The 72,089-nt window shown below is 46.1% G+C and overlaps 1 protein-coding gene across 1 annotated transcript; it reads right to left on the reverse strand.

The window, feature by feature from the left end:
* Positions 1-12,545: 12,545 nt before the first annotated feature.
* LOC119926787 (guanylate-binding protein 4-like) lies at positions 12,546-32,367 on the reverse strand. Its single transcript, XM_038745171.1, has 11 exons — positions 32,215-32,367; positions 27,366-27,573; positions 25,591-25,718; positions 24,346-24,455; positions 21,690-21,886; positions 20,808-21,053; positions 17,631-17,911; positions 16,178-16,390; positions 14,664-14,766; positions 13,418-13,611; positions 12,546-12,829 (listed from the first exon to the last, which is right to left on the reverse strand). Exons 2-11 carry the CDS (start codon positions 27,553-27,555, stop codon positions 12,614-12,616), a joined length of 1,878 nt encoding a protein of 625 aa, XP_038601099.1. The 5' UTR covers positions 27,556-27,573; positions 32,215-32,367; the 3' UTR covers positions 12,546-12,613.
* Positions 32,368-72,089: the final 39,722 nt, after the last annotated feature.

The raw sequence follows: 72,089 nt of genomic DNA on the forward strand, positions 1-72,089 counted from the left end.
GTACAAATCTGTAATTTATTTAATTGTATTGATATCTGTCTCTCCCCTCTAGACTGTAAGCTCACTGTGGGCAAGAAATGTGTCAGTTTATTGTTGTATTGTGCTCTCCCGGGTGCTTAGTACAGTGCTCGGCACACAGTAAGTGCTCAATAAATATGATTGAATTTCATCTATTCATTCTGCTGTATTTATCAAGCACTTACTGTGTGCCAGGCACCGTGCTAAGCGCTTGGGAGATTACAACAATAAACTGACACATTTCCTGCCCAGCACGGCCTCCCTCTCCAGCCCCCATGAACTCTGAGACAGGCAGACTCTTCTTTCCTATTGCTCACTCCCTGCAATTCAAAGGGCAGAGTCCCCTTTAAAAGCCAAAACATGCTCAGGTGGCCTTGCAAAACTTATTTCTGTAAGATCATGTGTGTAAAGTGATGCACTTTTTGGGATTGGCTGAGGCCCCAGTAAACCAGAGGCCCGGTAATAAAGCCTACATGATCTCAGCATTAATCCTTCCCCGCCCGTTATTTCTGTGACCACTGCCGGGTTCGTTTTCCGTTAACATCTGAGTCAAATTGAAACTGAAAGCAGATGATGGTGAGGAAAAACAGATCAGTGCTGGGATGTTTATATCCCAGACCCTATTCCCCTCACCTGGCATATCTTCCTAGTCATCTGACTGGGCACTGGTTGGCAACTCAGGATTTAATCTGGACGCAGCCCAAAGCGGTGGTTGTGCTGGGTGGCAAGATAATAACTGCGCTGGGTGGCAAGATAATAACATAGTAAAATAATAATCTTCCCCCTTCTAGATTGTAAACGCGGTGTGGACAGGGATTGTCTCTCTTTATTACTGAATTGTACTTTCCAAAGTCTTAGTACAATGCTCTGCACACAGTAAGCACTCAATAAATACAAAATGAATGAATGAATAAGACTGCACTCAATCATCTAATAATAATTATGGTATTTGTTGAGTACTTACTACGTGCCAGGCACTGTACTAAGTGCTGGGGTAGATACAAGATAAATCAGGTTGGACGCAGTTCATGTCCCAATTTGAGTTTACAATCTTCATCCCCATTTTACAGATGAGGGAACTGAGGCCCAGAGAAGTGAAGTGATTTCCCCAAGGCCACACAGCAGACTAGTAGTGGAGCTGGGAGTAGAACCCATGACCTTCTGATTGCCAGGCTCATGCTCTATCCTCTTAAGCGCTTAGTACAGTGCTCTGCACATAGTAAGCACTCAATAAATACGATTGATTGATTGATTATCCACTAAGAGAAGTAACATGGCTCAGTGGAAAGAGCCCACAAGTATCTTACAGCCTATCGCTTCTATATTTTTTCCCGATGCTTACTACAGTGCTATGCATACAGTGTGTGCTCAATACATACTATTGCTACTTCAATTTTCCGTTAGTATCTTTTTAAGATGTATGACAGGAAAATTTTTCCCTGAATCTGGCCCATTTAGGGATACCTGAAATTTACTGAGCACCGACTGAGTGCAAAATCGAAGCAAGAAGCAAGTTTCCTGCCCTCAAAAAATTGAAGCACTCTAGTGGGAGACACACAAAAATTGTCAAGATTGAGGGCAGAAGACAGAACAAGGAGATAACAGATACTAGAACAGAGGCCAGAGTGGCAGAAGATGAATGAATAATTGACTATCTGAATAAATCTACATACATGTCATTTACACATACACAGAATGGGGACTTCTTAGTCTTTTTTTCAACCCTCATGTTCAGTCTGTCCCTACATCCTGCCAGGTCTTTCTCCACATTTTCTAAATCAGCTTCTTCCAATCCACTGGAACAATCACCATCCTGGTTCAAACTCTCACCTTCTCCTTATTAGTTTACTATAGCAGCCTCTTCATTGGTCTCTTTGTCTTTAACCTCTTCAGTCTCTACAATACCCTGCAGCCCAGACCATCCTCCTACAACTTAGTATAATAACAATTATTATTATCATTAATAATAACAATAATGGTAATAATGCTGATAATTGTATTTGTATTTGTGCCAAGCACTCCACCTAGGGCTGGGGTAGAGATAAGATAAACTTTATCCTGCTGTCATTTCTCCCCTTCCTAACAACCTCCAATGCTATTTTCCTCCTCTTAAAACAAAAACTACTAACCTTTGGCTTTAAGTTTCTCCAAAAGCCCTCCCATACTCTCCTTGTGTGGCCTAGTTTAAAGAAAATGGAGATGTTGGTCCAATTTCTAATCCCATCTCTGTCCCTGGCCTGCTGTGTGACCTGAAACAAATGGATTAATGATATGGGCCTCAGTTTTCTCATCTGTAAAATGGGAGTAAGATACTATATGGACAGCGTATCCTATCTGATTATCTTGTATGTATCCCAGTGCTCATTACAGAGTAGGCACTTAGTTCCATAATTATTTTTCAAGGTTCTCTGCCAGTGGTCTTTTTCCAGCCCTCACTACGTACTCCTCCAAAGTAAACCTTCTCACTGTTCCTTGCTCTCTCCTCTCCCTGCTCTGGCTCTTCTCTCATGCCATCTTGGAGAAGCAGCGTGTTTCAGTGGAAAGAGCTTGGGCTTTGGAGTCAGAGGTCAGGGGTTCAAATCCGAGCTCCAGCAGTTGTCAGCTGTGTGACTTTGGGCAAGTCACTTAACTTCTCTGTGCCTCAGTTACCTCATCAGTAAAATGAGGATTAAGTCTGTGAGCCCCCCGGGCGACAACCTGATCACCTTGTAACATCCCAGCGCTTAGAACAGTGCTTTGCACATATTAAGCACTTAATAAATGCCATCATTATTATTATCATTACCTTCCTCTGCCTGGAAAACACTGTCCCTTCAAATCTACCAGGCCACTTTTCTCCTTATTTGCTAAACCCTTCTTAAATCCCATCTCCTCCAAAAGGCTTTCCCTGATTAATTTTCTTCTTTCCAAGTCATATCTTGAGATTGCAGTCACTCATAGCACTCCTGTACATTCTAGTCTACATAGTACTATTTTTATAGTATTTATTAAGCGAGTACTATGTGCCAGGCACTGTACTAAGTGCTGGGGTAGATATAAGCTAATCAGGATGGACACATTCCCTGTCCCACAAAGGACTTAGTACAGTGCTCTGCACACAGTAAGCACTCAATAAATACTATTGAATGAATGCATGAAGAACGGGGCTCACACTCTAAATCCCCATTTTTCAGATGAGATAACCGAGGCACAGAGAAATTTTTTATAGCATTTATTAAGCGCTTACTATGTGCAAAGCACTGTTCTAAGTGCCGGGGAGGTTACCAAGTGGGCAGGTTGTCCCATGGGGGGGCTCACAGTCTTAATCCCCATTTTACAGGTGAGGTAACTGAGGCACAGAGAAGTTAAGGGAGTTGCCCAAAGTCACACAGCCGGCAATTGGAAGGGGCAGGATTTGAACCCATGACCTCTGACTCCAAAGCCCGGGCTCTTCCCACTGAGCCACGCTGCTTTGCATGGAATGAATGAATATCAAGTGAGCAGAGGCAGTGAAGGGCCTGAAAGTCAAAAGGACCGGGGTTCTTATCCCCGCTTCGCCATTTGTACATCAGTGCTGCGGAGGTGATGGTGGGATAATTTGCAGTGCAATTCCAAAGGCAAAGGTTGCGAATCCTTCTGGGCCTCACAGCTGCCTTCAACACGGTCGACCACCCCCTTCTCCTGGAAACATTATCCAACCTCAGCTTCACTGACACGATCCTCTCCTGGTTCTCCTATTTCTCTGGCCGCTCATTCTAAGTCTCCTTCATGGGCTTCGTGGACTTCTGGAAGACAGAAGTCTTTGTGGCCTTCTGGGAGGACCTGCCGGACACATGGTTGTATATTCATTCAATCGTATTTATTGAGTGCCTACTGTGTGCAGAGCACTGTATTAAGTGCTTGAGAATTACAAGATGGCAACATATAGAGACGGTCCCTACAAAACAACGGGCTCATGGTCTAGAAGGGGGAGACAGACAACAAAACAAAACATGTGGACAGGTGTCAAGTCGTCAGAACAAATAGAATTAAAGCTAGATGCACATCATTAGCAAAATATATAGAATAGTAAATATGTAGAAGTAAAATAAATAGATTAATAAATCTGTACAAACATATGTACAGGTTCTGTGGGGAGGGGAAGGAGGTAGGGCAGGGGGGATGGGGAGGAGGAGAGGAAAAAGGGGGCTCAGTCTGGGAAGGCCTTTTGGAGGAGGTGAGCTCTCAGTAAGGCTTTGAAGGGAGGAAGAGAGCAAGCTTGGCGGATGTGTGGAGGGAGGGCATTCCAGGCCAGGGGGAGGAGGTGGGCTGGGGGTCGATGGCAAGACAGCCGAGAACGAGGGACAGTGAGGAGGTTAGTGGCAGAAGAGCGGAGGGTGCGGGCTGGGTTGTTGAAGTAGAGAAGGAAGGTGAAGTAGGAGAGGGCGAGGTGATGGACGGCCTTGAAGCCGAGAGTCAGGAGGTTTTGCTTGATGTGTAGGTTGACTGGTAGCCACTGGAGATTTTTGAGGAAGGGAGTAAAATGCCCAGAGCGTTTCTGCACAAAGATGACCCGGGCAGCAGTGTGAAGTATAGACTGAAGTGGGGAGAGACAGGAGGATGGGAGATCAGAGAGGAGGCTGATGCAGTATTCCAGACGGGATAGGATGAGAGATTGAACCAGCAGGGTAGCGGTTTGGATGGAGAGGAAAGGGCGGATCTTGACGATGTTGTGGCGGTGAGACTGGCAGGTTTGGGTGTTGGCTTGGATGTGAGGGGTGAAGGAGAGAGCGGAGACGAGGATGACACCAAGGTTGCGGGCTTGTGAGATGGGAAGGATGGTAGTGTCATCCACAGTGATGGGAAAGTCAGGGAGAGGGTAGGGTTTGGAAGTGAACATAAGCAGTTCAGTCTTGGACATGTTGAGTTTTAGATGGCGGGCAGACATCCAGATGGAGAGGTCCCGAAGGCAGGAGGAGACCCGAGCCTGGAGGGAGGGAGAGAGAGCAGGGGCAGAGACGTAGATTTGGGTGTCATCAGCGTAGAGATGATAGTTGAAGCCGTGGGAGCGAATGAATTCACCAAGGGAGTGAGTGTAGATCGAGAACAGAAGGGGACCGAGAACTGACCCTTGAGGAACCCCTACAGTAAGGGGATTGGAAGGGGAGGAGGAGCCCGCAAAAGAGACTGAGAATGAACGGCCGGAGAGATAAGAGGAGAACCAGGAGAGGACGGAGTCTGTGAAGCCAAGGTCGGATAGCGTGTTGAGGAGAAGGGGGTGGTCCACAGTGTCAAAGGCAGCTGAGAGGTCGAAGAGGATTAGGATAGAGTAGGAGCCGTTGGATTTGGTCTGCTCATAACAGAAAGGTCTAAGCTGAAGCATCAAAGTCAATTTACCTGTGCTGGGCAATAGCAGCATGGCAAAGAGTCAAAGGTGGATCATCAAAATGTTGGTAAAAGATAATGGCAGAGGCTCAAGATTTTTCTTCATGGAAAAAGGCAATGGTAAGTTAATTCCATATCTTTACCAAGAAAATTCTATGGATACACATACCAGAACAACTTTATGACAGAAGATGGATGTTCTGGAGAGGGTCTGTCCATGGTATCGCTATGAGACACTATGCTCTATCCACTAGGCCCCTGGGATAGTTAAAAAGATACAAGATAATCAGATCCCACATGGGGTTCATAGTTGAAGGAAGAGGGAAAACAGGTGTTTTTTTTGTTTGGTTTTTTTATTTAAATGATATTTGTTAAGTCCTTACTACATGCCAGGCGCTGTGCTAAGCATTGAGTAGGTACAAGGTAATCAGTTTATTCACAGTTCATGTCCCACATTCGTTCATGAAGCAGTGTGGCTCAGTGGAAAGAGCACAGGCTTGGGAGTCACAGGTCATGGGTTCAAATCCCAGCTCCACCAATTGTCAGCTGTGTGACTTTGGGCAAGACAGTTAACTTCTCTATGCCTCAGTTACCTTATCTGTAAAATGGGGATTAAGGCTGTGAGCCCCCTGTGGGACAAACTGATTGCCTGTAACCTCCCCAGCGCTTAGAACAGTGCTTTGCACATAGTAAGTGCTTAATAAATGCCATCATGATTATTATTCATTCACTCAATCGTATTTATTGAGTGCTTACTGTGTGCAGAGCACTGTACTAAGTGCTTGGGAAGTACAAGTCGGCAACATTTAGAGACGGTCCCTACCCAACAACGGGCTCACAGTCTAGAAGACGGGCTCACATGGGGATCACAGTCTTAATCTCCATTTTACAGATGAGGCAACTGAGACACAGAGAAGTGCAATGATTTGCCCAAGGTCACACAGCAGATATGTGTCAGAGGCGGGATTAGAACGTAGGTCTTCTGAGTTCCAGGCCCACTAGGTAACAGTGCTTCTCTGATGGATATTGGATCACCATTTTACAGATGAGGAAAGACTGGGACTTTATTGAACTGGGCTCCCACCCTTCTAGGAGGAGAACTCAGGTCTCTTTTTCCCGGCCTGACCTCCACAGCAAGGGCAGTGGGGAAAGGCCATCCAAGGGTCTCCTCCAGAACTGATCCTTGGGGTGGGGTAAGAGAGAAGCTGCCCAGGGCCCTCCTCCAGGGCTGACCCCCATGGCCGGGGTAGTTTGGAGAGGCCATCCATGGTCTTCATTCATTCATTCATTCAATCGTATTTATTGAGTGCTTACTGTGTGCAGAGCACTGTACTAAGCGCTTGGGAAGTACAAGTCGGAAACATACAGAGACGGTCCCTACCCAACAACGGGCTCACAGTCTAGAAGGGGGAGACAGTCAACAAAACATGTAGACGGGTGTCAAAATCGTCAGAACAAATAGAATTAAAGCTATATGCACATCATCAACAAAATAAATAGAAGAGCAAATATGTACAAGTAAAATGAATAGAGTAATAAATCTGTGCAAATATATATATATATACAAGTACAGTGGGGAGGGGAAGGAGGTAGGGTGGGGGGGATGGGGAGGAGGAGAAGAAAAAGGGGGCTCAGTTTGGGAAGGCCTCCTGAAGGAGGTGAGCTCTCAGTAGGGCTTTGAGGGGAGGAAGAGAGCTAGCTTGGCAGATGTGTGGAGGGAGGGCATGTCTGGAGCTGATCCCTAAGGTGGTAGAGAGGCCTTCCTCTAGAGCTGACCTCCATGGCAAGGTGATGTTGGGAGAGAGGCTGCCCAGGGCCCTCTCCCGAGTTGCTCTCCACAGCAGGGGCAGCCGTTAGAGGCCGGCCACCCAGCCTCTCCCCCAAAACCACCCTACCATGGAAGTCAGCTCTGGAGGAGTGTCTGTCTAGGGTCCTCCTCCAGTGCTGATCTCCACAGCAGGGTCAACAGGGGCAGCAGGGGAAGCAAGGAGAGGCCACCCAGGTTCCTCCTCTGGAGCTGACCCCCCCATGGTGGGGGTGAGTGGGGAGAGGCCATTCGGGGTCTCGTCTGGAGGTGATCCGATACTCAGAAAGAGGCTGCCCAGGGTCTTCCTCCGGAGCAGATTTCTGCAACAGGGGCAGCAAGGGAAGCAGCTTGGCTCAGTGGAAAGAGCCCGGGCTTGGGAGTCAGAGGTCATGGGTTCAAATCCTGGCTCCACCAATTGTCAGCTGCGTGACTATGGGCAAGTCATTTCACTTCTCTGGGCCTCAGTTATCTCATCTGTAAAATGGGGATTAAGACTGTGAGCCCCACATAGGACAACCTGATCACCTTGTAACCTCCCCAGCGCTTAGAACGGTGCTTTGCACATAGTAAGTGCTTAATAAATGCTATTATTATCATTATGATTATCAGGAGAGACCACCCAGGGTCCTTCTCCAGCATTGATCCCCATGGTAGAGGCCTGGGGCGATGCCACCCAGAGCCCACCTCCAGAGCTGACCTCCCTGGCAGGAGCAGTGGGGAATGGCTGCCCACAGTCTTCACCGGGGGTGAACCCTGCAGTGGGGGCTAAAGGGAGAGGTGACCCAGAGTCCTCCTCCAGAGCCGATCCTCTTTGCAGGAGCAGTGGGGAGAGGCCACCCAGAATCATCCTCCAGAACTGATCTCCACAGCAGGAGCAGCAGGAAGAGGCCTCCCAGAGACCTTCTCCGGACTTGATCCCCTCAGCACAGGCAGCAGGGCGAGGATGCCCAGAGTCGTCCTCCAAAGCTGACTTCAGTGGTTGGGGTAGAGGAGAGAAGTCACCCAGGGTTCTCCTCCGAAGCTAACCACCACAGCGGGGGCTGAGGAGAGGCCGCCGGAGTCATCCTCCAAAGCTGACCTCCGCGGTTGGGGCAACGGAGAGCAGCCGCCCAGGGTCATTCTCTGAAGGTGACCCTCATACCCAGGCCCTTCCTCCAGGGCTGATGTCCATGGTGGATGGCATGGAAAGAGGTCCCACAGTTCAGATGTAGCGGCTGAGGTCTCTAAAGTACAGTTTCCTTCCCTGGGGGATGTGTGTGAATTGTGGGGATGGAGAGTGGACAGCGGAGTGGACTCTAAGCCAGCGTCGGATTGCGTTGTATGTCTGGCAGATCTCAATCACAGGACATGCGGCTCTTTATTAGGTCATAATGCAACCCTTTCAACAAGGGATTGGTAGATTTCTTGAGCTCCAGATCTATTCATAATCCAATCCAACCCATGGCCAAGTGAGAGGCAGTGTGGCCTAATGGATAGAACACAGGCCTGGGAGTTCGAAGGTCCTGGGGCTCTAATCCTGGCTCCACTACATGTCTGCTGTGTGACTTTGGGCAAGTCACTTAACTTTTCTGAACCTCAGTTGAGCCATCTGTAAATGAGGATTAAGACCGTGAGCCCCATGTGGGACAGGGACTGTGTCCAACCTGATTAGCTTGTGTCTACCCCAGCACTTGGTACAATGCCTGGCATGTAGTAAGCACTTAACAAATACCATTTTAAAAAAGGGACCTTTCACGCAAAACGCACCCCTGTTGGGTACCCCATATGTGGTAAGGGGAGTGAGGGTGAGTATTTCAGTGCTTAAGTGCCAAGAGAGTGGGTGGCCATGAGGGCTGGGGGATAAGGTGGGGAGATGAAAGATTTGGGTCCAGCTCTGGGGCTTCACATGCCCAGGGCCAGGTAACCCAGGGGTTTGGGCTTCCAGCCACAGAGACTGAGGGCCTGGGTCAAAAGGAGAGGCAGAGGGAGATAGAGAGAGTCACTCAGTCAATCATATTTATTGAGCATTGTACTAAGTGCTTGGGAGAGTACAACACAACAATAAACAGTCACATTCCCTTCCCACAACAAACTTACAGTCGAGAGAGAGAGAGCAAGAAAGAGAAAGGGAGGTCAGAGCGGACCTTGTGAATACTGTGTGGATGAGGACTGAGAGGGCCACAATGGCAAGAGAGCAGCTGAGATGGTAGTAACAATACTAAAAATGGCATTTGTTAAGCGCATACTATGTGCCAAGCACTGTTCTAAGCGCTGGGAGAGATATAAGGTAATCAGGTTGTCCCATGTGGGGCTCACAGTCTTAATCCCCATTTTTATCGATGAGGTAACTGAGGCACAGAGAAGCAAAGTGGCTTGCCCAAAGTCATACGGCAGATAAGCGGTGGAGCCGGAATTAGAACCCACGTCTTCTAACTCCCAAGCCGGCACTCTTGCCACTAAGCCAAGCTAGTAGTTGGGGCAGGGAGGGACAGGTGGTAGAGCTGGAAAACCTCTTCTTCGCTCCATACCTATTTGCTGGTTTGCCCCACAAAATGTCCCATTGTGGCAAAAGCCACGTAGCCATAGGTGTGAGGTTTGGATCCCACCGTTTGGTTTGTGTGGTTGGAAGATTCCACCCCTTGTGCCCCCACAATGCCCAGGTCCACCCGGCCACTTGGCCACTGCCATCCATCCCTGGGCTGGGGGAAGGCGAGCCAGGACTCCTGGGTTCCCCTTGTGGGTGGCTGCGGGGAGATGAGAGCTTTAGTCAGGGTACGTTTGTTGGAGAAGAAAGAATTTCTTTGAGGTTTTTAAAGTACTGGGACACGGCTGTTATGTTCACTATATCCCATCCTCCAGACTCTGCTCCTCTGGTGCTAACCTTCTCACTCGGACTCGTTCTCACCTGTCCCGCCGTCGACCCCTGGCCCACGTCCTACCTCTGGCCTGGAATGCCCTCCCTCCTCAAATCAGCTAATAACACTCTCCCCCCTTCAAAACCCTACTGAAGACTCCCTTCCTCCAGGAGGCCATCCCCAACTAAGCCCCCTTTTCCTCTGCTCTCCCTCCCCATCGCCCCAACTTGCTTCCTTTGATCTACTCTTATTCCCCCCGTCCACAGCACTTGTATATACATGCACATATTTATAATTCTATTTATTTATATTAATGATATGCATAGACCTACAACTCTATATTGATGCTACTGATGCCTGTTTACTTGTTTTGATACTCATCTTCCCCCTTCTAGGCTGTGAGCCTGTTGTAAGCAGGAATTGCCTCTATTTGTTGCTGAATTGTACTTTCCAAGTGCCTAGTCCAGTGCTCTGCACATAGTAAGCGTTCAATAAATATGAATGAATGAATGAAAAGTGGCTCCCTGTTGCCTCCGGGAGGCTGAGGCTAGCAGCATTCACAGAATCAAGCATCTTCTTGAGGCTTAAATAAATGCATACATAAATGAATAACACGCCTCAAAACATTTCAGTGCATTCCTTTATTGCGAGGGTCTGTGCTGATGGGGGTTGAGGGTGAACATATTAGGGGAAGGAGCGAGTGGCAGATTATCCTGTAACAGAGGTAGAGGAAGCAAGGAAGGGGGAGACAGCATATGCAGTGGCCCTCATCATCATCATCATCATCATTAATGGCATTTACTGAGTTTAATACTGTGGGCAGAGCACTGAACTAAGCGCTTGGGAGAGAACAGTTGGTAGACACGTTCCCTACCCACGGTAAGCTTTCCTTCTCGATGAGATCTCTGGTATGGGCTTCATCAATCAATCAACCTGACAGAAGTGTTTATTGAGAACTTACTATTTGCTGTAAAATGAGGATTAAGACTGTGAGCCTTACCTGGGATAGGGACTGCATCCAACCCAATTACCTTGTCTCTACCCCAGTACTTTGAACAGTGCTTGATACATAGTAAGCGCTTGATTTACATAATAATAATAATAATAATAATAATGATAACAATGATAATGAGATTGGGGTGGTTCCGTCTACGGACAGGGGATTCATGGAGGTGGCCTCCAGCTCTGATTCTGCAATCATCCTTCCATTCCTGATGAGGTGAGAAGAGGAATAGTTGATGGGAAGGGCACTTTATGCCCTAGGACTGTCGGTAAGCTCGTCTGTAGTCTGTGAGCTCGTTGTGGGCAGGGAACGTATCTCTTTATTGTTATATGGTACTCTCCCAAGCTCTTAGTCCAGTGCTCTGCACACAATAAGTGCTCAATAAATATGACTGAATACATGAATGAATAACGAGACTGGAACTGTCCTTTACTAATGTTTGAGCATCATGGTCTTAATCAGTCAACAGGTCAGTGAGGATGAGGTAGGTTACATCGAAATAGCTCCTTGTGGTTAGAGAACATGGCTACCAACTTGGTGCTACTGTGCTCTCCCAGGTGTTTAGTACAGTTCTCTGCACACTGTCAGCATTCAATAAGTACCACTGATTGATTGATTGATTGAACCAGGGGATAAGGCCAAAAAAACAAGTCCACGACAGATTGGGAGTAGAGCACACTCACTCCATCTCTCTGTCTTCGACTCTGCCCAGAAACTGGGCCTGGGCGGCTGCTGTCTTTTCTGTAGCATTTGGCTAAAACCATATCCCCCATCAAAGCCATCTCAAGAAGAGCCTTCTAGACTCAGGCCACGGTCACAAATGCTCTTTATTTATGGCGTAGTGGATAGAGCACGGACTTGGGAGTCATAAGGTCATGTGTTCTAATACTGAATGTGCCACTCATCAGCTGTGAGACCTTGGGCAAGTCACCTTACTTCTCTGTGCCTCAGTTACCTCATTTGTAAAATGGGGATCTAGACTGTGAGCCCCACATGAGACAGGGACTGTGTCCAACCCGATTTGCGTGTATCCACCCCAGCACTTAGTACAGTACGTGGAGCTTAACAAATAGCACTATTATTCTTATTACTGTTTATTTGAACACTTCCACCAGTTTCTCTCCTCCACTGTCCCAGGGGTCAGTTTCCACAAGCTTCCATATTAAAGCAGCAGGAGCCCCCTTGGGTTTCAACCCTGGCCGATAATGCTGAAGAAATTGATCACAATGTGAACTCCCCCGTCCATTTTAAGAGAAGCCCGAAGCGGAACCCTACACAAAACAAACACGCTGCTGTGCTCCAATGGGAAAGTCACTGCAACTCTCTGCTGCGTGACCTTGGACAAGTCACTTACCTTCTCTGTGCCTCAGGTGCCTTCTCTGAAAAATGGGGATAAAGACTGTGAGCTCCATGCAGGACATGGACTGTGTCCAACCTGAATAGCTTATATCTATCTCAGCGCTTAGTAGAGTGCCTGGCACATAGTAAGCATATAATTGATACCACACAAAAAAAAAAAAAACCAAGCAAGCAAAAAAAAAAAAACCCTCATAACTTCCCCCCAAGCTGAACTGCTTGGCCTAAGGCCTGGAATGCCAAGGCCTTCGACTATTTGAACCGACGGCTGATGAGACTTAAACCGAGACCAGCCAGTTTACCCACACCAGGCAGCACAATTGTCATGACGGTACCAAGCACGTCCAGGGCACTTGAGATAAAAGAAGGTTGCTTATTATCCTCCTGCTGCTTTTTCAGATTGTCAATCTCAGTTTGCAGTTTCTTAGCTTTATCCCGAAATCCTTCATTCAGCATAGCCTCATGGGCCTTGGGAAATAAACAGATAACAATATTTCATTAATTCCACGGCTGCTAAGGATCAAAGGGTTTTTGTTTTTGTTGTGAATCAGCTTTTGCAATGAAGTATCTGCCCATTTTTCCTGCTCTAGGGCTGAATCCTATCTAGATGAGGATCGGTTAAGAGACAAGGGACAGGTTGTCCCTAGAGAAATATTCCTGCACATTGCAAGATGAAACATTCTTCAACTATGTGCGATTCACACAGAGAAGCAGCATGGCTCAGTGGAAAGAGCATGGGCTTTTTCCCAGCTACGCCAATTGTCAGCTGTGTGACCTTGGGCAAGTCACTTCACTTCTCTGGGCCTCAGTTACCTCATCTATAAAATGGGGATGAAGACTGTGAGCCCCCCGTGGGACAACCTGATCACCTTGTAGCCTCCCCAGTGCTTAGAACAGTGTTTTGCACATAGTAAGCGCTTAATAAATGTCATTATTATTATTATTGTTGGAGGGACCTAGACACCCTGCTCTGTAGGGGCATAGTTTTGCTATTTACTCTCAGCTTTCAGGCACCTCTTTCCCTGTAAATCACTCCCTTTTTCAAACCAGCTTTACCTTGAGTTTATGTTGGAGAATTTGTTCCTGACTCTCCAGCATCTGCCGTCTATCTTCCTCCAGCTTCTTCTTTAACTGAATAATGTTTTCCTCGTAGGTCCGTTCCTGATATTTAATTCTTTGCTCTAATTCCTCCTGTTGCTGCTTCAGCAGTTTCTGTTTCTCTTCGGCAGCTTCCCTCAGGGCACACGCAGCTGCTCAGTGAAGTTTTGGGGGTAAGGAGAGCAAGAGATTATGCCGAGGGAAGGAGATTAATCGGCCTCTTCTGGTGTCGAGAGTGTGGCTAGTCTCAATCGCCTAACATATTTATAGAATGTCAGAAGCAGTGTGGCCCAGTGGATAAAGCACAGGCTTGGGAGTCAAAAGGACCTGGGTTCTAATCCTAGCTCTGCCAGCTCTAATCCTAGTCTGCTGTGTGACCTTAGGCAAGTCACTTCACTTCTCTGTCCCTCATTTATCTCATCTGTAAAATGGGAATTGAACCTGTCAGGCCTTTGTGTGTCAGGGACTGTGTCCAACTGCAGAGCTTAGTACAGTTCCTGGCACAGAGTATGCATTTAGCAAATACCATGGGAAAAAAAAAAAAGTAGCATGACCAAGTGGAAAAAGCCCAGGCCTGGAAATCAGAGGCCCTGAGTTCTAATCCTGGCTCTACTACTTGCCTGCTGGATGAACCTGGGCAAGTCATTTAACTTCTCTGGGTCTCAGTTTCCTCAACTGTAAAATTGGGATTCAATACTTGTTCTTCCTCCTACTTCGACTGTGAAACCCCGGTGGGACAGGGTGAGTGTCTGATCTGATCTGATTAACAACTTGTACTTCCCAAGCACTTAGTACAGTGCTCTGCACACAGTAAGCGCTCAATAAATACGATTGAATGAATTGAATTAACTTGTACCTACCCTTGTGCTTAAAAAAGTTCTTGACACATAGTATGCACTTAACAAATACCATAATTATTATCAATAAGCATTTAGCACTGTCCTAGAGAGTAAACTAGCTATGAGGGATGGGATGAGAAATGGACCCAAATTCTTGGCAACCTTGGCAAGGATAAGTAGGAATGAGTTTGGGCTGTTTCTTAGCTATGAATCCACTTTCTCTTCAAAGTCCAAACAAGGATTCTGAAGGGAGTGTGGAACAAAACCTACTGTAACAATAAGATCATCTGTAGCATTCCTGACATCTTTTTCAAAGCCATGGAATTCCCCCTGTGATATCATTCCCATATCCACGCTTCTCGTACCTGCTGTGGCCTTCTCTTGTTCAGAGAGCGCTTCATCCGCCTGCAAGATGGCCTCTCCCATTGTGCTCTCTGACTTTAGAAAGTTCTGAAGGACTTCATCTGCCTGGGCAACCAAAAAAAGAGACACCCTGTTGTCCCCATACACAGAGTAGTTGCTGAAACGATCGTGTGTTACTTTATTCCAAATCCTTCTCTCAGTCAGAGTATTTATTAAGCAGTCATGAAGTGTCAAGCACTGTACCAAGTGCTTGGGTAGACAGTTACAAAGCAGCATGGCCTAGTTGAAAGAGCCTGGAACTGAGAGATAGAGGATGTGGGTTCCACTCCTGGCTCTGCTACTTACCCACTGTGTGACCTTGAGCAAGTCACTTAGCTTCTCTGTGCCTGTTTCCTCATCTGTAAAATGGGGTTTAATGCCTGTTCTCCCTCCTTAGCCTGTGAGCCCCATGTGGGACAGGGACTGCATCTGAACGAATTAATTTGTATCTACCCCAGTCTCTAGAACAGTGCTCGACACATAGCGAGTGCTTAACAAATATAACAACAACAACAACAACAATAATAATAATAATAAAGATGATTATATCAGACACAGTCACTACCCTACTTGGTGCTCACAATCTAAGAGGGAGGGTGAACAGATGAGGAAATGGAGGCCTGCGGAAGTCAAGTGACTTGCTTGAGGTCTTTCAGCAGGCGAGGAGCACAACTGGGACTAGAATCCAGGTCTCCCGACTTCTTGACTAGAAGCCAGGTCTCCCGACTTCTAGTCTATGCTTTTCTATTAGTCAGAGTTCTTTCCCACAATGAGAGGGAAGGAGCTGATCCTTTCCTGCAACGTGTGTAAGGAGCTAGGAGAGTGAAGAGCTGAAATGGTTAGCTGGTTGGCCCTCCAGGTTTGTTGCCCAATCAATAAATGGTATTTATTATTGCTTACTTTGTGCAGAGCATTATACTAAGCACTGGGGAGAGTACAATGCAGTCTAGAGGAGAAAGAGATTAACATGACTACATCAATTATGGGTACATACAGAGCGCTGTGGGGCTGTTAGGAAAATATCAAGTGCTCAGATCAGAGACAGAAGGGAGAGGGAGCTGGGAAAGAGAGGGGTTAATTGGGGAAAGGCTCATGGAGGAGATGTGACCTTAATAAGCTTTGGAGGTGAGGAGAATGGTGATCTGGCATTTATGGAGGGAGAGGAAGGATGTGGGAAAGGGGTTGGCAATGAGATAGTTGAGACTGAGACAGAGCGAGCAAGCTGATGCTAGAGGAGTGATGTGCACAGGCCGGGCTGTAGTAGGAGATTGGTGCGGTAAGGTAAGAGGGGTAAGTTGATTGAGTGTTTTAAAGCCGAGGGTAAGGAGTTTCTGTTTGCCACGGAGGTTGATGGGCAACTACTGGAAGTTCTTGAGGAGTGGGGAGATATGGATCAAACGTTTTTTCAGACACACCCAAAGAGCCATGGAGACTTCTAGAGAGTCCTAATGCTTCAAGCGTGATCATACTCACTCACCTTTATCCCTTTCCCAGGCACTTTTTGATACTTATCCACAACTGCTTTCTTCTCCTCCAGGTAGCATTTGTACCCTCCAGGCACAGAGAACTTCCCCTGAGATATGTGCTTTTTTAGTGGTTCTGAGAGATGTTTGATCTCATCGTTACAGCGTTCAAAAGACACCAGCTCATTCTTCTGCATGGTATCCTCTTTTATCCTCTGTAAGTTTTCCTGCAGTGGACACGAAAGGTTACTAATCAGAGAGAAAGGAAAATCGGGAGGAGAGAGAGGAGAGAGAGGAGAGAGAGAGAGAGAGAGAGAGAGAGAGAGAGAGAGAGAGAGAGAGAGAGAGAGAGAGAGAGAGAGAGAGAGAGAAAATGTTTGGCCTTCAGTTCGGGCTTGGAGAAAGTAGCTCTACCCTTTGGAGTTGAATTCAGCCTGGGGCACGTTAAGATGAGTAGGATAGGAGTGTGGCAGGAAAGAGATCTCCTAGGAGTAGTGCGAGGAGAGGCTAGAGAGTGTTTAGGACCATTTCAGGAAGTCACAACTGGTCCCAGTGTGGTCTGAAGGGTGACTAGGAGTAGGAATAATAATAATTATGATATTTATTAAGCATTTAACCTTGCATCAAGCACTGTTCTAAGCACTGGGATTGATACAAGTTAATCAGGTCAGATATAGGTCCCGTCCCACATGGAACTCACAGTTTAAGGCGGAGAGTGGACAGGTAATGATCACCATTCTACACTGAAGGGAACAGGCCCAGTGAAATGAAACGATGTGTCCAAGGTCACACAGCAGACAAGTGTCAGAGCTGGGATTAAATCCCAGGTCCTTCGACTCCCAGGCCCAAGCTCTTTCCACTAGATCACCCTGCTAGAGAGAAAGCTCATCCTCTAGAATGTAAATTTGTTATAAATAAAAATAATGATGGCATTTGTTAAGCGCTTACCATGTGCAAAGCACTGTTCTAAGCGCTGGGAAGGATACAAGGTGATGAGGTGAAGTTGTCCCACGTGGGGCTCACAGTCTTAATCCCCATTTTCCAGATGAGGGAACTGAGGTACAGAGAAGGGAAGTGACTTGCCCAAAGTCGCACAGCTGACAAGTGGTGGAGACGGGATTTGAACCCATGACCATGACCCTTATAAAAAGGGAACGTGTCTGCCAACTCCATTATATCATATTCTCCCAAGCGCATGGTACACAATAAATGCTCAATAATTATGATAGATTGATCAATTCATTGCTTCACACAAAGGAAATGTGAGCGATAGAAGGAAAATAGGTAGGGTTAACTTTTTCTGGATGGGATGACTAATTTAGGCCTCTACACCCATTTCTCATTAAAGATCCTGACCCCCCCGCCCGCAGTCGGCCAAATTTGGAGCTGATTATGAGTTCCAAACCACCTAGAGGTCAGCACCGTCAGAACGGAGAAGAAACGGAATGAGTGTCAGAGAAAAAGTACCATAAGAGATTTCTGGAAGTCCCGCTTGTCATCCTTGAAAGAATGCCGCATGAAAATCTGGAGAGCCTCTTTCTCACAGGCCGCGTGCAAATCCAGCAGCTCCTGCTGGGTTTCCGTGGGCAGGTGCACCAGTCGGTTCATCAGCTGCTCGTAGTGGAGGGTAGCTTTCCGGACGGCAGCCGTGTTCTCCAACTTGGCCAGGACCAGCACCGCGTTCTCCAGACAGGGCATATCTCCTCGGGCGATCGCATCGACATAGGTCTTGGCCAGCTCTCCCAGCCCTACCGGGAGAGAGCAGATATTTCTATCATATCCTCTCATTTTCCTTCTGAGTAATTTATTTTTCATTCATTCAATAATAATGATGGTATTTGGTAAGCGCTTACTATGTGCAAAGCACTGTTCTAAGCGCTGGGGGGATACAAGGTGATCAGGCTGTCCCACATAATAATAATAATGATGGCATTTGTTAAGCACTTACTATGACTCTTCTAAGCGCTGGGGGGGATACAAGTTGATCAAGTTGTCCCACATGGGGCTCGCAGTCTTAATCCCCATTTTACGGATGAGGGAACTGAGGCTCAGAGAAGTTAAGTGACTTGCCCAAGGTCACACAGCAAATGTGGCGGAGTAGGGATTCGAACTCATGACCTCTGACTCCAAAGCCCGTTCTCTTTCCACTGAGCCACGCTGATGTGGCTCACAGTTTTAATCCCCCTTTTACAGATGAGGTAACTGAGGCACAGGGAGGTTAAGCGACTTGCGCAAAGTCACACAGCTGACAAGCGGCAGGGAAGGGATTAGAACCCATGACCTCTGACTCCCAAGCCCGGGCTCTTTCCACTGAGCCACGCTGCTTCTTGAGAGCTTACTGTGTGCAGAGCACTGTATTAAGTGCTTGGTAGAGTACAATACAACAATAAACAGACACATTCCCCACCCACAACGATCTTAAGGTCTAGAGGAGGGGAGACCGATGTTAATACACATAAATAAATTCTATAAATTTAATTCGTTCTTTCATTCAATGTCTATCTGCTCCTCTAGACCCTAAAAACATCAAGAGCATGGAAGATATCTGTCAACTCCACTGAATTGTTCTCTCCCTAGTTCCTCATACAGTGCTTGGCATACAGTAAGCACTCAATCGATCGATTGATCCTATGTATTGAGTACTGACAGTGTGCAAAGCACTGTACTAAACGCTTGGGAGAGTAGAATGTAACATTATAACAGGCACGTTCCCTGCTGGATATGTACATACATGCTGTGGGGCTAGGGGGTGAGATGAATAAGGGGAGCGAGTTTGGGAGATGCAGAAGGGAGTGGAAGAAAAAGGAAAATATGGCTTAGTCAGGGAAGACCTCTTAAAGGAAATGTGCCTTCAATAAAGTTTGGAAGGCAGGGGGGAGAGTAACCGTCTATCATTACTCTATTCAGCTGTGTGACTATGGGAAAATCACTTTACTTCTCTGTGCCTCAGTTACCTCACCTGTAAAATGAGGATTAAGGCTTTGAGCCCCACAAGGGACAACCTGATTACCTTGTATCTACCCCAGACCTTAGAACAGTGCTGGGCACATAGTAAGTGCTTAACAAATACCATTATTATTATTATTATTATTATTATTACCACTGATAGATTGATGATGGAGGAAGGAGAAGCAGGTTTTACAGATAGACTGGATGTGGGCAGTGAATAACAAAAAGGGTCAGAGATGGCAGGCATTCTCAACATGAGAATGGGGCTGCTGTCAATAGTGATCAATTAAACAATAATTGATCAATCAGTAAGTGCTCAATAAATACGATTGAACGAACCAATGGTATTTATTGAGCACTTGCTGCGTGCAGAGCACTGAACTAAGTGCTTGGGAGAGAACAATTTGACAGAGTTGGTAGACGCGTTCCCTGCCTACAAGAAGCTTACGGTCTAGAACGGGAGACAGTCATTAATATAAATAAATAGTTTATAATAATAACGATGGTATTTAAGTGCTTACTATGTGCCAAGCACTGTTCAAAGTGCTGATGGATGTGTGTGTAAGTGTTTTGGGGCTGAGAGTGGGGTGAATACCAAATGCTCAAATGCCCAAAGGGTGCAGATTCATTCATTCATTCATTCAATTGTATTTATTGAGCACTTACTGTATGCAGATCACTGTACTAAGAGCTTGGAAAGCACAATTCAGCAATTAAGAGAGACAATCCCTGCCCACACCGGGCTTACAGTCTAGAAATCCGGTTAATCATCAGGTCTCCTGGACCTGCTGCGATCCCCAGGGTCGGTGTCTATCCTGGGGAAGCAGAGAAGCCATGTAGCCCAGGCCTGGGAATCAAAAGGACCTGGGTTCTAGCTCTGGCTCGGCCACTTGTCTGCTGTGTGACCTTGAGCAAGTCACTTAACTTCTCTGTGCCTCAGTTTCCTCATCTGTAAAATGGGGATTAAGACTGTGAGCCCCACATGAGATAGGGCTTAGAACAGTGCTTTGCACATAGTAAGTGCTTAACAAATACCATCACTATTATTATTATTTGTAGGGACTGTGCCCAACCTGATTACCCTGTATCTCAATTCAATCAATTTGATTCAATTCAATTGTATTTATTGAGTACTTACTATGTGGAAAGAACTGTACTAAATGTTTGTGAGAGCACAATATAACAACAAACAGACACGTTCCCTGCCCAAAATGTGCTTGCAGTCTAGAGGGGGAGAAAAGCATTAATATAAATAAATAAATAAAAGACAGATATTCATTCAGTTGTATTTATTGAGCGCTTACTGTGTAAGCACTGTACTAAGCGCTTGATATGTAGTACATAAGTGGTGTGGGGCTGGGGGGGGGGATGAATAAAGGGAGCAATCAGGGTGACGCAGAAGGGAGTGGAAGAAGAGGAAATGAAGGCTTAGTAAGGGAAGGCCTCTTGGAGGAGATGTGTCTTCAATAAGGCTTTGAAGACCCCAGCGTTTAGAACAGTACCTGGCATATAGTAAGCTCTTAACAAATATTATTATTATTAGGAAAGAAATATATGATCTCAGGCACAGCCACATCAGGTATAGCCACATGGAGTACGGCCGTGAATGGCTAACCCACGGCTACCCACATGGACAAACGCTGAACTCGTGAACTGAATCACGGGGAGGAATGTACTGAGCGAAAACAGACTTACAGGTTCCACTGACCGGGATCCCCTCACCGAGGCACTTGGTCTTGGCATCAGTGAAGACGTAGGAACAGAAGCGTTGAACCTGTTGCCGAAACTGCAGACTGAGCTGATCCTCCTGCACCTCCTCAAGGCGAGCCAAGAGGCCTTTCTGGGTTGTTGGCTGGTCAAACACGAAGCACTTACGTTTCCGAAAGTAAAGTCTGATGCACTCCCGAGACATGTTGGCCTCTTCTACTTTTCTGTGCTTGCCTGAAGGACAGTCAGGAAGGGAAGGAAAGAATAGGGATGGTAGCAAACACCCGGCTGGTTCAGGAGAAGTTCGTCATAGGCAGGAAACGTGTCTACCGACTCCGTGATATTTTATTCTCCCAAGAGCTTATTACAGCGCTCAGCGCACAATAAGCTTTGGGAGTCAGCGTGGCTCAGTGGAAAGAGCCCGGGCTTGGGAATCAGAGGTTATGGGTTCTAATCCTAGCTCTGCCCCATGTCTGCTCTGTGACTGTGGGCAAGTCACTTAACTTCTCTGAGCTTCAGTTACCTCATCAGTAAAATGGTGATTAAGACTGTGAGCCCCACATGGGACAACCTGATCACCTTGTATCCCCCACAGCGCTTAGAACAGTGCTTTGCACACAGTAAGCGCTTAACAAATGCCATCATTATTATTAAATACTGTTGGCTGACTGATGATTGGGTGGGGGAAGCGGGAGATTCTTGGGACCAAGGAATCCTGCATCCAAAGTTCCTGGATTCCTCTAGCTCTTCTGACGCTTCAGCTACATCCCAATCTCAGAAAAGAATGTGACCCCAGCTCTCGACTCAAAGGACCATTCAGCCCACTCTTCCACCCATTCCGCCCAGGTATGGCAGCCATTTCCCCGGCACCTGGTCTGAATTTTAAGGCATTCTCCAGGTATTCATCCTCAGTGATGGTGTGTCCATCCATCACGAGCTGCAGACTGAAATCCCGCACAGCCCACACGAAGTCCGGGAAGAAGCTCACAAAATCTGATGAATCCTGTAGGCCATCATCTCGGGGAGAGGATTTCACCCTGATTTTCTCTGTCAGCTCCGACACGTAGCTTAATTCCTGGCTAAGGAAAAGGAAAATTCTGCCCACCTTGCTGCACTCTATTTCCCAACTTTACCCTTGGGATTTCATCCTGCTGCAATTGGGAAGCAGCATGGCATCGTGGATAGAGCACGGGCCTGGAAGTTATAAGGTTGTGGGTTCTAATCCCGGCTCCGACATATCTACCGTGTGACCTTGGGCAAGTCACATCATTTCTCTGTGCCTGAGTTTCCTAATCTGTAAAATGGGGATTGATAACAATAATAATAATAATAATAATAATTATGGTATTGGTTAAGCACTGAGTATGTGCCAAGCACTGTTCTAAGCACCAGGGTAGATACGAGGTAATTGAGTTGTCTCACTTGGGGCTCATAGTCTTAATCCCCATTTTACAGATGAGGTAACTGAGGCACAGAGAAGTGAGGTGGCTTGCCCAAGGTCACACAGCAGACGAGTGGCGGAGCCGGGATTAGAACCCACATCCTCTGACTCCCAAGCACGTGCTCTTACCCCTGAGCTGGGCTCCATGTGGGGCAGAGAGCGTGTCCAACCCGATTCACCTGTAACCACCCCAGTGCTTAGTAAAGTGTATGGCACATAGAAAGCACTTAATTATTATTATTATTACTCTCTTTTCACGGGAAACAGACCCTGGGGAAAGATGTTCCGCAAGGAATTGGTTCAGAGCTCGGTAGATTATGCACATGGGTGCCACTCACAAGAGCACAATGGAGACAAAATAATGCTTTCATTCCCAGAAGTCAACAGTCATTCAATCAAGTGTATTTATTTAGCGCTTTCTGGGTGCAGAGCATTGTACTAAGCTTCTGGGAAAATACAACACAACCACGAACAGGCACATTCCATAATGGGCACACCCGGGACAGGTGGGATGGGAGTCTCTTACAGCCACACCCAGATCCCCACTCTTCCTCCTCACTGACCTGACCCTACTGGACCCACCCTCTGCCTCTCTAGCAGAGTTGACAGAAGCGGGAAAGGGGAGGGGAAGAAGGAAAAGAAAGAAAAAAGGAGATTGAGAAAGCAGCAGGGCCTAGTGGAAAGAGCCCAGGCCTGGGCGTCTCAGGACCTATTTTCTAATCTCGGCTGGGTGACCTGGGGCAAGTCACTTTACTTCTCTGAGCCTCAGTTTCCTCATCTGGAAAATGGGGATTAAAACTGTGAGCCCCATGTGGGACCCAGACTGTGTCCAACTTGATTATCTCGTATCTACCCCAGGGCTTAAAACAGCATGTGGCAAATAGTAAGTGCTTAACAATACTATTTTTTTAAAAAAGGATGGGGAGTAGGGGTGAAGAATGAGGAAGGGAGGTAGTCCTGAAGAATAATGTTCCATGGGGCGAGCAGAAATTAGGTTGAGCCTATGAGGACGGCTGGGAAGGGTCTGGGAAAACAGGAGACTAAAGCATCCCAGGGTTTAGGAAGAGGACCAGGATTAACAATAATAATAATAATAATAATAATAATAATAATAATAATAATAATGTTGGTATTTGTTAAGTGCTTACTATGTGCCAAGCACTGCTCTATGCGCTGGGGAGGGGGTTACAAGGTAATCAAGGTTGTCCCATGTCGGGCTCATAGTCTTAATCCCCATTTTACAGATGAGGGAACTGAGTCACAGAGAAGTTCAGTGACTTGCCCAAAGTCATACAGCTGACAAGTGGTGGAGCCAAGATTAGAACCCACGACCTCTGACTCCCAAGCCAAGGCTCTTTCCACTGAGCCACGCTGCTTCTCTTAAGTCTGGGGAGGTGAGGAAGAGAACAGAAACAGTGTGGCGTAGTGAATAGAGCACAGCCCTGGGAGGAGGACTTGGGTTCTAATTCTAGCTCCTCCACTTGTTTACTGAGTGTGGGCCAGTCACTTCTCTTCCTCTGTGCCTCAGTTACCTCACCTGTAAAATGGGGATTAAGACTGTGACATGGAAGGTGTCCAACTTGAGAGCTTGCTGTGGGCAGGGAATGTGTTTGATGTTATATTTTACTCCCCTAAGCTCTTAATACAGTGCTTTATACACAGTAAGCACTCAATAAATATGATTAATAGTAATCACCTACCCCAGAACTTAGTACAGTGCCTGACACATAGTAAGTGCTTAACAGACACCATTGGAAAAGAAAAAAAAGGGAGGGTGCTGATGCACTTGGCCCTTGCTGCCAAACTCAAAATAAAAGTCAGGATCGATGAACATCGTGATGATTGCGATCAATCAACGGCATTTACTGAACATTACTGTGCGGGACACTGTACTAAGCACTTGGGAAAGTACAATAGGGTTGGTGAAGATGATTCCTGCCCGTAAGGAACTTACAATCTATTGGAGGAGCTTACAACATAGTGGATTTAAAGAGGAGGAGGAAAAAGAGGACGAAGAAGAGAAGGAATACAAATGGAGACGGTCATCTCTTTCCTTGGTGATTTCCTGGATGGCGAAAAGGATACTGGAGCTGCTCTATGGCCTGCTGATTGATAGTGCCCATGCTGTTGAACACAAACATGCTGCTCAGCAGAATCGCCAAGGCAAAGATCCAGGAGTCATTCGCAGAGTCGCCCTAAAAGACAGATCGGAACTCTTGATTTTAGCCAATCATCAAATATTTCCTGAGCGTCTACCACATCCACCGCCCCAGGGATTTGTGTTAATCAAGGAACGCGATCTCGACCCTCAAAGAATCTACAGTTGGATAGGCGAGATGAAGCAGACGGATCTAAGATCAACATAAAGGTGACCAGATTAAGTAATCACACACAGGGTGTTCAAGGTGGGTAGGCTTGTTGAGTGGGGATGTTGTAATGATAGCAAAGACGTGGGGGTCAGTGCTCTGAGGGGTTCCTGGATATGCAGGGATTTGTGTGTTTGTGCGTGTGTATTATATATATATAATACATATATATATATATATATATGTATAAATGCATAAAGACATGTGTGTGTGTATCTGTAGTTCATTTATTTATCCATTTATTTATATTAATGTCTGTCTCCCCCCCTAGACTGTGAGCTCGTTGTGGGCGGGAATGTGTCTGTTATGTATTGTTCTCTCCCAAGTGCTTAGTAAAGTGCTTTGCCCACAGAAAGCGCTCAAATAATGCCACCCAGCAAAGAATATAGCTAGTCACTGATGTCCAAGGCGACATAACCCAGAGCTTGGAAAGGAGAGCATGAATTACTGATTCCTTAGTACAAGATAATGTCAATATAGCTAAAATGGCCTCTTCTGGAACGAAAGGGAATAATTACATCAAAGTGTAAAGAGAGGCCACGATCAAAGGATTGTCATATGGAATTGAGGTACGTGGGGATCTTTAAGACAGCTTCCTTCAGGGCGGACAGAGGCAGACCGATAGCTATATGTGCAATCTTAGGGAACCTTAATCCAGTGCTTGGCACATAGTACGCGCTTAACAAATACCATTATTATTAGTATAATGAAGCCATTAGAGAGAAAACAGGAAGTCTGTTCTTCCCTGCTTATTCATCCCCGATGACAGGGTGGGCCCATCTCCTCGCTTGTCACGGGCCACAGGCCGTGAGGAAACAGATAGCGAGCTGGTTGACTCACAGGTGTCAGAGGGAGAGTTCATTCATTCATTCAATCGTATTTATTGAATTTATTGAGTTCCTGAAAAGCCCCCTAACCGAGGAGTGAAACTGAAGGGTCGGACGAATGGAGACCCCTGACTCACCTTCTCCACGTCCCCCAGCCCCTCGGTATCCAGCACAACCAGAATCTTGCCCGGCTGTTGGGGGTGAGGGATACACCACATCCAGATGCCTTTGGTATGGGATTGCACTGTGTTGCCCAGAGAGAATCCTGTCAAGGGAAGAAGGGAAGAGATTGTTCACATTCGAATACGTCAGCCTCTAAGCAGGTTGCTGAGTGCCCACCCCACGAGGATAAGGTGGGAATAATAACAACAACGATAATAATCACTGTAGTATTTGTTAAGCACTTACTATGTCTTGAGCAGTGTACTAAGCCCTGGAGTAGATACAAGATAATCAGGTCCCACTTGGGGCTCACACTCTATGTAGGAGGGAGGACAGGTATTGAATCCCCATTCTGCAGATGAGGGAACTGAGGCCCAGAGATGTTCAGTGACTTGCCCAAGGTCACGAGGCAGGCAAGTGGCAGACCCAGGAATAAAACCCAGGTCCACTGACTCCCAAGCCTGTGTTCTTTCCAATAGGCCACAATGCCTAGGTTAGGAGGTGGGCCTATTATTATCATTAATGCCACTCACTGAGTGTCTTTTGTGAGCCAAGTGCTGTACTAAGCCCTTAAAAGAGAACAACAGAAACAAAATATGATAACTGCCCTCCCAAGATTACATTCTCACGGGGTGAAAGGATAGACAAAAAATATAATTATCTATAAACAGTGGGAGCAGGGAAAAGACAGAGATATAACAGGAAGTAGGAAGAAATGAGTCAGTATGAAAGCTGCTTAATAAGTAATTGAATATAAAAATAAAAACACGAGAAATACATACCTGTTCAGGATTAGCGCAGGATAGAAACAAAAAATGTGAGTGCTAAGTGTAACTTTGATGTTTTTTGTGATATTTGTGAAGCGCTTACTCTGTGCCAGACACTGTTTAAAGCACAGGGGTAGACCCAAGTTAATAATAATAATGATAAGTATTGTATTTGTTTGGCACTTACTACATGCCAAGCACTGTTCTAAATGCTGGGGTCGATACAAGGTAATCAGGCTGCCCCACTTGGGGCTCACAGTCTTAATCCCCACACAGTCCTTGTCCCTCATGGGGCTCCCAGTCTTAATCCCCATTTTACTGATGAGGTAACTGAGGCACAGAGAAGTGAGGTGACTTGCCCAAGGTCACCCAGCAGATGAGTGGAGCCAATCATTCTCCCAGGAAACTCTGTACTCCTCCCTCATATCCCATTCGTCTAGTTTGGAGCAATATTATCCAGGGGATAATCATATTTCCCCCATCTGGAAGGGCATCCAGATTCCTCCCTTTGAAGGAATTACTCTATTTATTACTCTATTTATTTATTACTCTATTTATTTATTACTCTATTTATTTATTTATTACTCTATTTATTTATTTATTCTACTTGTACCTATCTATTCTATTTATTTTATTTTGTTAGTATGTTTGGTTTTGTTCTCTGTCTCCCCCTTTTAGACTGTGAGCCCACTGTTGGGTAGGGACTGTCTCTATATGTTGCCAATTTGTACTTCCCAAGCGCTTAGTACAGTGCTCTGCACATAGTAAGCGCTCCATAAATACGATTGATGATGATGAAGCCAACTGCCAAGATTTACAGGGAAAGAAATACAATTTCCCACTGGGTTTAGAGGTAGAGGTGGTTCTCTTTGCGGCTCCAGGCCTCACCTCTGAAAATCCGTCTCCTTCCTTCTACCCCAGCGTCTGGAACACTGGAGGCAAATGAAGGAAATGAGCGTTAAGGCTCTCAGGAGGGCACTCACCTTGGTTTCGGCCCACCAGCTTGTTCATCAGGTAGGATTTCCCAGTGCGATACAGGCCCACGATGGCCACCACCACCACAGGCTGGGAAATGCCGGACAGGATCTCCAACGCCTCTGGGTTCAGCACCATTTTGTCCCGCCTGTTCTCCAGCAGACACACAGGGCCGGCCATGGGCATTCCAGGGGCCATGGTCCTTACGACAATAACCTGCAAACCCAGAACAGCTGCTCAGAGAAGGCCCCGCACCTGAAAGTCATTCTTCAATAAAATGTCAAAACACGAAACTACAGGCCCAAATCTCTCCATAAAGCACTGGCTTTATAAGTACTTTTGAATGGTATTTGCTAATTGCTTCCTATGTGCCAGGAACCATCCTAAGCACTGGGGTAGATACAAGCTAATCAGGTTGGACACAGTCCCTGTCCCCATTGGGGCTCACAGTCTTCATCCCCATCTTGCAGATGAAGTAACTGAGGCACGGAGAGTAATAAATAATTATAGTATTCGTTAAGCGCTTATATGGTGCCGGGCGCTGTACTACGCTCTGGGATGGATACAGGCAAATTGGGTTGGATACAGTCCCTGTCCCACCTAGGGCTCACGGTCTTAATCCCCATTTTACAGATGAGATAACTGAGGCACAGAGAAGTGAAGTGAGCTCTGAGAGGGCTGTGTTCAAGAGGTGATGATCACCATCACCGCATCGATCAATCAATCGTATTTATTGAGCGCTTACTGTGTGCAGAGCACTGTACTAAGCGCTTGGGAAGTACAAGTTGGCAACATATAGAGACAGTTCCTACCCAACAGCGGGCTCACAGTCTAAAAGTTCAGTAATTGATCAGTGGTATTTATTCAGCGCTTACTATCTGGAGAGCACTGTACTAAGCACTTGGGAGAGTTAGAATGCAACAGATACACACACAGTAAGCGCTCAATAAATACGACTGAATGAACAGATTTAGCAGACATGTTCCCTGCCCGGTAAGCGCTTAGTACAGTGCTCTGCACACAGTAAGTGCTCAAAAAATGTCATTGATTGAACAGCATTTATTGAGCACTTACAATGAGCAGAACACTGTAGAGGGCTAGAGTAAAAGCAGAAGAGAAGCGCCTGCCCTTGAGGGCTTAAATTCTAATGGGGGAAACCGGTGGACAAAGATGACAAACCTCATCAGTGGAATTTATTGAGCGCTTACAGGGTGCAGAGCACCATACTACGTGCTTGGGAGATTAATGATAATAACAATTACTGTATGTGTTAAGCACTTACTATGTTTCAGGCACTGTTCTAAGCCCTGGGGTGGATACAAGCAAATCGGGTTGGACACTGTCCCTGTCCCAAGTGGGGGCTCACAGTCTCAATCCCCATTTTACCGATGAGGTAACTGAGGCCCAGAGAAGTGAAGTGACTTGCCCCAGGTCACACAGCAGGCAAGTGGTGGAGTCGGGATCAGAACCCATGACCGTCCGGGCTCTATCCATATGAATCCATCTATTCATTCTATTTGTTCTGACGACTTGACACCTGTCCACAGGTTTTGTTTTGTTGTCCGTCTCCCCCTTCTAGACTGTGAGCCCGTTGTTGGGTAGGAACCGTCTCTAAGTGTTGCCATCTTGTACTTCCCAAGCGCTTAGTCCAGTGCTCTGCACACAGTAAGCGCTCAATAAATATGATTGAATGAATAAATACGCCATGCGCATTCCCTGCCCGCAACGACCTTGCAGTCTGCAATTAGAACTCGAAGAAAAATGTCGGATTCTCAAACAACCAAATTAAACGAGGAGAGAATAAATCGTTAGGATGTGGAATAAATTCAAAAAACGTTCACTGATGTCTGTGCGGGAGGAGTAAATTAAATTAAAGCACTCAGTCACTCAGGCACTCACCCCTCGTACCTCACCTCGCTACTTTTCTACTAAGTCAAGTTTCTATTACAGAGAAGAAACTTTAACGCACTTTAAAGTTAAAGCACTCAATCACTCAGGCACTCACCCCTCTTACCTTGCTACTTTTCTACTACAACTCAGCCCCGCACTTTGCTCTTCTAATCCTAACCTTCTCACTCTACCTCAATATTTTGTAACTCTCCTCCACCCTCTTGCCCACATCCTGCCACTAGCCTGCAACGCCCTTCCTCTCCATATCTCCTAATCCTAACCTTCTCACTCTACTTCAATCTTTTTTAACTCTCCTCCACCCTCTTGCCCACATCCTGCCACTAGCCTGCAACGCCCTTCCTCTCCATATCTCCATATTGCGAAGCAATATATAAAAGTCTGTCTCCCCTCTGGAGTATAAGCTAGTTGTGAGCAGGGAACAAGTCTGCTAACTCTGTTGCAGTGAACTCTCCCAATCACTTAGTTCCGTACTCTGCATAGAGTAAGCACTGGATTCATTCATTCATTCAATCGTATTTATTGAGCGCTTACTGTGTGCACAGCACTGTACTAAGCGCTTGGGAAGTACAAGTCGGTAACATATAGAGACGGTCCCTACCCAACAACGGGCTAAGTGCTTAACAAATACCATTATTATTGTTACTATTACTATTATTAATGAGAAGGGAGAAGAGGGATTGGTAAAAATTCCCAAGCTTCTAAAGGGCTGGTGAGGTCAGTGACTTCATCAATGATGATGAACAGTAACGTTGAGCAGATGAAGGAGCGAATTTATATCAGGATAGGGGAAATTTGAAGTGTCAGAAGTCAACCTGGTTTCTGGATTTCCACCAACAGTGTTCAGGTGCATAAAATGCTGGAGTGGAAGCAGCTGCCTGGGGGAAGACCCAGAGCTGATGGAAATGCAAGAAACCTAGAGGGATAAAGAGGCGAGGGAGTTGAATTTGGAAAAGAGGGAAGTGCTCTTGTTGTGGATCTTGGTGTCTAGGGACGGTGGAATTAGCTGTTAGGGATTCTAGGAGAGGCCAAGGGACAGGGGAGAGGGTCCTCAGATTGGGGTCTTCTGTTATATTGTACTCTCATTCATTCAGTCAATCGTATTTATTGAGTACTCACTGTGTGCGGAGGACTGTACTAAGCGCTTGAGAAGAATATAGAGAGACGGTCCGTACCCAACAACGGGCTCACAGTCTAGAAGGGGGAGACAGACAACAAAACATGTAGACACGTGTTAAAATCGTCAGAACAAATAGACTTAGAGCTCTATGCACATCATTAACAAAATAAATAGAATAGTAAATATGTACAAGTAAGAGTAAAAAGTCTGTACAAATATATACAAGTACGGTGGGGAGGGGAAGGAGGTAGGGTGGGGGGAATGGGGAGGAGGAGAGGAGAAAGGGGGCTCACTTGACCCTACACTCCAGATCCCCCCAAATCCTGCTGATTCTTGTGACTTTTGTCTGCTTTTTTGAATGATACCATGGTTCTTGTGGCTTTTGCATACTTATTTTAATGGTGCCATGACGGACTGTGAGCCCCATGCCAGACAGGGACTGTTTCCAACCTAATTAACTTGTAATAATAATGATAATTGTGGTTTTCATTAAGTGCTTACTATGTGCTAGCCTTGAGTCCATTGTACAGATGAGCTAACTGAGGCCCGGAGAAGTGAAGTGATTTGTTATGGATATGAACTGAAGTGTCATGGGGCTGAAGGCGCTTAGGACAGTGCTCTGCACACAGTAAGCGCTCAATAAATACGATTGAATGAATGAATGAATGAATGAAGGGGGGTGCATTATGGGGGCAAATCAGAGTGATGTAAAAGGGAGTGAGAAAAAGTGGAAATGGGGGCTTGGACGGGATATCTTCCCCGATTAAACTCTCCTTTCCCTTACTGAGTGCTTACTTTCATTCATTCATTCAATCGTATTTATTGAGCGCTTACTGTGTGCAGAGCACTGTACTAAGCGCTTGGGAAGTACAAGTCGGCCACAGATAGAGACGGTCCCTACGCAACAACGAGCTCACAGTCTAGAAGAGGGGGAGACGGACAGCAACACAAAACAAAGCACGGACAAGTAAACAGGCATCAATAGCATAGCACTGTGTGCGGAGCACTGTTCTAAGCGACTGGGAGAGTATCAGACAAATTCCCTGTCCACGAGCTTACAATCTAGATCTCTCCCGTCTGCATCATCTCTGCACTTGGATCTGTTACCTTAGGATATTTGATAGTCATCCCACCCCAACCCCACGGCACTTATGTACGCGTCTTTAAATTATATATTATAAATTATTTATTTAAAATAATATCTGTCTCCCCCTCCAGAATGTAAATTCACTGTAGATAGGGAACATGTCTGCTCATTCTGTTGTATGGTACTTTCCCAAGAGCTTTGTAGAGCACTCTGCAAGTGCTCAATAAATATGATTGATTGATTAGTAGTAGTTATAATAATGATGGCATTTATTAAGCGCTTACTATGTGCAATGCACTGTTCTAAGAGCTGGGGAGGTTACAAGGTGATCAGGTTGTCCCACGGGGGGCTCACAGTCTTAATCCCCATTTTACAGATGAGGGAACTGAAGCCCAGAGAAGTTCAGTGACTTGCCCAAAGTCACCCAGCTGACAATTGGCGGGCTAGGATTTGAACCCATGACCTCTGACTCCAAAGCCCTGGCTCTTTCCATTGCGCCACGCTGCTTCTCTAGTAGTAGAAGTAGTATTAGCAGCATTTATTAGGCACTTACTGAGCACTGCACTGTACTAAGCCCTAGAAACAATTACATTGGTGAAAATTAGATTGATTGATTAATTGATTGATTTTGATGTACCCAATCAAAAACTGACCACGATCTGGGCCTCTTTCAAGTCCTTTTCCCTTTCCCTCCTTATGTCCAATATTAACGTTGGAGGAGAAGATTAAGAAATGCCCTTACCTGCTGGACACCGTTTCAAATCGAAGAATTCTCTTCCCGTTATTCCCAGATGGCTTTCACTGCTTCCACTGTGTTCCGGCACCATGCATTCATTCAATCGTATTTATTGAGCGCTTACCGTGTGCAGAGCACTGTACTAAGCGCTCGGGAAGTACAAGTTGGCAACATATAGAGACGGTCCCTCCCTAACAGCGGGCTCCACTCTTTGAGAGAGAGAGAAAGAAAGAACGTGTGTGTTTGTGTGCCTGTTTTCACAGTCAGTTTCACTTTTCTGTAAATCAAGGATGGCTAGAAAACAACGTAGGGCAAATTGAAAGAGAAAGCGAAAGCCAGAGAGCCTCGAGCCATTTGGCTTTAGAGAAATGTGTCTATTTAAGGGCATTTGTTAAGGACTTACAGCGTGGCTCAGTGGAAAGAACATGGGCTTTGGAGTCGGAGGTCATGGGTTCAAATCCTGCCTCCGCCAATTGTCAGCTGTGTGACTTTGGGCAGGTCACTTCAATCAATCAATCATATTTATTGAGCGCTTACTGTGTGCAGAGCACTGTACGAAGTGCTTGGGAAGTACAAGTTGGCAACATATAGAGACAGTCCCTACCCAACAGTGGGCTCACAGTCTAGAAGGGGGGAGACATCATCATCATCATCAATCGTATTTATTGAGCTCTTACTATGTGCAGAGCACTGTACTAAGCGCTTGGGAAGTACAAATTGGCAACATATAGAGACAGTCCCTACTCAACAGTGGGCTCACAGTCTAAAAGGGGGTGACAGAGAACAAAACCAAACATACTAACAAAATAAAATAAATAGAATAGATATGTACAAGTAAAATAAATAAATAGAGTAATAAATACGTACAAACTTCTCTGTACCTCAGTTCCCTCATCTGTAAAATAGGGATGAAGACTGTGAGCCCCACATGGGACAATCTGATTACCTTGTATCCTCCCAGTGCTTAGAACAGTGCTTTGCACATAGTAAGCGCTTAATAAATGCCATCATCATTATTATTATTATTATGTAACTGGTAACTGCTCTAAATGCTGTGTTTACCTCACTGACCTCATCATGACCTTTCAGTTGTCCGGCTCCCATCTGCCCATCCCAGTCCTCACCTTCTCCAACCCCTCTCCCACCCAGCTTCTCCCCTCCTCTTGCTCTGCTCCCACCCCCCCTCCCCTCCCCTTCCCTGGAATCCTTCTCCAGCTGTGCCAACCCTGGTCCCCCTCCCCCTGAGCAGGCCCCTGCCAAACCCCTCCCATCCCTGTCCTCCTGTCCCAGTCAACATCCCTCATCCTCCTCCCACTGTCCAAGCCCCGGCCGACTCGTTCCCATCCAAACCCTCCCAACGCCCCCATGCCCTTTCCCCTCTCTCCCTCCACAGCTGCTGCCAAGTGTGGCATGCGGAACCCCCATTCCATTATGGAGAAGCTCCCCTATCATCCTTGACCTGTTCCTGTCCTGCTGTCTTCTCCTCCTCGCCAAGCAGCATGGCTTAGTGTCAAGAACCCGGGCTTAGGAATCAGAGGTCGTGGGTTCTAATCCCAGCTCCTCCACGTGTCAGCCGTGTGACTTTAGGCAAGTCGCTTAACTTCTCTATGTCTCAGTTACCTCATCTGTAAAATGGGGATGAAGACTGTGAGCCCCATGTGGGATCATCTAATTACCTTGAATCTATCCCAGCACTTAGAATGGTGCTCGGCACATAGTAAGTGCTTAACAAATGCCATTATTATCATCATCACCAAAACCTGGCTCTCCCCTGAAGACAAGTCTCTCCTGAAGCTCTTTCTGGCGGAGGCCTCTCCTTCTCCCACTCCCCCAGACTCCCCCCCAGCAAAACTATCTCTCTTCCCTTATTGACCCCCTTGCCCATCACTCTCATCAGCTGTTCCAGTCATTTAACTCCCTCCTCAGGCCCCCTGCTTCTCTTCCTCCCCCATTCCTTACCCACAACAATCTGGCCACCGAGTTCATTAGGAAAACTAACACCATCAGTTCTGAGCTCCCCCAAATCCCCTCTACCCCTCCTCCAACCCCCATCCTCTCGACCCCCTCTTCTACTTTCCCATCCTTCCCAGCAGTATCTTCAGAGGAGATCTCCTCCCTCCTCTCAAGTGCCACTCCCTCCACATGCGCTCCAGACCCGATTCCCTCCCATCTTATTAAAACTCTCATCCTTTCCCTCCTCCCCTCAACTTTAATCTTCAACTGTTCACTCTCCAATGTCTTCTTCTTCCTCTCTGCCTTCAAACATGTCCACGTTTCCCCCATCCTAAAAAAACCCTCTCTTGACCCCACTGCCCCCTCCAGTTATCGCCCCATCTCCTTGGCACCCTTCCTTTCCAAACTCCTAGAACGAGTCGTCTGCACCCGCTGCCTCAAATTCCTCAACGCCAACTCTCACCTGGACCCCCTCCAATCTGGCTTCCGTCCCCGCCACTCCACTGAAACCACCCTCTCAAAGGTCACCAATGACCACTTTCTTGCCAAATCCAACGGCTCCTACTCCATCCTAACCCTCCTTGACCTCTCAGCTGCCTTTGACACTGTGGACCATTCCCTTCTCCTTAACACCTTATCCAACTTTGACTTCACTAACTCTGTCCTCTCCTGGTTCTCCTCTTATCTCTCTGACCATACATTCTCAGTCTCCTTCACGGGCTCCTCCTCTCCCTCCCATCCCTTTACTGTAGGGGTTCCTCAAGGATCAGTTCTTGGTGCCCTTCTGTTCTTTATCTATACTCATTACCTTGGGGAACTTATCCGCTCCCACGACTTCAACTCTCATCTCTATATGGATGACACCCAAATCTATATCTCCTCCCCTGTTCTCTCTCCCTTCCGCCAGGCTCGCATCTCCTCCTGCCTTCAGGACATCTCCACCTAGATGTCCTCCTGCCACCTAAAACTTAACATGTCCAAGACTGAGATCCGTATGTTCCCTCCCAATCCCTGTCCTCTCCCTGACTTTCCTGTCACTGTAGATGGCATTACCATCCTTCCCGTCTCCCAAGCCTGCAACCTTGGTGTCATCCTTGACTCCGCTCTCTCATTCACCCCACACATCCAATCCGTCACCAAAACCTGCCAGTCTCACCTTCACAACGTTGCCAAGATCTGTCCTTTCCTCTCCATCCAAACCACTACCATGTTAGTCCAATCATTCATCCTATCCCGACTAAATTACTGCATCAGCCTCCTCTCTGATCTCCCATCCTCCTGTCTCTCCCCACTTCAGTCTATACTTCACTCTGCTGCCTGGATTGTCTTTCTGAAGAAGTGCTCTGGGCATGTCACTCCCCTCCTTGAAAACCTTAGAATCAAGCAAAAACTGCTCATTATTGGCTTCAAAGCTCTCCATCACCTCACCCCCTCCTACCTCACCTCCCTTCTCTCCTTCTCCAGCCCAGCCCACACCCTCCGCTCCTCTGCCATCGCTCCCCTCCTCACTCGGCCTCGTTCTCACCTGTCCTGCCGTCGACCCCCGGCCCACGTCCTCCCCCGGGCCTGGAATGCCCCCAATCCCTCTGCCCATCCGCCAAACTAGCTCTCTTCCTTCCTTCAAAGCCCTACTGAGAGCTCACCTCTTCCAGGAGGCCTTCCCAGACTGAGCCCCTCTTTTCCTCTCCTCCTCCTCCTCCCCTCCCCTTGCTCCCCTCCCCACAGCACTTGTGTATATTTGTACATAGTTATACAATATTACCCTATTAATTTTATTAATGATGTGTATATAGCTATAATTCTATTTATTCTGATGGCATTGACACCCGTCTACTTGTTCTGTTGTTTTGTTGTCTGTCTCCCCCTTCTAGACTGTGAGCCCGTTGTTGGGTAGGGACCGTCTCTATATGTTGCCGATTTGTACTTCCCAAGCACTTAGTACAGTGCTCTGCACACAGTAAGCGCTCAATAAATGCGATTGAAAGAATGAATGAATGAATCAACTTGTATCTACCTCAGTGCTTAGTACAGTGCCCAGCACATAGTAAGAGCTTAACAAATACCATAACAAAAGGTCCGTGCACTAACCAGTACACTATGCTGTGTCAGAGGGATGGGAAGAGACAGAAGAGAGGGGGAAATGGGAGGGCAGGTATCTGAGCAGGACGCCCAATATTTGCCACCAGCCAGTATGTAGAGGGCAGTGAGCCCACTGTTGGGTAGGGACTGTCTCTATATGTTGCCAACTTGTACTTCCCAAGCGCTTAGTACAGTGCTCTGCACACAGTAAGCGCTCAATAAATACGATTGATTGATTGATTGATTTCACCCCCCACGGGAGAGAGCCTGGGGCAGGGGTTCATTTGGGAAGCAGTATGGCATGGTTGAAAGATAGAGAAGGTCATGGGTTCTAATCCTGGCTCTGCCACTTGTCTACTGTGTGACCTTAGTTGAGTCACTTCACTTCTCTGTGCCTCAGTTACCTCATTCATTCAATCACATTTATTGAGCGCTTACCGTGTGCAGTGCACTGTACTAAGCGCTTGGGAAGTACAAGTTGGCAACATATAGAGACAATCCCCACCTCATCTATAAAATGGGGAATCGGAGTGTGAGCCCTATGTGGGACAGGGACTGTGTCCAACCCAATTTGCTGGCATCCACCCCAGTACTTAGTACAGTGCCTGGCCCATAGTAAGCACTTAGTAAATGTCATAATTATTATTTGGGGTAATCGCCCAATGCCCAGGGGAGCTGGGCTGATCCCTGTCCTTGTCTGCTCCCTCTGGACAGGAGATTTATCCCCTCTCACAGATGGACGAACCAAAGCACCCCACCCTGGGTCGATCCCCGGCCGATGTTTCCCTGGACCTGGCTTGGGGCCAAAGGCAACAGCAGTCATGGAAACCAGGTGGAAGAGCAGCCCGAAGGAAATCGATAACAATAACTGTGGGGTTCGTTAAGCACTTACTATGTGCCAAGCACTGTTCTAAACCCTGGGGTAGATACAAGGTGATCAGGTTGGACCCAGTTCCTGCCCCACATGGGGCTCACAGTCCCATTTTACAGTTTCCAGATGAGGGCAGTGAGGTCTGGAGAAGTGAAATGACTTGCCCAAGGTCACACAGCAGACATGTGGCAGAGCGGGGATTAGAACCCACATCCTCTGACTCCCAGTCTGTTCTCTCTCTACAAGGCTCTGCAAGGCAGGATTCCCCAACCACAGCTTGTTGCAAGCCAGGAATTCCCCAGCCACCGCATGCTGCAAGCTCGGAATCCCCATCTCACAGTAGCACTGTGGCCTAGCCTCAATCAATCAATCAATCAATCAATCGTATTTATTGAGCGCTTACTGGGTGCAGAGCACTGTACTAAGCGCTTGGGAAGTACAAGTTGGCAACATATAGAGACAGTCCCTACCCAACAACTGGCCCACAGTCTAAAAGGGGGAGACAGAGAACAAAACCAAACATACTAACAAAATAAAATAAATAGAATAGATATGTACAAGTAAAACAAATAAATAAATAAAACAAATATGCATTCATTCATTCAATTGTATTTATTGAGTGCTTACTGTGTGCAAAGCACTGTACTAAACACTTGGGAGAGTACAACAAACAGCTCAGAACAGTGCTTTGCACATAGTAAGCACTTAATAAATGCCATTAAAAAAAACCCAGACGTATTCCTTGCCCCCAGTGAGCCCAAATCCCAACAAACGTTCTCTCCCAACTGATTCCTGGAAAGTTGGAGAGGATCAAGGATAGACAGTTCTGGGCCTGGGGTGTCCATTACAGAGCAAGGCCTCCAACATCGTCAGATCCAGAGCTGCTACGCCTTTCTGCCTCCTGCCTCCTCCTAATGGCAATAATTCTTCCAGACTGTGAGCCCGCTGTTGGGTAGGCACTGTCTCTATATGTTGCCAACTTGTACTTCCCAAGCGCTTAGTACAGTGCTCTGCACACAGTAAGTGCTCAATTAATACGATGGAATGAATGAATAATAACAATAATAATAATTGTGATATTACTATGTGCCAGGCGCTCTACTAAGCACTGGGGTGGATGCAAGTATATCAGGTTGGACATAGTCCCTGTCCCACATGGGGCTCACAGTCTCGGTTCCCATTTTACAGATGAGGGAACTGAGGCCCAGAGAAGTGAAGTGACTTGTCCAAGGTCACACAGCAGATGAGCGGCCAAGCTGGGGTTAGAACCCGTGACCTTCTGACTCTAGGGACTCTGCTCTGCTTCTAGAGAAGCAGCTCGGTATAGTGGAAATAGCCCAGACTTGGGAGTCAGAGGTTGTGGATTCTCGTCCCGACTCTGCCACTGGTCAGCTGTGTGACTTTGGGCAAGTCCCTTGACTTCTCTGTGCCTCAGTTACCTCATCTGTAAAATGGGGGTTAAGACTGTGAGCCCCACATGGGACAACCTGATCACCTTGCCTGCTATTGGGTAGGGACCGTCTCTATATGTTACCAACTTGTACTTCCCAAGCACTTAGTACAGTGCTCTGCACACAGTAAGTGCTCAATAAATACGATTGAATGAATAAATGAATCCTCCCCAGCACTTAGAACAGTGTTTGTCACATAGTAAGCACTTAACAAACACCATTATTATTATTATTATTATTTCTGTCTACTACATCATGCTGCTTCTCTGAGAAGCTGCTTCTCAGAGAAGCAGCGTGGCTTAGTGGAAAGAACCTGGGCTTTGGAGTCAGAGGCCATGGGTTCAAATCCCAGCTCTGCCACTTGTCAGCTGTGGGACTTTGGGCAAGTCACTTCACTTCCCTGAGCCTCAGTTACCTCATCTGTAAAATGGGGACTAACACTGTGAGCCCCACGTGGGACAACCTGATCACCTTATATCTACCCCAACGCTCAGAACAGTGCTTGGCACATAGTAAGCGATCCAACCTTGGCTTCACAGACTCTGTCCTCTCCTGGTTCTCCTCATCTCTCCGGCCATTCATTCTCAGTCTCTTTTGTGGGCTCCTCCTCTCCCTCCTATCCCCTTACTGTAGGGGTTCCTCAAGGGTCAGTTCTTGGTCCCCTTCTGTTCTCGATCTACACACACTCCCTTGGTGACCTCATTCGCTCCTACAGCTTCAACTGTCATCTCTACGCTGATGACACCCAGATCTACATCTCTGCCCCTGCTCTGTCCCCTTCTCTCCAGGCTCGCATCACCTCCTGCCTTCAGGACATCTCCATCTGGATGTCTGCCCGCCACCTAAAACTCAACATGTCCAAGACTGAACTCCTTGTCTTCCGTCCAAAACCCTGTCCTCTCCCTGCCTTTCCCATCACTGTTGACGGCACTACCATCCTTCCCGTCTCACAAGCCCGCAACCTTGGTGTCATCCTCGACTCTGCTCTCTCATGCACCCCTCACATCCAATCGGTCACCAAAATCTGCTGGTCTCACCTCCCCAACATTGCCAAGATCTGCCCTTTCCTCTCCATCCAAACAGCTACACTGCTTGCTCAATCGCTCATCCTAACCCGACTGGATTACTGCATCAGCCTCCTCTCTGATCTCCCATCCTCCTGTCTCTCCCCACTTCAATCCATACTTCACGCCGCTGCCCGGATTGTCTTTGCCCAGAAACGCTCTGGGCATGTCACTTCCTCCTTAAAAGTCTCCAGTGGCCACCGATCAACCTGTGCATCAGGCAAAAACATCTCACCCTGGGCTTCAAGGCTGTCCATCCCCTCGCCCCCTCCTACCTCACCTCCCTTCTCTCCTTCTCCAGCCCAGCCCGCACCCTCCGCTCCTCCGCTGCTAATCTCCTCGCCGTGCCTCGTTCTCGCCTGTCCCGCCATCGACCCCCGGCCCACATCATCCCCCGGGCCTGGAATGCCCTCCCTCTGCCCATCCACCAAGCTAGCTCTCTTCCCCCCTTCAAGGCCCTACTGAGAGCTCACCTCCTCCAGGAGGCTTTCCCACACTGAGCCCCCTCCTTCCTCCCCCCCCGCTCCCCATCCCCCCCGCCTTACCTCATTCCCCTCCCCACAGCACTTGTATATTTGCATATATGTTTGTACGTATTTATTACTCTATTTATTTATTTATTTTATTTGTGCATATTTGTTCTATTTATTTTACTTTGTTAATATGTTTGGTTTTGTTCTCTGTCTCCCCTTTCTAGACTGTGAGCCCACTGTTGGGTAGGGACCGTCTCTATCTGTTGCCAACTTGTACTTCCCAAGCGCTTAGTACAGTGCTCTGCACACAGTAAGCGCTCAATAAATACGATTGAATGAATGAATGAATGAATGAAATTCTCTCCACCAGGGGGCAGTGCAACACAGGCCGGCAAGCCCAGGCGCGAGGGAGTGTGTGTGTGTGTGTGTGTGTGTGTGTGTGTGTGTTTAATGGTATGTGCTAAACTATGTTCCAGGCACTGTACTAAGCTCTTCGGTATATGATGATGATGACGATGGTATTTGTTAAACGCTTACTATGTGCGAAGCACTGTTCTAAGCGCTGGGGAGGTTACAAGGTGATCAGGTTGTCCCCCGGGGGGCTCACAGTCTTCATCCCCATTTTCCAGATGAGGGAACTGAGGCCCAGAGAAGTGAAGTGACTTGCCCAAAGTCACACAGCTGACAAGCGGCAGAACAGGGATTAGCACCCACAACCTAGATATAAGCCAATCAGGTTATAATAATGATAGCATTGATTAAGCACTTACAATGTGCAAAGCACTGTTCTAAGAGCTGGGGAGGTTACAAGGAGATCAGGTTGTCCCACCGGGGGCTCACAGTCAATCCCCATTTTACAGATGAGGTAACTGAGGCGCAGAGAAGTGAAGTGACTTGCCCAAAGTCACACAGCTGACAGTTGGTGGAGCTGGGATTTGAACTCATGACCTCTGACTCCAAAGCTCGTACTATTTCCACTGAGCCATGCTGCTTCTTTAATTAGAACCCATAACCTAGATACAAGCCAATCAGGTTATAATAATAATAATGATAGCATTTATTAAGCGCTTCCTACGTGCAAAGCACTGTTCTAAGCCCTGGGGAGGTTACAAGGTGATCAGGTTGTCCCACGGGGGGCTCACAGTCAATCCCCATTTTACAGATGAGGTAACTGAGGCGCAGAGAAGCAAAGTGACTTGCCCAAAGTCACACGGCTGACAGTTGGCGGAGCCGGGATTTGAACCCATGACCTATGCCTCCAAAGCCTGGGCTCTTTCCACTGAGCCACGCTGCTTCTCCGACATAGTCCCACAGTCCCACGTGGGGGCTCACAGCCTTAAACCCCATTTTACAGATGAGGTCACCGAGGCACAAAGAAGCGATGTGACTTGCCCAAGGTCACACAGCAGACAAGTGGAGGAGCCGGATTAGAATCCAGTTTCTTCTGTGTCCCAGGCTCATTCTCCATGTACTAGGCCACTCGGTTTCCCTCGTGGGGTGTTCTTGGAATTGGTACTTGCATTTGGGGCTATAAATCGATCGTATTTATTGAGGCTTATTGTGTGCAGAGCACTGGACTAAGCACTTGGGAAGTACAAGTTGGCAACATATAGAGACAGTCCCTACCCAACAGTGGGCTCACAGTCTAAAAGGGGGGAGACAGAGAACAAAACCAAACATACTAACAAAATAAAATAAATAGAATAGATATGTACAAGTAAAATAAATAGAGTAATAAATATGTACAAACATATATACATATATATAGGTGCTGTGGGGAAGGGAAGGTGCTAAGATGGGGGGATGGAGAGGGGGACGAGGGGGAGAGTATATGTATGTATATATGGTTGTACATATTTCTCTATTTATTTATTTATTTTACTTGTACATTTCTATCCTACTTATTTTATTTTGTTGGTATGTTTGGTTCTGTTCTCTGTCTCCCCCTTTTAGACTGTGAGCCCACTGTTGGGTAGGGACTGTCTCTGTGTGATGCCAATTTGTACTTCCCAAGCGCTTAGTACAGTGCTCTGCACATAGTAAGCGCTCAATAAATACGATTGATTGATTGATTGATTGATTGAGAGGAAGGAAGGGGCTCAGTCCGGGAAGGCCTCCTGGAGGCCTATAAAGGTTCCTATAAAGGAACCTTTTGACCAAAAATGTTTCTCAAGACAGAGAATTTGGATGGCTCGCCCACAGGCAGCGGGGTTGAAGAGGCGGCCTTTCTCCCGATGAATTGCGGTAATTGTTGGGAGCTGACCACGGCTGCCTGGACTGAGAGATGTTTCATCGGAGGGAATTGCGAGATGGCCCACTGCCACCTCGGGCTGCTGCAATCCCTCACATCTTACAAGCGAGCTGTGTTGCCTTGAGCTGGGATTGCCATTTCCCCATGAGTCAGGCCTGAGCCCAGCCCCTGAGCAATTAAAAGCCCCGCTGCCGGCTCCCAGTTTGGTTCCCAAAGCAGGCATTTCCCCTGTCATCATCATCATCATCATCATCAATCGTATTTATTGAGCGCTTACTATGTGCAGAGCACTGTACTGAGCACTTGGGAAGTACAAATTGGCAACATATACAGTCCCTACTCAACAGTGGGCTCACAGTCTAAATGTCCTTCCTTCTGTCCTTCCTTAAAAAACTCCTTTTCATCTATTCAGCCAGTCCATCGTATTTATTGAGCGCTTACTGTGTGCAGGGCACTGTACTAAGTGCTTGGAAGGGAAGCAGCGTGGCTCAGTGGAAAGAGCCCGGGCTTTGGAGTCAGAGGTCGTGGGTTCAATTCCCGGCTCCGCCAATTGTCAGCTGCGTGACTTTGGGCAAGTCACTTCACTTCTCTGGGCCTCAGTTCCCTCATCTGGAAAATGGGGATGAAGACTGTGAGCCCCCCGTGGGGCAACCTGATCACCTTGTAACCTCCCCAGCGCTTAGAACAGTGCTTTGCACATAGTAAGCGCTTAATAAATGCCATCATTATTTATTTATTTGGAAGAGTACAATACAACAACACACACATTCCCTGCCCACAGCAGGAAAGGGACGGTTGTTTACCCTGATGTTTTATTCTGATTCCCAAGGCTGGGAATTTTTTTTTATCCTTTAAGTGAAATTCCACGCTCATTCTTTTTTTGTGGTATTTTTTAAGTGCTCACTATGTGCTGGGCACAGTACTAAGCACTAGGATAGACAGAAGCTAATCAGGTTAGGCACAGTCTATCTTCCACGTGGAGCTCACAGTATTAATCTCCATTTTACAGTGGGGTAACTGAGGCCCAGAGAAGTTCAGTGATTTGCCCAAGGTCACATAGTGGACAGGTGGCGGAGTCAGAATTAGAACTCAGGTCCTTCTCACTCCCAGGTCCATGCTCTATCTACTAGGCCGCACTGCTTCGTCATGTCTGCCCTGATTTGGGGATGCACTTGGAGTACTCCTGGATTCAATACCCTTACATTTTGTACTTTCCAAGTCTCCCTCGCTTTGCTAGAAAACTACTCTGAATCTTTATTATCTTAGATTGAACTATATCTGAGATACACCAGCCATAAAAAACTACCCCTCATGTGACTGTTCTCCTCCTAATTTATGTCAAGTTGCTGGTATATGAGAAGTATTTTGCATTCGAGACCACAGCAGAGTGGCTCAGTGGAAAGACCACGGGCTTGGGAGTCAGAGGTCATGGGTTCGAATCCCGGCTCCACCGCTGGTCAGTTGTGTGACTTTGGGCAAGTCACAACTTCTCTGTGCTTCAGTTACCTCCTCTGTAAAATGGGGATGAAGACTGTGAGCCCCCCGTGGGACAACCTGATCACCTTGTATCCACCCCAGTGCTTAGAACAGTGCTTTGCACATAGTAAGCGCTTAACAAATGCCATCATCATCATCTTTATTATTATTATTACAGTTTTGATGTAGGAGGTAAGCCCACTGTGGGCAGGGATTGTCTCTCTTTATTGCTGAATTGTACTTTCCAAGCGCTTAGTACAGTGCTTTGCCCACAGTAAATGCTCAATGAATATGATTGAATGAATGAATGAATTAATTAATTAATGAGGTGCATTCAACCTTACATTTAGCATAGCTCAGGATTATATTTCAAAGAAATGGTGACTTTAAATCCCACTTCCTCTGGAAAACCTTCTCTCATCAATTTTTACCCAGGGCCCACCTTAGTAATCAATCAATCAATCAGTCAGTGCTATTTACTTAGTACAGTGCTTAGTACAGTGCTCTGCACACAGTAAGCGCTCAATAAATACAATTGATGATTTACTGAGCATTAACTGTGTGCAGAGCACTGTTCTAAATGCTTCGGTAAGTACAATGCAGGAGAGTCGGTACACCCAATCTCTGCCCACAAGGAGTTTGCCATTTCCAGAATGTACATGTTTCATTCCTCCCCTTTGCAAATAATAATACTATTTGCTAAGCACTTATCGTGTGTCCATAATTTTTTAAGCACTAGGGTAGAAGCAAGTTAATCAGGGCGGATACAGTCCTTCCCACATAGGACTCAGACTATGTAGGAGGGAGAACAGGCATTGAATCCCCATTTTACTTTGAGCAATCTAAGCCACAGAGAAGTGAAGTGATTTGCCCGAGGACACACAGCAGACTAGTGGCAGATCCGGGATTAGAACCCAGGTCCTCTGACTCCCTATTTACCCCAATTCAATTTAACTTGATCACATTTATTAAGAGCTTACTGTGTGCAGAGCACTGTACTAAGCACTTGGGAAAGTACAGTACAACAAAAACAGTGATGCTCCCTGCCCACAAGGAGGTCACAGTCTAGCCGGGGGGGAACAGACATAAATACAAATAAATCAAATTACAGATAATAATAATAATATTCATTCAATCGTATTTATTGAGCGCTTACTGTGTGCAGAGCACTGTACTAAGCACTTGGGAAGTACAAGTTGGCAACATCTAGAGACGGTCCCTACCCAACAGTGGGCTCACAGTCTAGAAGCTGCTAGCATTACAGCATAGATCACATTACAGCATTACAGCATAAATAATAGCATTTATTAAGCACTTACTACGTGCAAAGCACTGTTCTAAGCACTGGGGAGGTTACAAGGTGATCAGGTTGTCCCATGGAGGGCTCACAGTCTTGATCCCCATTTTACAGATGAGGTAACTGAGGCACAGAGAAGTTGTGACTCACCCAAAGTCACACAGCTGACAATTTGAACTCATGACTTCTGACTCCAAAGCCCGGGCTCTTTCCACTGAGCCACGCTGTCGGTGAGGGTGGAGGGAAGAGCAAAGGGAGCAAGCGCTTAGTACAATGCTCTGCACACAGTAAGTGCTCAATAAATACCATTGAATGAAAAGTAAGGGTGAAGCAGAACGTGAGGGAGATGAGGAAAAGTGGGGAGTGGGAGATCTGAGTTTAGTGTTTAGCGCACTTCATAAATCCCACAATTATGATGATGATGATTATTTGTATATTCAATTCCAGTATTTATTCAATTCCTTCATCCTGATTTATTTGCGTTCCTTCTGATTACAGTATAAGCTTGTTTTTCCTTCTGCTTCCACTATTTGATTCATTCATTCATTCATTCAATGTATTTATTGAGCGCTTACTGTGTGCAGAGCACTGTACTAAGCGCTTGGGAAGTACAAGTTGGCAACATATAGAGACGGTCCCTACCCAACAGCGGGCTCACAGTCTCATTTTTGTCTGCGCATCCCATCCTACTGCAAGCTCTTGGAGGACACTGATTGGTGATCGAGTGTTTGGCATCGGTTGCACCTTCATTCATTCGATCGTATTTATGGAGCGCTTACTGTGTGCAGAGCACTGTACTAAGCGCTTGGGAAGTACAAGTCGGCAACGTATAGAGACGGTCCCTACCCAACAACGGGCTTTCCTGAGCCGGCTTCAGATTGCCAAGCAAGGCAACTGCTAGTTCAGGGCAGCAGGTAGAATGAACGAAAGACATTAATACAAATAAAAGACACGAATACATTAATATAATAATAATAATGATAGCATTTATTAAGCGCTTACTATGTGCAAAGCGCTGTTCTAAGTGCTGGGGAGGTTAACAAGGTGATCAGGTTGTCCCACGGGGGGCTCACAGTCTTAATCCCCATTTTACAGATGAGGTAACTGAGGCCCAGAGAAGTGAAGTGACTTGCCCAAAGTCACACAGCTGGCAGTTGGGGGAGCGGGATTTGAACCCATGACCTCTGACTCCAGAGCCCGGGCTCTTACCACTGAGCTTCTCTATGAAAAGATACTGGCTGGGGGCTTCTGCTCAGCCCCTTCAAAATAATAATTATGGTACTTGTAAAGTGCTTACTATGTGCCAAGCACTGTTCTAAACACCGGGGTAGATACAACTTAATCAGGTTGGACACAGTCCTTGCCTTCATGGGGCTCACACTCTTAATCCCCATTTTACAGGTGACGTAACTGAGGCCCAGAGAAATTAAGTGAGTCGCCCAAGGTCACACAGCAGTCATGCGGCAAAGCTAGAATTAGAATCCAGGTCCTTCTGACTCCCGGGAGGGCTCTAACCACTGAGCCAAGCTGCTTCTCTCCAACCCAGCAACAACTCCGAGTCCAGGTTGACCCTGCCCATGTGTGATCACCATCTTGAAAATGCACTTAATCATCAATCGTATTTATTGAGCGCTTACTGTGTGCAGAGCACTGTACTAAGTGCTTAATATTCGGAACCACTGCTTCCCCAGGTGACCCAGATCATGGGTATTTATTCATTTATTCGTATTTCATAAACACTGTGCGCAGAGTACTGTACTGGAGAAGCAGCGTGGTTTAGTGGAAAGAGCCAGGGTTTGGGAGTCAGAAGTCGTGGGTTCTAATCCCGCCTCTGCCACTTGTCTGCTGCGGGACCTTGGGCAAGTCACTTAACTACTTTGAGCCTAAATTACCTCATCTGTAAAATGGGGATTAAGACTGTGAGCCTCACGTGGGACAACCTGATCACCTTGTAACCTCCCCAGTGCTTAGTACAGTGCTTTGAGCATAGTAAGTGCTTAATAAATGCCATTATTATTATATTATTATTACTCTGGGCCTCAGTTACTTCATCTGTAAAATGGGGACTAAATATGTGAGCCCCACGTGGGACAACCTGATCACCTTGTAACCTCCCCAGCGCTTAGTACAGTGCTTTGCGCATAGTAAGCGCTTAATAAATGCCATTATTATTATATTATTATTACTCTGGGCCTCAGTTACTTCATCTGTAAAATGGGGACTAAAAATGTGAGCCCCACGTGGGACAACCTGATCACCTTGTAACCTCCCCAGCGCTTAGTGCAGTGCTTTGCGCATAGCAAGCGCTTAATAAATGCCATTATTATTATATTATTATTACCCTGGGCATCAGTTACTTCATCTGTAAAATGGGGACTAAAAATGTGAGCCCCACGTGGGACAACGTGATTACCACCAGCACTTAGAGCAGTGCTTGGCACATAGTCAGCGCTTAACAAATACCACAGTTATTACTACGGAGCTTCTTGGGAGAGTATAATACCACAGTAAGCAGACATGTTCCCTGCTCACGACGAGCTTGTAGTCTAGAGGGGGGAGACAGACATTAATATAAATGAATAAATTACAGATATGGATTTAAGTGGTGTATTCATGAGGGAATGGGGCCTGAATGGGGAATAATCTGTGTGGGTTCCTGAGCTCCGGAATGGATGAATCTCCTCTCTCCCCCTCGTCCCCCTCTCCATCCCCCCCATCTTACCTCCTTCCCTTCCCCACAGCACCTGTATATATGTAGATATGTTTGTACATATTTATTACTCTATTTATTTATTTATTTTACTTGTACATATCTATTCTATTTATTTTATTTTGTTAGTATGTTTGGTTTTGTTCTCTGTCTCCCCCTTTTAGACTGTGAGCCCACTGATGGGTAGGGACTGTCTCTATATGTTGCCAATTTGTACTTCCCAAGCGCTTAGTACAGTGCTCTGCACACAGTAAGCGCTCAGTAAATACGATTGATGATGATGATGATGATGATAGCCTCAGGGCTCCAGTTTGAGTCATGAGGCTTCAGGCTGCCATTCCCTTTCAGCTCTGATAGCATGTGACTCTAGAAAGGACTCCTGATTCCCGGTGATCCGGAACAGGGAACTAGGAGGGAGAGGGAGAGAATCAAATTCATTCATTCAACTGTATTTATTGAGTGCTTATTGTGTGCAGAGCACTGTACTAAGCCCTTGGGAAGTACAAGTCTCAAATGTATCTGAAACTCTCTTTGGGAAGCAGCATGGCCTAGTGGCTAGAGCATGGGCCTGGGATTCAGAAGGACCTGGGTTCTAATCCTGCCTCTGCCACTTGCCTGTTGTGTGAGCTTCGGCACCTCCCTTACCTCTGTGCCTCAGTTACCTCATCTGTAAAATAGGGATAAGAGTGTGAGCCTCGCGTGGGACAGGGACAGTGTCCATCCCGAAAGCGTGGCTCAGTGGAAAGAGCCTGGACTTTGGAGTCAGAGATCACGGGTTCAAATCCCAGCTCCGCCAACTGCGTGACTTTGGGCAAGTCACTTAACTTCTCTGGGCCTCACTTACCTCATCTGTAAAATGGGGATTAAAACTGTGAGCCCCCCGGGACAACCTAATCACCTTGTAACCTTCCCAGCACTTAGAACAGTGCTTTGTACACAGTAAGCACTTAACAAATACCATCATTATTATTATTATTATTAACCTGTGTCTACTCCAGTGCTTAGAACAGAGCTTGGTACATGGTAAGTACTTAACAAGTATTATTATTATTATTATTATTATTATTATTATTATTATTATTATTAGGAGTAAATTCCAAAAAATAATAATGTCTTAATAAATGCCATTTTATTAAGTAATAAAATAATTACTACTAATAATAATGGCATTTATTAAGCACTTACTATGTGCAAAGCACTGTTCTAAGCGCTGAGCACTGCTCTAAGCGCTGATATCTCTCTACTACCTGGGCACAGGCTGCTACTGTTAAAACAGGGATCTTGGCTTCCTCTCTCCGTGGAGCAGGGAGAACAGGGCTAGATCATCATCATCATCATTAGATCAGGCACTGAAATAAATTGGTCAGTAGGAATCTTGGCAAAAAGAGCAAAGATCCAGGCTGGCCTTAGATCCTCTATGATGGGAATCTTGGAGTGAAGAACAAGAGAAGCAGTGTGGCTCAGTGGAAAGAGCCCGGGCTTTGGAGTCAGAGGTCATGAGTTCAAATCCCAGTTCCGCCAACTGTCAGCTGTGTGACTTTGGGAAAGTCACTTCATCATCATCATCATCAATCATATTTATTGAGCGCTTACTGTGTGCAGAGCACTGTACTAAGCGCTTGGGAAGTACAAGTTGGCAACATATAGAGACGGTCCCTACCCAACAGTGGGCTCACAGTCTAAAAGGGGGAGACAGAGAACAAAACCAAACATACTAACAAAATAAAATAAATAGAATAGATATGTACAAGTAAAATAAATAAATAAATAAATAGAGTAACGAATATGTACAAACATATCTACATATATACAGGTGCTGTGGGGAAGGGAAGGAGGTAAGATGGGGGGTGGAGAGGGGGACAAGGGGGAGAACATATACTTCACTTCTTGAAGTGAAGAACTTCACTTCTCTGTGCCTCAGTTCCCTGATCTGTAAAATGGGGATTAAGACTGTGAGACCCCCGTGGGACAACCTGATCACCTTGTAACCACCCCAACACTTCGAACAGTGCTTTGCACATAGTAAGTGCTGAATAAATGCCATCATTATTATTATTATTAAGAGAGCTTCAAGTCTGTAATCTCTGGGGAACAACGTTACCTCAGACTGAGCACCTCGAGACGGACAAGCTGGAACTTCCAAGAAAAATAATTTCTTCTCTGACTACCACTTCGAAAATGAAAAGAAAGGGAGGGACAGGAAAATCACTAGCAAGGCCAGAGACTGGCAGACCTGGAGGCCAGCTGGAGGGAATCAAGTTTGCTCAGAACCAGCCAGAGGAAAACCTGACTGGGTGTTCCGGGAAAAAAGTCCTACAGGCAACAGTCAAAGGAGAAGCCTCCCAAAAGGTCTCCGGCTCCTGAGGGAGCCCAGTTTGAATGTTTCAATCGGTCGACCAATCAATCCATGGTATTTACTGAGCGCTCACTGTGTGCAGAGCACTGTCCTAAGCACCTTGAAGCGTACCAGCTCCGCCACTTGTCAGCTGTGTGACTTTGGGCAAGTCACTTAACTTCTCTGTGCCTCAGTTCCCTCATCTGTAAAATGGGGATTAAGACTGTGAGCCCCCTGTGGGACAACCTGATTACCTTGTAACCTCCCCAGGGCTTAGAACAGTGCTTTGCACATAGTAAGCACTTAATAAATGCTATCATTATTATTATTATTACAATATAACCGAGTTGGTAAACACCTTCCTTTCCTACAACGAATGGTTGTCCCTTTCATTCATTCATTCATGCAATCGTATTTATTGAGCGCTTACTGTGTGCAGAGCACCGTACTAAGCGCTTGGGAAGTACAAGTTGGCAACATATAGAGAAGGTCCCTACCCAACAGTGGGCTCACAGTCTAGAAGGGGGAGACAGACAACAAAACAAAACATACTGACAAAATAAAATGAATAGAATAAATATGTACAAATATGTATATGTTGCCAACTTGTACTTCCCAAGTGCTTAGTACAGTGCTCTACACACAGTAAGCACTCAATAAATACGATTGATTGATTTACAAATAAAATAAATAGAGTAATAAATACGTACAAACATATATAGAGCATCAGGGTAGGCTATTCAGGCCAGCAGCACCAATTTTAAATGAAGGTGTAAACCTTACTAGGTTAGAGTGTCCACTGTATATTCCTAATAATAATAATAATGGTATTTGTTAAGCGCTTACTATGTACGAAGTGCTGTTCTAAGAGCTGGGGTTGGTACAATGCACTGCATCGAAAGGGGTTCAGCAAATGCCATTATACATGTATGCATTATGTACCTATCTTTAAATTATATATTGTAAATTACTTATTTTTCGTATTAATGTCTGTCTCCCCCCTCTCAGCTCATTATGGACAGGGAGCATGTCTGTTATATTATTATATTGTACTTTCCCAAGCACTTAGTTCAGTGCTGTGCACAAAATAAGTGCTCAATAAATAGGACTGATTGATTTATTGCTAATTCTGTTGTAGTGTATTGTCCCAAGCACTTAGTACAGTGCTCTGCACATAGTAAGTGCTCAGTAAATACCACTGATGAGGAGGAGGAAAAAGAGGACCATCTCCATTGACTGATGGATTGATAATGATTGATTGATATTACATCTCCTCCTCCTACTTCTGGAAGCAGTGGGAAATAGCTGACAAGGAGGTGTATGACATAGCGGAAAGAGCCCGGGGCTGGGAGTCAGAAGAGCTGGGTTCTAATCCTACCTCTGCCACTTGCCCACTCTGTGACCTTGGGCAAGTCATTTAACCTTTCTGTGTTTCCTCATCTGCAGTTCCCCCTCCTACTTAGTGTGAGCCCCACATGGGACAGAGACTCTGTCTGATCTTGGGTCTTGTATCTTCCCCAGTTCTTAGGACAGAGCTGGGCATATAGTAAAAGCTTAAAAAACATAGTAATAAATGTGACATTATGCATTTTACAAAGGGCACATGGTGTAACATGATGTGATATAAATAATCGTTCAATAAATAAGATTGATGGAAATGACAAGCTCCATTTTTATGGGAGTTATACGTGCTCCTAGAGGGTGTCTCTGGGGGGATTGCTAAAAGCAGAGTGGTCTGATGGATTAAGCACAGCCTGGGAGACAAAAGGACCTAGACTGTAAGCTCAATGTGGGCAGGGAATAATAATAATTATGATGATAGCATTTATTAAGCGCTTACTATGTGCCAAACACTGTTCTAAGCACTGGGGAGGTTACAAGGTGATCAGGTTGTCCCATGGGGGGCTCACAGTCTTAATCCCCATTTTGCAGATGAGTTAATTGAGGTCCAGAGAAGTGAAGTGACTTGCCCAAAGTCACACAGCCCACAATTGGCGGAGCCGGAATTTGATCCCATGACCTCTGCCTCCAAAGCCCGGGTTCTTTCCACTGAGCCACACTGCTTCTGTTTGTGTCTGTTTATTGTTATATTGTACCCTCCCAAGTGCTTAGTACAGTGCCTTAAACATAGTAAGCACTCAATAAATACGATTGAATGAATGAATCTCCGTTCCAACCCCGGCTCTGCCACTTTGCTGTGCTTCCTTGGGCAAATCACTTCACTTCTTTGTGCCTCAGTTACCTCATCTGTAAAATGGTGACTGAGACTGGGAGCCCCACGTGGGACAGAGACTGTGTTCAACCCAATTTGCTCATATCCGCTCCAGTGCTTGGTACAGTGCCTAGCATATAGTAAGTGCTTAACAAATGCTATTATTATTATTTGTGCTTCGATTACTTCATCCATAAAAAGAGGATTAAGATTGTGAACCTCCACGAGGGAACTTGTATCCACCCCAGTGCTTTGCATGGTGCCTGCCTCATAGTAATAATAATAATGATAGCATTTATTAAGCGCTTACTATGTGCAAAGCACTGTTCTAAGCGCTGGGGAGGTTACAAGGTGATCAGATTGTCCCACTGGGGGCTCACAGTCTTAATCCCCATTTTACAGATGAGGGAACTGAGGCGCAGAGAAGTTAAGTGACTTGCCCAAAGTATAGTAACAAATACTATAAAAAAAACAACTTAACTAAAAACCTCTAACCCTTCCTCACCACGAAGTGACACCAACATTGCTCTTCAAGAAGCAGCGAGCTCAGTGGAAAGAGCCCAGGTTTTGGAGTCAGAGGTCATGGGTTCAAATCCTTGCTCCGCCAATTGTCAGTTGTGTGACTTTGGGCATGTAATAATAATAACAATGGCATTTATTAAGCACTTACTATGTGCAAAGCACTGTTCTAAGCGCTGGGGGGGTTACAAGGTGATCAGGTTGTCCCACGTGGGCTCACAGTCTTCATCCCCATTTTGCAGATGAGGGAACTGAGGCCCAGAGAAGTGAAGTGACTTGCTCAAAGTCACACAGCTGACAAGTGGGGGAGTCGGGATTTGAACCCACGACCGCTGACTCCAAAGCCCGGGCTCTTTCCACTGAGCCACGCTGCTTCTCTAAGCACTCTAAGAAGTGTCACTTCACTTCTCTGGGCCTCAGTTGCCTCTTCTGCAAAATGGGGATGAAGACTGTGAGCCCCGCGTGGGACAACCTGATCACCTTGTAACCTCCCCAGCGCTTAGAACAGTGCTTTGCACATAGTAAGCGCTTAATAAATGCCATTATTATCCAGATCCAGGATTAGAACTCACGACCTTCCCAGACTGAGCCCCCTCCTTCCTCTCCCCCTCGTCCCCCTCTCCATCCCCACCGTCTTACCTCCTTCCCTTCCCCGCAGCACCTGTATAAATGGATATATGTTTGTACATATTTATTACTCTATTTATTTATTTTACTCGTACATATCGATTCTATTTGTTTTATTTTGTTAACGTGTTTGGTTTTGTTCTCTGTCTCCCTCTTCTAGACTGTGAGCCCACTGTTGGGTCGGGACTGTCTCTATATGTTACCAACTTGTACTTCCCAAGCACTTAGTACAGTGCTCTGCACACAGTAAGCGCTCAATAAATACGATTGATTGATTGATTATTATTATTAATAAATGCCATCATTATTATTCAGACCGTATATCCACTAGAGAGCAGCAGATGGCTTCCAAATCTGCAGCTGAGCGAGGAGCCTGGCCTTCAGAGTGGTTTTGGTGATGTGCAGGAAGGAGGAAACCAAATACTGGATTTCTGCTGAACTGTTCGCTGGTTCTGGAGAAAGTCCGTGCTGCCAACAAAGGAGAAGCAATGGAGTCCTTGGAGAGGCCCCAGGAGGGCAAAGCGTGGCTCAGTGGAAAGAGCCCGGGCTTTAAAGTCAGAAGTCACGGGTTCAAATCCTGACTCCGCCAATTGTCAGCCGTGTGACTATGAGCAAGTCACTTCACTTCTCTGGGCTTCAGTTCCCTCATCTGTTCCCTCCCTGTATATATGTTTGTACGTATTTTTTTTACTCTATTTATTTATTTATTTATTTTATTTGTACATATCTATTCTATTTATTCTATTTATTTTATTTTGTTAGTATGTTTGGTTTTGTTCTCTGTCTCCCCCTTTTAGACTGTGAGCCCACTGTTGGGTAGGGACTGTCTCTAGATGTTGCCAATTTGTACTTCCCAAGCGCTTAGTACAGTGCTCTGCACATAGTAAGCGCTCAATAAATACGATTGATGATGATGATGATGATGATCTGTCAAATGGGGATGAAGACTCTGAGCCCCTCGTGGGACCACCTGATCACCTTGTAACCTCCCCAGCGCTTAGAACAGTGCTTGGCACATTGTAAGCGCTTAATGAATGCTATCGTTATTATTATCATTCCCTGCCCACAACGAGCTTCCAGTCTAGGTCCTTTTGACTGCCACTCTGAACTCTGCTTCTCTTCTCTCCCTCACCTGATTCAATCAATCAATTGTTCGATCTTATTTATTGGGCATTTACTGTGCTCAGAGCAATCCAACAGACCACTCCGCGTTCAGCCATCCCCCTAGAGACACCCTATAGGAGCACACATAACTCCCATAAAAATGGAGCTTGTCATTTCCAAGTCATTCCCAACTTGTACTTCCCAAGCGCTTAGTACAGTGCTCTGCACACAGTAAGCGCTCAATAAATGCGATTGATTGATTCCATCAATCTTATTTATTGAACGATTATCTATATCACATCATGTCACACCGTGTGCCCTGTGTAAAATGTATAATGTCACATTTATTACTATGTTTTTTAAGCTTTTACTATATGCCCAGCTCTGTCTTAAGAACTGAGGAAGATACAAGACCCAAGATCAGACAGAGTCTCTGTCCCATGTGGGGCTCACACTAAGTAGGAGGGAGAACTGCAGATGAGGAAACACAGAAAGGTTAAATGACTTGCCCAAGGTCACAGAGTGGGCAAGTGGCAGAGGCAGGATTAGAACCCAGCTCTTCTGACTCCCAGCCCTGGACTTTTTCCGTTATGTCATGCACCTCCTTGTCAGCTATTTCCCACTGCTTCCAGAAGTAGGAGGAGGAGATGTAATATCAATCAATCAATATCAATCCATCAATCAATGGAGATGGTCCTCTTTTTCCTCCTCCTCCTCCTTAATAAAGTGCTTAATAAATGCCATTATATTGTTATATTAATGAAGATGGTTTGGGACAAGGATTTTGGAAGGAGAAGCTGTCTGAATCACAGCTCTTCCTAAACCCTCATTTGTTCTTCTTTCTCCCCCTTCAGCATTGCCCTTGGACTTGGATTCGTACTCTATATTCACCCATGAGCCCACTGTTGGGTAGGGACCGTCTCTATATGTTGCCAACTTGTACTTCCCAAGCGCTTAGTACAGTGCTCTGCACACAGTAAGTGCTCAATAAATACGATTGATTGATTATGTACATATCCGTAATTTAATTTAATATCTACCTGCCCCTCTAGAGTCTAAATTCCCCTTCTAGACTGTAAGCTCGTTTTGGGCAGGGAATGTGACTGTTTATTGCTATATTCTACTCTCTCAAGCGCTTAGTACAGTCCTCTGCACACTATAAGCACTCAATAAATCCGATTGAATGAATGAATTGTGGGCAAGGAACATGACCCCGTTATACCGTTATAATAATGATGGTATTTGTTGAGCGCTTACTGTTCTAAGCACTGGGGAGGTTACAAGGTGATCAGGTTGTCCCGGGGGGAGCTCACAGTCTTCATCCCCATTTTACAGATGAGGGAACTGAGGCCCAGGTAAATGAAGTGACTTGCCCAAAGTCGCACAGCTGACAGTTGACAGAGCAGAGATTTGAACCCATGACCTCTGACTCCAAAGCCCAGGCTCTTTCCACTGAGCCACGCTGCTCTCCCAAGTGCTTAGTACAGTGCTCTGAGCACAGTAAATGCCCAATAAATAAGATCGAACAATTGATTGATTGAATCAGGTGAGGGAGAGAAGAGAAACAGAGTTCAGAGTGGCAGTCATAGCTGGCAGAGTCATCAGTGGTGGGGAAGGTGTACTAAGCGTTGGGGTGCATACAAGCAAATCGGGTTGGAGACGGTCCCTGTCCCACGTGGGGCTCACAATCTTAATCTCCATTTTATAGATGAGGTAACTGAGGCACAAAGAAGTGAAGTGAGTTTCCCAAGGTCACAGAGTGGACAAATGGCAGAGCCGGAATTAGAACCCATGGCCTTTTGACTCCCAAGCCTGGGCTCTAGTGGCAATTGCCACTAGAGAGAAGCAGCGTGGCTCAGTGGAAAGAGCCCAGGCTTTGGAGTCAGAGGTCATGGGTTCAAATCCTGCATCCGCCACTTGTCAGCTGTGTGACTTTGGGCAAGTCACTCACCTTCTCTGTGCCTCAGTTACCTCATCTTAAAATGGGGATTAATATTGTGAGCCCCACGTGGGACAATCTGATCGCCTTGTACCCCCAGCGCTTAGAACAGTGCTTTGCACATAGTAAGCGCTTAAAAATACCATCATTATTATTATTACTATTATTTGCTCGGGGGTCTGAGAGCCTGGGAGGGCCTAGCTCATGGGTTGTTGCTGCTATTAGACTGTGAGCCCACTGTTGGGTAGGGATTGTCTTTATATGTTGCCAATTTGTACTTCCCAAGCGCTTAGTACAGTGCTCTGCACATAGTAAGCGCTCAATAAATACGATTGATGATGATGATGCTATTGCTACTCTTCTGCCGTTCCCCACCCTGCTCTGGCCAGTCATGTGACAATATTCATTCAATCGTATTTATTGAGCGCTTACTGTGTGCAGAGCACTGGATGGCACACAGGATGGTGAGGAGGGTGCGCTTTGGTGGTGGAGCCCTGTGGGCAGGGAATGTGTCTGTTTATTGTTATACTGTATTCTCCCTAGCACTTAGCACAGTGCTCTGCACACAGAAGGCACTCAATAAATACAACCGAATGAATCTGTACTTCGGGGGGCCGGTGGTGAAACTTCTTCCATCCCAGCCAGGCAAGGAAAATGCAGTCTCCCACCTCCCCCGTGACCCTCCCTGAAGGGCTCACTCCCCAGCCTGCTGGGACTCTAAAGCAATAATAATAATCAATCAATCAATCAATTCTATTTACTGAGCACTTACTATTTGCAAAGCAGTGCACTAAGCACTTGGGAGAGTACAACACGACAATATGAAAGATGCATTCCCTGTCCACAGTGAGCTTATAGTCAAGAGGGGGAAGCAGGCATTAATTTAAATGAATAAATTACAGAGACATACTTTAGGGCTGTGGGGCTGGGGTTGGGGGGCAGTGAATAAAGGGAGCAAGTCAGTGTCATGCAGAAGCAGCGTGGCTCGGTGGAAAGAGCCCGGGTTTGGGAGTCAGAGGTCATGGGTTCTAATCCCGCCTCTGCCATTTAGCTGTGTGACTTTGGGCAAGTCACTTCACTTCTCTGGGCCTCAGTTCCCTCATCTGTAAAATGGGGATTAATAATAATAATAATAATAATAATAACAATAATAATGGCGTTCATTAAGCGCTTACTATGTGCAAAGCACTGTTCTAAGCAGTGCTTAGAACTGTCTTAATCTAAGCAGATTAAGACTGTGAGCCCCATGTGGGACAACCTGATGACCTTGTATCCCCCCCCCAGCGCTTAGAACAGTGCTAGGCACATAGTAAGCGCTTAACAAATACCAACACTATTATTATTATTATTATTATTAATAGAAGTGAGTGGGAGAAAAGGAAATGAAGGCAATAATAATAATAATGGCATTTGTTAAGCACTTACTATGTGCCAGGCACTGTAATAATAGTAATAATGGTATTCGTTAAGTGCTTACTATGTGCCAGGCATTGCATTAAGCGCTGGAGTGGATACAAGCAAATCGATTTGGACACAGTCCCTGTCCCACATGGGGCTCACAGTCTTAATCCTCATTTTACAGACGAGATAACTGAGGCACAGAGAAGTGAAGTGACTTCCTAAAGTTACACAGCAGAGAAGTGGCAGAGCCAGGATTAGAACTCATGATTCTGACTCTCATACCCATGCTGCAGTGGTATTTGTTAAGAATTTACTATATGCCAAGCACTCTACTAAGTGCTGGGGTAGATATAAGATAATCATGATACTGATTGTATCATTGTATTATAATAATAATGTTGGTATTTGTTAAGTGCTTACTATGTGCCAAGCACGTTCTAAGCGCTGAGGGGATACAAGGTATTCAGGGTTGTCCCACGTGCGGCTCACAGTCTTAATCCCCATTTTACAGATGAGAGAACTGAGGCCCAGAGAAGTGAAGTGACTTGCCCAAAGTCACACAGCTGACAAGTGGCAGAGCTGGGATTAGAACCCGTGACCTCTGACTCCCAAGCCCAGGCTCTTTCCCCTGAGCCACCCTGCTTCTCATAATCATTGTATCATTGTATCATTCGTTCATTCAGTCAGTCACATTTATTGAGCATTTACTGTGTGCAGAGCACTGTACTAAGCGCTTGGGAAGTACAAGTTGGCAACATATAGAGACGGTCCCTACCCAACAACGGGCTTGCAATATCAGTAACGATACTGTGGGCTCTGCACGCAGTCAGCGCTCAGTAAATCCGATTGACTGAATAATCAGGTTGGACACAGTCCTTGTTTACTAATAATAATAATAATGGCATTTGTTAAGCGCTTACTATGTGCAAAGTACTGTTCTAAGAGCTGGGGGGATACAAGGTGATCAGGTTGTCCCACGTGGGGCTCACAGTCTTCATCCCCATTTTCCAGATGAGGAAACTGAGGCTCAGAGAAGTTAAGTGACTTGCCCAAGGTCACACAGCAGACAGGTGGCGGAGCCGGGATTCGAACCCCTAACCTCTGACTCCAAAGCCCGGGCTTTTTCCGCTGAGCTACGCTGCTTCTCTTAGCTACGCTGCTTCTCTTAGCTACGCTGCTTCTCTTGTTTCTCTTGGAGAACGGGTATTGAATCCCCATTTTTCAGATGAGAAAAATGAGGCACAGAGAAGTTAAACGACTTGCCCCAGGTCACTCAGCGGGGAAGCAGCGGGGCTCAGTGGAAAGAGCACGGGCTTTGGAGTCAGAGGTCATGGGTTCGGATTCCGCCTCCGCCACATGTCTGCTGTGTGATGCTGGGCAAGTCACTTAACTTCTCTGGGCCTCAGTGACCTCATCTGTAAAATGGGGACAAAGACTGTGAGCCCCACGTGGGACAGCCTGATCAGCCTGTATCCTCCCCAGCGCTTAGAACAGTGTTTTGCACATAGTAGGCGCTTAACAAATGTCAATTATTATTATTATTATTAATCATTATATATAGTTAATTATTATAATTAATAATAATAATAATAATAATATTAAGGTATTATTATTACCTTGAATTTACACCACTTTTGTCACTCAGACAGGCATTTTTGGTGCAGCGCTGAGACACACTGACAGGAAGTAAGAGAACTTCTTGCTGCAGCTGCTTAGAGCAGAAGTGAAAGACAGCTCATGTCTGAGGCAGACGGAGATGAAGACAGAGGCAGAGGCAGGAATTCCCAGCAGGCCACTGAGCCCCAGTGATTAATTAATCACTATTAATCACCGTTAATCAATTCATAATGATGGCATTTGTTAAGCGCTTACTATGTGCCCAGCACTGTTCTAAGCGCTGGGGGAGATACAAGGCAATCAGGTTGTCCCACGGGGGGCTCACAGTCTTCATCCCCAGTGCTTCATTAACAAGATAAATAGGATAGTAAATATGTACAAGTAAAATAAGTAGAGGAATAAATTTGTATAAACATATATACAGGTGCTGTGGGGAGGGGAAGGAGGGAGGGCAGAGGGAGGGGATGGGGAGGAGGAGAGGAAAAAGGGGGCTCAGTGTGGGAAGGCCTCCTGGAGGAGGGGAGCTCTCTGTAGGGCTTTGAAGGGAGGAAGAGAAGCAGCGTGGCTCAGTGGAAAGAGCCCGGGCTTTGGAGTCAATCAATCAATCAATCGTATTTATTGAGCACTTACTGTGTGCAGAGCACTGTACTAAGTGCTTGGAAAGTACAAGTCGGCAACATATAGAGATGGTTCCTACCCAACAGTGGGCTCACAGTCTAGAAGGGGGAGACAGAACAAAACCAAACATACTAACAAAATAAAATGAATAGAATAGATATGTACAAGTAAAATAAATAAATAGATAGAGTAATAAATATGTACAAACATATATACATAGAGTCAGAGGTCATGGGTTCAAATCCTGGCTCTGCCGCTTGTCAGCTGTGTGACTTTGGGCAAGTCACTTCACTTCTCTGTGCCTCAGTTCCCTCATCTGTAATATGGGGATGAAGACTGTGAGCCCGCCTTGGGACAACCTGATCACCTTGTAACCTCCCCAGCGCTTAGAACAGTGCTTTGCACATAGTAAGCGCTTAATAAATGCTACCATTATTATTATTATTATCCCCATTTTGCAGATGAGGGAACTGAGGCACCCCGGCCCACATCCTTTCCCCGGGCCTGGAATGCCCTCCCTCCACACATCCGCCAAGCTAGCTCTCTTCCTCCCTTCAAAGCCCTACTGAGAGCTCCCCTCCTCCAGGAGGCCTTCCCAGACTGAGCCCCCTTTTTCCTCTCCTCCTCCCCATCCCTCTGACCTACCTCCTTCCCCTCCCCACAGCACTTGTATATATTTGTACAGATTTATTACTCTATTTATTTTACTTGTACATACTTACTATCCTATTCATTTCGTTAATGATGTGCATATGGCTTTGACACCTGTCTTCATGTTTTGTTTCATTGTCCGTCTCCCCCTTCTAGAGTGTGAGCCCGTTGTTGGGTAGGCACCGTCTCTACATGTTGCAGACTTGTATTTCCCAAGAGCTTAGTACAGTGCTCTGCACACAGTAACCACTCAATAAATACAATTGAATGAATGAATGAGTGAATATCTGTCGTTTATTTATTTATATTAATGTCTAGACTGCAAACTCATTGTGGACAGGGAATGTGCCCGTTTATGGTTATATTGTACTATACTAAGTGTAGTGCTTTGCAATAATAATAATAATAATTATGGTACTGGTTAAGCGCTTACTATGTACCAAGCACTGTTGCAAGCACTGGGGTAGATACAAGTCAATCAGGTTGGACACAGCCCCTGTCCCCCGACTCGAGCTCACAGACTTAATCCCCATTTTGCAGATGAGGTAACTGAGGCCCAGAGAAATTAAGTGACTTGCCTATGGTCATCCAGCAGACATGTGGCAGAGTCGGGATTAGAACCCAGGTCCTTCTGACCTCCAAGCCTGAGCTTTATCCAGTAAGGCCCTTCTAGTCCCTTCTAGACTGTGAGCCCACTGTTGGGTAGGGACCGTCTCTGTATGTCGCCAACTTGGACTTCCCAAGCGCTTAGTACAGTGCTCTGCACACAGTAAGCGCTCAATAAATACGATTGAAAGAATGAATGAATGAATAAGGCCCACTGCTGCTGAACACAGTAAGCACACAGTAATTATGTGTCACTTCCCCTCTCCATCCCCCACATCTTACCTCCTTCCCTTCCCCACAGCACCTGTATATGTATATATGTTTGTACATATTTATTACTCTGTTTATTTATTTTATTTGTACGTATCTATTCTATTTATTTTATTTTGTTAGTATGTTTGGTTTTGTCCTCTGTCTCCCCCTTTTAGACTGTGAGCCCACTGCTGGGTAGGGACTGTCTCTATATGTTACCAACTTGTACTTCCCAAGTGCTTAGTACAGTGCTCTGCACACAGTAAGCACTCAATAAATATGATTGATGATGATGATGATGATGATGATTATGACTGACTGCTATCAATGATGATTCTCCAAGAGATTCACAGCGTGTCTGGGAGTCTCCTTTATATGGGATCTCTGTGATCCTTTCTATATCAAGACCTTGTGGTTAGCGCTCAGGGTGCCATTTGCTGTCGATTTGGTCTTGGGTGAGACCTCTACCTCGTAGGTGAGGAGTTTCGGTGCCATGGCAATAAGCCCGATTTAAATCTTTGGAGATCTGAAACCCAAGGCTGTGACCTTTTAATCTCCTGCTTTAGAACTGGGGGCTCAGAGGAATGTGGATTAAAATACACGGATTTCTGACCGGAGGAAGAAGACCACATGATAACAACAATAATAATAATGGCATTTATTAAGTGCTTACTATGTGTAAGCACCGGGGTGGTTACAAGGTGATCAGGTTGTCCCACGGGGGGCTCACAGTCTTAATCCCCATTTTACAGATGATTTAACTGAGGCCTAGAGAAGTGACGTAAGTTGCCCAAAATCACACAGCTGACAATTGGCAGAGCTGGAATTTGAACCCATGACCTCTGACTCCAAAGCCTGTGATCTTTCCACTGAGCCACGCTGTTTCTCTAGGTATGCTGTTTCTCTGTTCCCCTACTCCATGCTGTGAGAAAAGCTTCAGAGCCCAGGAGCCTGGGAACCCAGGAGTCCTAGAGCAGGGACTCAGTTGGAGGTAGACACGGTATCCCCTTCTAGACTGTAAGCCCTGTAAGTCTCTCTTTATTGCTGAATTGTACTTTCCAAGCGCTTAATTCAGTGCTCTGCACATAGTAAGTGCTCAAGAAATATGATTGAATGAATGAATAATAATAATGGTATTTGTTAAGCACTTACTATGTGCCAAGCACTGTTTTAAACACTGGGGTAGATACAAGGTAATTAGGTTGTCCCACGTGATGATGATGATGATGATGGTATTTGTTAAGCGCTTACTATGTGCAAAGCACTGTTCTAAGCGCTGGGGGGGATACAAGGTGATCAAGGTGTCCCACGTGGGGCTCACAATCTTCATCCCCATTTTACAGGTGAGGTAACTGAGGCACAGAGAAGTTTAAGTGGCTTGCCCAAGGTCACACAGCAGACCCCAGCACTTATTACGGTGCTTTGCACATAGTAAGCACTTAATAAATGCCATTATTATTATTATTATTACTATTATGATTACAAATGGCAGAGCCGGAATTAGAACTCACATCCTCTGACTGCCAAGCCCGTGCTTGGCTTTCCACTAAGCCACGCTGCTTCGCATGGAATGAATGAATATCAGGTGAGCAGAGGCAGTGAAGGGGAGCAATGCAATGGGCCCGGTGGTGTGATCGGTGGGAAAATAAGGTTCTCAGGAATACTTTATCCCGGGATGAATCTGGGAGCATGGGGTTGGAGTGAGGGAGAAGCAGCAGGGCCTTGTGGAAAAATCAGAAAAATCACAGGTCTGGGGGGGTCAGAGAACAGGGACTGTGTCCAACCTGATTAGTTCGTATCTAATAAACTAGAAGCAGCATAGGTTAGAGGAAAGAGCCCGGGCTTAGGTGTCAGAAGGCGTAGGTTCTAATCCCGGCTCTGCCACTTGTCAACTGTGTGACTTTGGGCAAGTCACTTCACTTCTCTGTGCCTCAGTTCCCTCATCTGGAAAATGGGGATGAAGACTGTGAGCCCCACGTGGGACAACCTGATTACTTTGTATCTACCCCAGCAGTTAGAACAGTGTTTGGCACATAGTAAGAGCTTAACAAATACCATCATCATCATCATTATTATTATTATCATTGCCCCAGCGGTTAGTTCGGTGCCTGCCACAGAGTATGTGCTCAACAAGCGCTTAACAAATGCCATTATTATTATTATTATTATTAATATTAAAAAGGACAGTGTACAGATGAGCAATCTAGGAGAAAAACAGGCACCTGACAGCTAGTTGTATTTGAAATGAACAGACTCCCTTTCAAAGAGAAGCAGCGTGGCTCAGTGGAAAGAGCCCGGGCTTGGGAGTCAGAAGTCATGGGTTCAAATCTTGGCTCTGCCAATTGTCAGCTGTGTGACTTTAGGCAAGTCACTCACTTCTCTGGGCCTCAGTTACCTCATCTGTAAAATGGGGATTAAGACTGTGAGTACCACGTGGGGCAATCTGATCACCTTGTATCCCCCCAGCGCTTAGAACAGTGCTTGGCACATGGTAAGCGCTTAACAAATGCCATTATTATTATTATTATTATTATTATTATTATTATTATCATTATTATTAAATGAAAAGCCCATTGTCAAAATCCTAATTGTGCTTTGAATAAGACTGACCTGTCCCTGCTTAAAGAAAAGTCAGCTGTCCCGTCATGGCATCTTGAGATCCAAACACAGTGACACGCCACTCGTCTTCCCCCTACCATGGAAGGACAAGCCCAGAAGTCAAGTAGCAGCACAGCCTAATGGAAAGATCAATCAATCAATCAATTGTATTTATTGAGCGCTTACTGTGTGCAGAGCACAGTCCTTGGAGTTGGAGGATCTGGATTCTAGTCCTGGCTCTGCCACTTGTCTGCTCTGTGACTTTGGGCACGCCACTTCACTTCTCTGTGCCTCAGTTTCCTGAACTTTAAAATGGGGATTTAGACTGGAAGCCCCATGTGGGACATGGACTGTGTCCAACCTGATTATCTCGTATCTATCACAGCATTTAGTAACAATAATTGTGGCACTTGTTAAGCAATCGCTATATGCCAGGCACTGTACTAAGTGTTGGGGTAGATGCAAGTTAATTGGTTTGGGCACAGTCCCTGTCCCACTTAGGGCTCACAATCTAGAGAAGCAGCGTGGCTCAGTGGAAAGAGCACGGGATTTGGAGTCAGAGGTCATGGGTTCAAATCCCGGCTCCATCAACTGTCAGCTGTGTGACTTTGGGCAAGTCACTTCTCTGCGCCTCAGTTCCCTCATCTGTAAAATGGGGATGAAGACTGTGAGCCCCATGTGGGACAACCTGATCACCTTATATCCCCCCAGCGCTTAGAACAGTTCTTGGCACATAGTAAGCGCTTAACAAATACCATTATTATTATTATTATTAATCCTCATTTTCCAGATGAGGTAACTGAGGCCCAGCCAGAGAAGCAAAGTGACTTTTCCAAGGTCATGCAGCAGGCAAGTGGTGGAGCCAGGATTAGAACCCACCCAGGTCCTTCTGACAACAAGGCCCATGCTCTATCCAATAGGCAACACTGCTTCTCTATTACAGTGCATGGCACACAGTAAGCGCTTAACAAATACTGTTAAAAAAGAAAGTGTTCAGGCCACCAAATACATTGAGCTGGCCCACCAGGCAAAGTATAGCCCTGCAGGCCTTAGGTGAGGTAATAATAATGATGGCATTTATTAAGCGCTTACTATGTGCAAAGCACTGTTCTAAGCGCTGGACTCACCACCCTCTCCCTCCTCTCTGTCTCCCCCTTTGAGACTGTGAGCCCACTGTTGGGTAGGGACTGTCTCTATATGTTGCCAATTTGTACTTCCCAAGCGCTTAGTACAGTGCTCTGCACACAGTAAGAGCTCAATAAATACGATTGATTGATTGATTGATTGATTGATTGATTGATCTTCACCTACTCCCATCCCCAGTACTGGCCACTATGGGATGCTGAGGGCTTCTAAGATTCACAGTGGTCCCAGAGGGTCCATATCCGGAGTGGGGGTGCATATTCGAGGACAACACAAGTGGTCTTCCTCCAGGTAGGAAGTTGGATGTAATGACCCCTCACTGTCCCTTCTTAGTCTTATGATTCTTCATTCATTCATTCAGTCAGATTTATCGAGCGCTCTCCGGGTACAGAGTACTGTACTGAGTGCTTGGGAGAGTACAATGTAACAATAGACAGGCACGTTCCCTGGCCACAGGGGGAATAATTAAAGCCGCCAAAGCAGCGCAGGACAAGTTGCAAATGCTATTTTTGCCACCTGCAGGAGGTTGAAAGGATAATAATAATAATAATGGCATTTATTAAGCGCTTACTATGTGCAAAGCACTGTTCTAAGCGCTGGAGAGGTTACAAAGTGATCAGGCTATCCCACGTGGGGCTCACAGTCTTAATCCCCACTTTACAGATGAGGGAACTGAGGCCCAGAGAAGTTAAGTGACTTGCCCAAAGTCACACAGCTGACAAGTGGTGGAGCCGGAATTTGAACCCATTACCTCTGACTCCAAAGCCCGGGCTCTTTCCACTGAGCCACGCTGGATATCCCTTCCCCGACTTCAGGTAGGACTGGAAGTGTGACCTATGGAAGGGCAGGAGTCAAGAGGCCAGCGGTCTAATTCCGGCTCTGCCACTCGCCTGCTGGGTGACCACGGACGAGCCACTTAACTTCCCTGTACCTCAGTTTCCTCATCTGTAGAATGGGGACTCGATACCTGTTCTCCCTCCCTCTAAGCCGGAGAGCCCCAGACGGGGAAGGGACTGTGTCTGATCTGCGCGTACTGTAGCTAGGCCAGAGCTTGGCATATGGTAAGTGCTTAACAAATACCACAGATGTTGTTATTATCACTGAACCTATGTAGGTAGTGGAGTGCTAAAACAAACTAGGGGGGCATTTAGGCAGGAGGAGGGGGATGCACATTAATAATAATAATGATAATTGTGGTATTTGTTAAGCGCTTACTATGTACCAAGCACTGTTCTAAGCGCTGGGGTAGATACAAGGTAATCAGGTCGGGCACGGTCCAGGTCCCTCATGGGGCTCACAGTCTTGATCCCCATTTTTCAGATGAGGTGACTGAGGCACCGAGAAGTGAAGTGACTTGCACAAGGCCACATAGCAGACATGGGGCAGAGCCAGGATTAGAACCCACGACCTCTGACTCTCAGGCCCTACTGAGAGCTCAAGGCCCCACTGAGAGCTCACCTCCTCCAGGAGGCCTTCCCAGACTGAGCCCCTTCCTTCCTCTCCCCCTCATCCCCCTCTCCATCCCCCCATCTTACCTCCTTCCCTTCCCCACAGCACCTGTATATATGTATAGATGTGTGTACATATTTGTTACTCTATTTATTTATTTATTTTACTTGTACATATCTATTCTATTTATTTTATTTTGTTAGTATGTTTGATTTTGTTCTTTGTCTCCCCCTTTTAGACTGTGAGCCCACTGTTGGGTAGGGACTGTCTCTGTATGTTGCCAACTTGTACTTCCCAAGCGCTTAGTATAGTGCTCTGCACACAGTGAGTGCTCAATAAATATGATTGATGATGATGATGATGATGAGGCCTGTGCTCTTTCCAGTAGGTCATGCTGCTTTTCTACGCATGTGTGGAGAGGGGCAGGCAAAGATGTTGCTTTCATTAGCATCTCACATCTCGCTGCTTAGAGAAGCAGCGTGGCTCAGTGGAAAAGAGCCCGGCCTTTGGAGTCAGAGGTCATGGGTTCAAATCCTGGCTCCGCCACTTGTCAACTGTGTGACTTTGGGCAAGTCACTTAACTTTTCTGGGCCTCAGTGACCTCATCTGTAAAATGGGGATTAAGACTGTGAGCCCCCCGTGGGACAACCTGATCACCTTGTAACCTCCCCAGTGCTTAGAGCAGTGCTTTGCACATAGTAAGTGCTTAATAAATGCCATTATTATTATTATTATCTCAAATTGGTGAGAAGCTGGGTGGCCCAATGGATAGAGCATGGGCCTGAGATTCAGAAGAACCTGGGTTCTAATCCAGCATGGTTTAGTGAAAAGAGCACGGGCTTGGGAGTCTGAGGACCTGGGTTCTAATCCCAGCTGTACCACTTGTCTGCTGTGTGACCTTGGGCAAGCCGTTTAACTTCTCTGGGCTTCAGTTACCTCATCTGTAAAATAGGGATTAAGACTGTGAGCCCCATGAGGGACAATCTGACTACCTTGTAACTACCCCAACGATTAGAACAGTGCTCAGCACATAGTAAGTGCTTAACAAATACCACAATAATAACAATAATAATTCCAGCTCTGCCAGTTTTTTTATAGGTATTTGTTTTTATAGGTATGTGCTCTGCACATAGTAAGCGCTCAATAAATACGATTGATGATGTTAAGCACTTACTATGTGTAAGGCACTTTGCTAAGCTCTGGGCTAGATACATGATAATCATGTTCATCACAGTCCCTGTCATTCATTCATTCAATCGTATTTATCGAGCATTTACTGTGTGCAGAGCACTGTACTAAGCACTTTGAAAGTACAATTTGGCAATAGAGACAATCCCTATAACAATAATAATGGCATTTGTTAAGTGCTTACTATGTGCCAAGCACAGTTCTAAGTGCAGGGGATGTTACAAAGTGATCAGGTTATCCCACATGGGGCTCACAGTCTTCATCCCCATTTTACAGATGAGGTAACTGAGGAACAGAGAAGTGAAGTGACTTACCCAAAGTCACACAGCTGGCAAGAGGCAGAGCTGGGATTAGAACCCATGACCTCTGACTCCCAAGCCCGGGCTCTTTCCACTGAGCCACGCTGATTCCCTACCCAACATTGGACTCACTGTCCCACATAGCGTTCACAGTCTTAATCCCCATTTTACAGATGAGGTAACTGAGGAACAGAGAAGTGAAGTGACTTGCCCAAAGTCACACAGCTGACAAGTGGCAGAGCCGGGATTAGAACCCATGACCTCTGACTCCCAAGCCTGGGCTCTTTCCACTGAGCCACGCTGATTCCCTACCCAACAACAGACTCACTGTCCCACGTGGGGCTCACAGTCTTAATCCCCATTTTACAGATGAGGTAACTGAAGCACAGAGAAGTGAAGTGATTTGCCCAAGGCCATACAGCAGACAAGTGGTCGAGCTGGGATTAGAACCCAGGTCCTTCTGACTCCCGGGGCTGTGTGCCATCCAGTGGGCAAGGATTCTGCTCATGTTGCTTGCCTGCTCCTGCGACATGGTCAGCGCTTAACAAATACCATAAAAAAGGGCTAAAAATGGCACCCGAGGGGTAGGACAAGGAGTGCGCACAACCCAAAATATGCCACGGCCTCCAATTCATTCGATTGTATTTATTGAGTGCTTACTGTGTGCAGAGCACTGTACTAAGTGCTTAGCACTATACTAGTACTGGATGCTGTACCACTATCCAATGGCCTAGACAGTGCCATGGAAGCAGCACGATTCCTTCCTCTCCATCCCCCGACCAACTAAGGAAAATCCCTTTGTTCGACTTTGCTCGTTCAAGCTCTCATCCTATCCCGTCTGGACTACTGTATCAGCCTCCTCTCTGATCTCCCATCCTCTTGTCTCTCCCCACTTCAATCCATACTTCATGCTGCTGCCCGGATTGTCTTGACGCATGCAGAAAAGCAAGAAGAAAGCACACTGAGAGCAGCAGGAGGGCAGCAGAAGGCCGCAACACTTGGAAGCGGAAAGATGAAGTGTCGGCAGAAAGGGCTCCTTTGACCACAGACTGCTATTGGACCCTTGGGTGGTAGAGTGAATGAGTGTATGCATGTGTCACTCCCTTGTATGCTGGTAAAACTAAGTAAAAAAACTTTTCACAGTAACCTCGGTTCCTTCCCTTCCCCACAGCACCTGTATATATGTATATATGTTTGTACATATTCATTAATCTACTTATTTATTTATTTTACTTGTACATATCTATTCTATTTATTTTATTTTGTTAATATGTTTGGTTTTGTTCTCTGTCTCCCCCTTCTAGACTGTGAGCCCACTGTTGGGTAGGGACTGTCTCTATATGTTGCCAACTTGTACTTCCCAAGCGCTTAGTACAGTGCTCTGCACACAGTAAGCGCTCAATAAATACGATTGATTGATTGATTGATTTGTCCAGAAACGCTCTGGGCATGTTACTCCCCTCCTCAAAAATCTCCAGTGGCTACCAATCAATCTGCGCATCAGGCAGAAACTCCTCACCCTTGGCTTCAAGGCTGTCCATCCCCTCGCCCCCTCCTACCTCACCTCCCTTCTGTCCTTCTCCAGCCCAGCCCGCACCCTCCGCTCCTCTGCCGCTAATCTCCTCACCGTACCTCGCTGTCGCCTGTCCCGCTGTCGACCCCCGGCCCACGTCCTCCCCCGGGCCTGGAATGCCCTCCCTCCCTCTGCCCATCCGCCAAGCTAGCTCTCTTCCTCCCTCCAAGGCCCTACTGAGAGCTCACCTTCTCCAGGAGGCCTTCCCAGACTGAGCCCCTTCCTTCCTCTTCCCCTCGTCCCCCTCTCCTTCCCCCCCCATCTTACGTCTTTCCCTTCCCCACAGCACCTGTATATATGTATATATGTTTGTACATATTTATTACTCTATTTGTTTATTTATTTATTTTACTTGTACATATCTATTCTATTTATTTTATTTTGTTAGTATGTTTGGTTTTGTTCTCTGTCTCCCCCTTTTAGACAGTGAACCCACTGTTGGGTAGGGACCGTCTCTATATGTTGCCGACTTGTACTTCCCAAGCGCTTAGTACAGTGCTCTGCACACAGTAAGTGCTCAATAAATATGATTGATTGATTGATTGATTGACTTGGCGACTGGAATTCATTCAATCATTCCTCCTCCTCCTCATCATCATCATCAATGGTATTTATTGAGTGCTTACTATGTGTAGAGCACTGTACTAAGTGCTTGGTAGAGTACCGTACCACACAGTTGGCAGAAATGTTCCCTGCCCACAGCGTGGTTCAGTGGAAAGAGCACAGGCTTTGGAGTCAGAGGTCCTGGGTTCGAATCCCAGTTTCGCTACATATCTGCTATGTGACCTTGGGCAAGTCACTTCACTTCTCTGGGCCTCATTTCCCTCATCTGTAAAATGGGGAGTAAAACTGTGAGCCCCACGTGGGACAACTCAATCACCTTGTATCCCCCCCAACGCTTAGAACAGTGCTTTGCACATAGTAAGCACTTAACAAATGCCATCACTATTATTATTATTAACGAGCTCAATAACATTTATTGAACATCTACTATGTGCAGAGCACTTTCCTAGGCACTTGGGATAGAAGTAAAAGATAGAATGGTTGCCCTTGAGGAGTTTATAATCCCACTGTCCCATCCTTCTCACTGAAAAACCATCATTCATTTATTCATTCAATCATACTCTCCCAAGTGCTTAGTACAGTGCTTTGCACACTCAATAATATCATTGAATGAATGAATGAACTCTTTATCAAGATTGGGGAACCTTGGGCTGACTGGAGCAACTGCTGTTCATTCATTCAATTGTATTTACTGAGCGTTTACTGTGTGCAGAGCACTGTACTAAGTGCTTGGGCACTGAAATGGTACAGCAGGAGGATGTGGATACACAAATTTGACTACGGTACTGTGAATAATAAATCTATCATCAGCATCATCAACAATAATATTTACTATGCACTTATTATTAATAATAATAATGATGGCATTTATTAAGCGCTTACTATGTGCAAAGCACTGTTGTAAGCGCTGGAGAGGTTACAAGGTGATCAGGTTGTCCCACGGGGGGCTCACAGTCAATCCCCATTTTACAGATGAGGGAACTGAGGGACAGAGAAGTGAAGTGACTTGCCCAAAGTCACACAGCTGACATTTGGCAGAGCCTGGATTTGAACCCATGACCTCTGACTCCAAAGCCCATGCTCTTTCCATTGAAGCACCCTGCTTCTCAATAATAATGATGGCATTTGTTCTAGGCTGTGAGCCCACTGTTGGGTAGGGACCATCTCTATATGTTGCCAACCCGTACTTCCCAAGTGCTTAGTACAGTGCTCTGCACACAGTAAGTGCTCAATAAATATGATTGAATGAATGAATGAATTTGTTAAGCACTTACTATGTACGAAGCACTGTTCTAAGCGCTGGGGGGATACAAGTTGATCAGGTTGTCCCACGTGGGGCTCACAGTCGTCATCCCCATTTTCAGATGAGGTAACTGAGGCTCAGAGAAGTTAAGTGACTTGCCCAAAGTCACACAGCAGACAAGTGGCAGAGCCGGGATTAGAAGCCATGACCCCTGACTCCCAAGCCCGGGCTCTTTCCACTGAGCCATGCTGCTTTTCTACTTATTGTGTCCAGAGCACTGTCCTAAGCACCTGGGGGAGTAAAATACAACAGAGTTAG

Source organism: Tachyglossus aculeatus, chromosome 4 (genome assembly GCF_015852505.1).
Source record: "Tachyglossus aculeatus isolate mTacAcu1 chromosome 4, mTacAcu1.pri, whole genome shotgun sequence".
NCBI classification, from domain to species: Eukaryota; Metazoa; Chordata; class Mammalia; order Monotremata; family Tachyglossidae; genus Tachyglossus; species Tachyglossus aculeatus.

Excerpts from the sequence above, each read along its gene's own strand:
- LOC119926787 (XM_038745171.1), bottom strand. The coding sequence starts at position 27,555 with ATGGCCCCTGGAATGCCCATGGCCGGCCCTGTGTGTCTGCTGGAGAAC. Across the intron at positions 24,456-25,590 it reads GGCTGGGGGACGTGGAGAAG|GGCGACTCTGCGAATGACTC; the intron begins GTGAGTCAGGGG and ends TCTGTCTTTTAG. Across the intron at positions 21,054-21,689 it reads TGCCTTAAAATTCAGACCAG|GCAAGCACAGAAAAGTAGAA; the intron begins GTGCCGGGGAAA and ends ACTGTCCTTCAG.